This window comes from Hemitrygon akajei, chromosome 2 (assembly GCF_048418815.1).
Source record: "Hemitrygon akajei chromosome 2, sHemAka1.3, whole genome shotgun sequence".
NCBI classification, from domain to species: domain Eukaryota; kingdom Metazoa; phylum Chordata; class Chondrichthyes; order Myliobatiformes; family Dasyatidae; genus Hemitrygon; species Hemitrygon akajei.
In genome coordinates this window covers 151,258,327-151,330,415 of record NC_133125.1, presented here as the reverse complement: position 1 = coordinate 151,330,415, position 72,089 = coordinate 151,258,327, and the positions used below count along the sequence as shown (strand labels likewise).

The 72,089-nt window shown below is 43.3% G+C and overlaps 2 protein-coding genes and 1 pseudogene across 3 annotated transcripts in view; 2 read left to right on the top strand and 1 right to left on the bottom strand.

The window, feature by feature from the left end:
• The window catches only part of LOC140737770 (zinc-binding protein A33-like), a 1,463-nt gene extending 1,080 nt beyond the window's left edge, over nucleotides 1-383 (top strand). For both annotated transcript variants that reach the window (XM_073064410.1, XM_073064404.1), the window contains exon 2: nucleotides 1-383. This exon is cut by the window's left edge and continues 463 nt beyond it. In XM_073064410.1, coding sequence (XP_072920511.1) covers nucleotides 1-100 — 100 coding nt within the window. In that variant the 3' untranslated portion in view covers nucleotides 101-383.
• A 22,372-nt stretch (nucleotides 384-22,755) lies between these two features.
• On the bottom strand, nucleotides 22,756-22,890 carry LOC140722317 (U1 spliceosomal RNA; annotated as a pseudogene).
• Nucleotides 22,891-41,433: 18,543 nt separating this feature from the next.
• Nucleotides 41,434-56,112, top strand: LOC140721105 (uncharacterized). The gene is made up of 3 exons (XM_073035972.1): nucleotides 41,434-41,505; nucleotides 48,906-49,023; nucleotides 53,021-56,112. Exons 1-3 carry the CDS (start codon nucleotides 41,434-41,436, stop codon nucleotides 56,110-56,112), a joined length of 3,282 nt encoding a protein of 1,093 aa, XP_072892073.1.
• Nucleotides 56,113-72,089: the final 15,977 nt, after the last annotated feature.

Below are 72,089 nucleotides of genomic sequence, written 5' to 3'. Positions count from 1 at the left end.
CCTCTACACTTTCAAAGACAAATTCATCGAGGAGATCTTCCCTTACTTTTATATCGCTCACAAGGGAGACTCCCTGAGACTCACCACACTAGGCATCTGAGGAACATCTCCGTGGAATGCCCTCCTCTCTCGCTCCCTTGCCCTCTTTCTTCCCCTCGCTCTTCCCTTCCCTCTCTCCCTCTCTCTATCTCTCACCCTCTCTCTTCCCCCCTCTTTCCCCCTCCCTCTCATTGTTGTCCACAATGCTGCCCCAAGCTATTGAAATATGGACCATAACTCCTCAGGAACATGCTCTGCCCATATCGGTGGCTTCTGTTCCACACTCACCCCTTAGAGTTCTTTGCAATGAGGCTGCCTGAGGTAGCATGCTTTGTTAAGATAGAGGCAGGTGCTATTTGTATTTGGAAATAAAATTGAAGGCATATTTTAAAAAATCGTCGCTTTGATTTATAAGAGGATGAGGATAAATTTCCAACAGCAAAATGAAAAATATTTCACTGGATTTAAAACGTGAAGAAAATAATTGTGACATTAATGAGACAGGTACAGAGAAGATTCTAGAGTCTGATGGCTTCCACCCCAAGGGAATAGCAAAGGTTTTTTTTTGAACAGACAATGCTACAACACTCAGCAATTCAGACATTTGGTGCTTCTGATCCAAGACATGTCAGCTCTGGGAAAGAGAGAAAGTAACTTTTCAGTCGCAGCAAAGTCCGGGAAAGGAGGGGGAGATCAAATATAACATTTTTGATTGTTTGAGACCAAAACTCAGTAAAGGAATATTTAAATAATTCGGCCATGAACTCTCAAATAACTGTCAGGATCAAAATTGTACCTGAACTACACCAATGCTTGAACATGGTACGTATGACACGAAAGAGTCATTTTGATTTTAAGTGCTAATCTTAGCAGATGCGGTGGGAAAGTATTTTCAGAATAGAGGTGCATTGGCATAAACATGAGACAGGGAAATTTGCATGAAAATTTGAAATAGACTCCATATGTCTAAGGTTACCGGCTGGTGGCGTAGTGGCATCAGCGCTGGACTTCCGGGTGAGAGGTCCCGAGTTTGAACCCGAGTTTGGCTCCCTTGCACGCTCTCCACCCGTGCCTGGGTTGAGTGTCGAGCTAGCAACTCGACCTCGTAAAAAGAGGGATGGGCTCCGCCAGGTTTCAGATGCCCAAGACACGCCGTACGATGAGCATACCAAAAGCGTGTCATGACGACCCCCCGACGACTCCACCAGGAGTTAAGGGTGCACACACACATGCCAGACCCTTTGTAACAATTGTCAGATGTTAACACATGCGAAACCTGCGTTACAACAGTGGTGTGCGGAAGAGCATCCCTGAATGCACAACACGTCAAACCTTGAACTGGCTGGGCTACAGCAGCAGACCACGCACACACACTCAGTGGCCACTTTATTAGTTACAGGAGGTATCGGATACAATGGACACTGAGTGTAGGAACAAATAGGAAAGTTTATCTTAAAGTAGTTAATATAAATTATAATACAATTCTGTTCAAATAATCTAAAGGAAATCACAGTCTCCATGCCCATTTTCGATGCCTGCATCAATGGCAATTGGTAATTTGAATAATTGATATTTCATTATCACGTGCACCGAAATACAGTGAAAATCTTCACATATTGTCAAGATATACGTGCCATGCATAAGTACATTGAGGTAGTACAATAGAAAAATGCAGAATACTGCGTTACATTTACAGAGGAAGTGTGGTGCACATAGACCAATAAACTGCAAGGGCTATGGTGAGATAGTGAAAGATCAGACATTCATCTTTATCACACAAGAAAGCCTGTAAGAGCCTTACAACAGCAGGGTAGAAATGATACTTCAGCCTAGTGGTACATTTTTTGAGACTTTTGTATTGTCTTCTCAAAGGATAGGGGGAGAGGAGAGAATATCAAAGTGGGTGAATCCATGGCTTCTGTTGCATTCAATCTCAAAGCCACAGCCTTCCATGGGTTCACCCTGATAAGACTGTAAGACCATAAGACAAAGGTGCAGAAGTAGGCTATTCCACCATTCCATCATGGCTGATTTATTATCCCTCTCAACCCCATTCTCCTGCCTTCTCCCTGTAACCTTAGACATACTGACTAATCAAGAACCTATCAACCTCAGCTTTAATAACCTGGCCACCAAAGCCATCTGTGGCAATCAATATCACAGAGTCATAAGCTCTTACTAAAGACATTCTTCCTCATCTTTGTTATAAATGGACATTGGTCCAGTGAGTACAAGGCCAGATCTATCAAACACTCCTCATAATTTAACCCTTTCATTTGCAGTATCATTCTTGTGAACCTCCACTGGACCCTCTTCAATGGCAGCATGTCTCTTCTTAGGTAAGGGGCCCAAATCTGCTCCCAATACTCCAAATGCAGTCTGAGAAATGCCTTATAAAACCTCAGCATCACATTCCTTCTCTTATAATCTAATCCTCTTGAAATGAATATTATTATTGCACTTGCCTTCATTACCAGTGACCTGCAAGATAATATTCAGAGAATCCGGCATAAAGGCTCCCAAGTCCCTTTGCACCTCAGATTTTTTGAATTTTCTCTCCATTTAGAAAATGTTCTATGCCATTATTCCTTCTACCAAAGTGTGCTTCCCCACACTATATTCCAGCTGCCACTTCTTTGCCCATTCTCCCGATCTGTCTCAGTCTTCTGCAGTCTCCCAGCTTCCTCAACACTACCTGCCCCTCCACTTATCTTTGTATCATATGCAATCTTGGCCACAAATAATCACATCTGTCATCTAAACTGTTGACATACTATGTGAAAAGAAGTGGTGTCAAGTTGTCAATTTTGACCCCTGTGGAACACCAGTAATTACAGCAACCAACCAGAATAGGCTCCCTTTCTTCCCACTCTTTGCTTGCTGCAGTTAGCCAATGCTAGTATCTTTCCTGTAATACCACAGGATTTTATCTTGTTAAGCATTCTCCTGTGCAGCACCTTGTCAAAAGCCTTCTGAAAATCCAAGTAAACTCATCCACTGTCTCTCCTTTATCTATCCTGCCTGCTATTTCATCAAAGAATTCCAACAGATTTGTCAGGCAAGATTTTTCCTTTGGGAAACCATGCTGACTGTGTCTTACTTTATCACATGTCTCCAAGTACCTTGAAACTTCATTCTTAATAATGGACTCTAACATCTTCACAACCACTGAGGACAAGCAATGTAAGGTGTAGCTTTTTACATGAATACCTTTCTGATTGTTCAATTTTATTGTCTTGGACATATGTTGCCAGGATACAAATGCCACGAAGATTGTATTTTTGCAGCAGTATCTCAATAAGTTACAAACATAAGAAATATAAATTACATGAACAAAAATGAAAATCATTTATACATAATTTACATGCCAAATTCAATGAACACATACAGAACAACACTGGTGCCAGTTGAGTGAAATATAATGAGAAACAAAACTGGGGATTTTCAGGGGTTGGTTCGACAAATTGATGACAGTGGAGCAAAAGCTGTTGTTGAATCTTGACATGCGGTCTTCAGGCTCCTGTACCTCCTGTCTAATGGCAGCAATGAGAAGAGGAGGGGAAGGGAACTTAGGATGTCACTTGCCTGAGACAACACATTTTGTAGATGTTCTTAAAGTGGGAAGAGCTGAATCTGTGATGGAACTGCCTGTCTCCACCACTCTCTGTAACCTTCTGCATTCCTGCGCAGTGAAGTTCCAAAACCAGGAAGTGTTTTTCACTTATCCCTGTTTCAACAGCTGGAGGCTCTGGCAACACCAGTGGCCTGAAACAGAAAAAATGTAATTAAGTAGAAAAAAAGCTGAATTCTGCTGGCATGCATCACAATATATTACAGATGTTCCTATTTAGAGATGAAGTATCTAAGAGCAATCTCATGATTTCATACACTAGAACTATGATAATTCACTATCTACCTGCACATGACTCCTCGCTATCACCGAATCAGAATCAGAAGTAGGTTTATTATCACTGGCATGTGTTATGAAATTTGTTAACTTAGCAGCAGTTCAATGCAATATGTAATATAGAAGAAGAAGAAGAAGAAGAAAAATAATAATAATAAATATATAAGTAAATCAATTTCAGTATACATATATTGAATAAATTAAAACTCATGCAAAAAAACAAAAATATATATTAAAAACTGAGGTGGTGTTCAAGGGTTCAATGCTCATTTAAGTATCAGATGGCAGAGGGGAAGAAGCTGTTCCTGAATCGCTGAGTGTGTGTCTTCATGCTTCTGTACCTCCTACCTGATGGTAATAGTGAGAAAAGGGTGCTGGAGGTCCTTAATAATAGACACTGCCTTTCTAAGACACCACTCCTTGAAGATGTCCTGGGTAGTTTGTGGGCTAGTACCCATGATGGAGCCGACTAAGTTTACAGACTACAGGTTTATTCCCTGGAGCACAGTAGAATGAGGGGAGATTTAACAGAGGTAAACAAAATAATGGGGGGTATAGATAGGGTAAATGCAATCAGGTTTATTCCCTGGAGCACAGTAGAATGAGGGGAGATTTAACAGAGGTAAACAAAATAATGAAGGGTATAGATAGGGTAAATGTAATCAGGTTTTTTTCCACTGAGGCTGGGTGAGACTAGAATTAGAGGTCATGGGCTAAGTAAGAACATGAAATATTTAAGGGAAACCTGATGGGGAACTTTTTCAGCCAGGGACTGGTGCGAGTGTGGAATGTGCAGCCAGCAGAAGTGGTGGACATGGATTCAGTTGCAACATTTAAGAGAAGCTTGAATAGTACGTGGACAGAAGGGGAATGGGAGGCTCGGGTCGAGCTGCGGGAGAATGGAACCAGGCAGAATAACAGTTAGCCACAGACTACAGGGGCTGTTTCTGTGCTGTAGTGCCCAATGACTCTATGACTTGCAAGGTGAGCTGGAGTGAAATAGTGCAAAGGAGGCACAGGGGGTGTAGCTAGTTCACAGAACAGGAACAGGCCCATGGTGTTTGCACCAAAGACAATTCTATATTAACCTTTTCTGCCTAAAAATTACCAATACCAATCAATTCTCTGCTTATCCAACAGCCTCTGTAATGCCACTGTTGTATCAGTTTTCACCACCATATCTGGCATATACAGATATCAAAATCTATGAACTCCTCCAGTTTATTTAACTGCATTTGTATTGGGCAGGACAGTAACATCTGGTCATCAAAATGATCATCAGCAAAGCTTGGCCTCAATGTGTTATGTAACTCCTCTCAACTGTATCAATTCTTTACAAACAACATTCTGAACTACTTGTTTTCATATGCAGACACAGACTGGATTGCTCGGCCCCGTTTAAATCAATGCAAGATGTTGCTCTGTTTAGTTGATAACATTGAATGTATTTTACTTGCAAACATTAAACAATATTGTATTTGAACAGAGACCTGAAACTAAAGATGTAACTAAATATGAAAATCTGAATTCAGTCAGCACACATCGAGCAATGTAACACAGACGCTCCTGTTTAGAGAATTGAATTGACTTTATTATTTACATCCTTCATATACATGACGAGTAAAAATCTTTGTTATCTCTCTGTCTAAATGTGCAATGGATAATTTATAATAATTTGTAATAAATAGTATGTACAACAGGACAGTCGATATAACATAGAAATACAGTTGCGTCAGCATGCATTAAGCAGCCCGATGGCCTGGTGGAAGAAGCTGTCCCGGAGCCTGTTGGACCTGGCTTTTATACTGCAATACCATTTCCCAGATGGTAGCAGCTGGAACAGTTTGTGACATTTCAACAAATACACTCAAAAACTTCAATAGTTGTACCGTGGAGAGCATTCTGACAGGCTGCATCACTGTCTGGTATGGAGGGGCTACTGCACAGGACCAAAAGAAGCTGCAGAAGGTTGTAAATTTAGTCAGCTCTATCTTGGGTACTAGCCTATAGTATCTATAGGGAGTGGTGTCTCAGAAAGACAGCGTCCATTATTAAGCATCCCCAGCACCCAGGACATGCCCTTTTCTCACTGTTACCATCAGGTAGGAGGTACAGAAGCCTGTAGGCACACACTCAGTGACTCAGGAACAACTTCTTCCCCTCTGCCATCCGATTCCTAAATGGACATTGAAGCTTTGGACACTACCCCAGTTTTTACAGGATTTCTGTTTTTGCACTTTTTAAAAAATCTATTCAATATATTATACTGTAATTGTAACACTGTTTATTTATTATTCTTATTCTCATTTTATTTATTATTTTTTCCCTGCTCGATTATGTACTGCATTGAACTGCTGCTGCTAAGTTAACAAATTTCACGTCACATTTCGGTGCTAATAAACCTGATTCTGATTGTGATTCTGGTTGGGGTGACTCAGGTCCCTAATGATCCTTCAGGTTCTTTCTACACACCTGTCTTTGTAAATGTCCTGAATAGTGTGAAGTTCACATCTACGGATGTACTGGACCGTCTGCACCACTCTCTGCAAAGTCCTGAGATTAAGGGAGGTACAGTTCCCATACCAGGCAGTGATGCAGCCAGTCAGGATGCTCTCAATTGTACCCCTGTAGAAAGTTCTTAGGATCTGGGGGCCCATACCAAACTTCTTCAACCGTCTGAGGTGAAAGAGGCGCTGCTGTGCTTTCTTCACCACACAGCCAGTATGTACAGACCAGGTGAGATCCTCGGTGATGTTTATGCCGAGGAACTTAAAGCTGTTCACCCTCTCAACCCCAGATCCATTGATGTCAATACGAGTTAGCCTGTCTCCATTCCGCCTGTAGTCCACAACCAGCTCCTTTGTTTTTGCAACACTGAGGGAAAAGTTGTTTCCTTGACACCACTGTGTCAGGGTGATGACTTCCCTGTTGGCTGCCTCAATATTATTTGAAATTAGGCCAATCAATTTAGTATCATCAGCAAATTTAATCAGCAGATTGGAGCTGTGAGTGGAGACACAGTCATAGGTATACAGAGAGTAAAGGAGGGGGGTTAGGACACAGCCCTGAGGGGAAACAGTGTTGAGGGTCAGAGGGATAGAGGTGAGGGAGCCTACTCTTGCCAAAGGCTGGTGATCTGACAGGAATTCCACGATCCAGCTGCCCAAGGCAGGGTGAAGGTTCTGAGCTTCTTGTCGAGCCTGGAGGGAATTATGGTGTTGAATGCTGAACTGTAGTCCAAGAACAGCATTCTCACATACGCATCCTTCTTCTCCAGATGTGTAAGGACAGTGTGTAGAGCTGTGGCTATTGTATCATCTGTTAATCAGTTGTGCCGGTAGGCGAATTGTAGGGGGTCCAGTGTGGGTGGCCGCAAGCTGCAGATGTAGACCTTGATCAGCCTCTCAAAGCATTTCCTTATTATTGAGGTGAGTGTGACAGGACGCCAGTTCAGACATGTTACCTTGGTCTGTTTAGGTACAGGGACAATGGACAATTGAAGCAGGAGGGCACTGGGAGAGGGAGAGATTTTAAAAATGTCTGTAAATACACCTGCTAGTTGTGCAGATGAAATAGCTGAGTGTGAGCTTAGGGTTTAATACACTAAAGCTGTTAATATTCCATTATGTTTGCTCATGAGTCCTTGCTATCTGCAGATCTATTTACTCGGGATGCCGACTAAAAGAAATTCTGTAGATCTTGAGTAACACATACAACATGCTGGGGGATCTCAGCAGTTCAGGCAGCATATATGTGTGTTGTATATTACTGGGGTGTGGGAATGTCCATTAAGATCCGTTTATCTGTGGCTTCATATACAATGTGATTAGTGTCGCCAGCCTTGTGTACAGTGAGACCGGAATCTTATGCAGTGAATCTACATGAGTGTAAGATGCTGAATTGCAATGTTAGAATCTCTCCAGCCAGTGAGATTCATCAGTTGCTTCCTTGGCCTCTTGGCAGTAGGCTGAGGGTAGCAGACACCAACAGAACCAACAAACTCATTCGTAAGGCCAGTGATGTTGTGGGGGTGGAACTGGACTCTGACGGTGGTGTCTGAAAAGAGGAGGCTGTCCAAGTTGCATGCCATCTTGGACAATGACTCCCATCCACTCCATAATGTACTGGTTAGGCACAGGAGTACATTCAGCCAGTGACTCATTCCACCAAGATGTAACATTGAGTGACATAGGAATCATTCCTACCTGTGGCCATCAAACTTTACAACTCCTCCCTTGGAGTGTCAGACACCCTGAGCTAATAGGCTGGTCCTGGACTTATTTCCACTTGGCATGATTAACTTATTATTATTTATGGTTTAATATTGCTACATTTCTTCACTATTCTTGATTGGTGCAGCTGTAATGAAACCCAATTTCCCTCTGGATCAATAAAGTATGTCTGTCTGTCTATCTGTCTCTGTCTGCACTATAGTCTAAGCTCCAGACCTTCTTTCCAGTTCCTCCATGCTGGCCAGCATTGTGCCTCCCCAAGTCCAGTCCCTCTCAGTTACCAACTGTCATGGTGTTCCACACCTATAGTGGAAACAGCCATCCTTTCTCAAGACTCATTGCCCTCCCTTGTCCCTGAGCACATTGACTTATATCTGTTTACATTTCCCCCAGAACACAGGTCTGAACCTCTAGCCAGTTTTCCATTTCTGTGACAGAACATAGTACAAAATTCGAATTAAACCAATCTCATGAGCATGAACATTGTCCATTTGCCTCTGTTCTGACTGTTCATTTGTCTGTCTAAATACCTCTCAAACATCAACATAGCATCTGCTTCAACCAATTCCCCTGGCAGCATGTTTCAGGCAGTTGTGTAAATGAAACTTTAACCTTGCAAATCTCCTTTAAACTGTCCACTTCTCAGTATTTGAAATTCCCTCCCTGGGAAAAGACTGACTAAGCCTTCCATAAGCATTTTCCTTTTTAGTTCCACACTTAGTAGGTCAGGCAGAATCGGCGGAAAGAGAATCAGTTAACCTTCACATCCAACTTGTTGCCAGCTGATGGAGTTTAGAGGAAGTTGAAATGGAAGGAGATCAGTCAAGTTTAATGAGAACAAGTCATTGTTATCTGTGGGATGAATTCAAGCAAAGGGAAGCATACCTGTGCTTCCTCTTCATCAAATCTGAAAGCAAACTCAGCATGTGACTGATGATCCTCAGAAAGCATTCCATCCAGGTGCATCACAGCTTGGAGTGGTAATTGCTTTGGCCAGAACTGCAAGAAACTGAAAAGAACTGTGAACACAACTCAGCCTATCACAAAAGCCGACATCCTCTCCATCAAGCTCCTGCTGCTTTGGAAAAGTAGCCAACAAAATCGCTCCGATCCCAGTCATTCCCCTTTCTGTCAGGCAGAAGATACAAAAGCAAGCTCAAAACCGTATCTCATATACCTACCCTTTAGTAAAAAAGTGTTTGTTCATGAAGTTCGCCGATGACACAACAGTGGTTGGCCTCATCAACAGTGATGATGAGACGGTATACAGAAGGAGGTAGAGCGGCTGGTGGACAACAGATTGAGTCTCAATGTGGACATGACTAAAGAGATAATTGTGGACATTAGGAAGGTGCTGGCTGACCACTCCTCACTGCGCATACACGGCTCCTCCATGGGGAGTGTCAGAAGCACTAAGTTCCTGGGAGCGCACATAATGGTTGATCTCACCTGGTTCCTCAACACAACCTCTTTGATCAAAAAAATCACAGCAGCATCTCTATTCCCCACCCCCACCCAAACATTTAACCAATTCTTACAGGATCACCATTGAGAATGCCCTGATAGATGCATCACCATCTGGAATGGGAATTGCAAGGTATCTGACAGCAAACCCCTACAAAGAATTGCAAAGACTGCTGAGAGGATCATCTTGGTCTTTCTTCTACCCGTTAGAGATAACTATAAGAAGTGTTGCATATACAGGGTACTTAGTCTCTTTGACCACCTACCATCAGGCAGGAGGTACCATAGCATTAGGACAGGAGCTGTTAGGATGGGAAACAGCTTCTTTTTCCAGGCTGTAAGACTCCTGAACTCCTTGCCATAACCCAGGTTTCATCACATATGAAGCACCAGTAGTGTCACACTGATTAAGGTATATGCACCTTATTATTGGTTAATTTATTTGAGGTAATATTACTTTATGTGTTATGTGTGTGAGTTTTTTTTTGTACTGTGTTGTGCAGCTTGGTCTGGAGGAATGTTTTCTCATTTGGCAGTGTACGTGTGTATGGTCGAACAACAATAAACTTGAACTCTTTGCCACATCAGCATGAGATTGTTTGAGGTTACATACTGTTGACGTTAAACTGTTGACATTTCACAAAGATAACCTTATCGTCTGTAGTGCCAAAGATGCTCCTGAGCAGTGGGGCCTTGTGTCCAGGTTGAAGGTCAGAGCTTCCACCAGCTGAAGCTGTTGCACTCAGTCCCAGGCAGTGTGTTAGCCTCTAGTATATGAGGACACTGAAAGCCATCAGCTGGACTGAACAAGTTGAGGGGAGAAGAAGGGAACATGTGGGGCAAGAGCTGGCAAGGTTGGAACAAGCAAACAAAAAGGTGCAGGAATTCAGCAGGTCATTGTGTATCTATGGAGGGGAATGAACAGTTCACCTTTTGGGGGCAGGAACCCTCTGTCATATGAGGGGCATTGGGAGCAGACCCAAATGCAAGACACAGACACTGAACTACCAGGAACAGGTCTAGGAGTGAGAAGGAAGCAAGGAAAGTGGGGAAGAAAGGACACTGGACATGACACAGGCCCCGGACAAGACAAGGATTCCAGGCCTGGGCTAGGACTTGATGAGGATAGCGGAACCAGGACATGGAACTGGGAACCAGGAGCCTGGGCTTGGACTCTGAGCCAGAGACTTGACAAGGACCCAGAACCTGGGTCTTGACTTGGGCTTGAAGTGGGACCTGGACAAGGACATGACAAGGCTAGGGTTCTTCGAGGCTTGGGTCTGGGCTCCGAGCCAGGGACTGGGCAAGGACCAAAAACCTGGGTCTTGACTTGGACTCAGACTCCAGAACCAGGCGAGGACAAGGCGTGGCTACAGGACGAGGAGAGGCAACAGGACTGGACGTGAGACTCCTGGACAGGACAAGGGAACCCCAGCACGGGACGAGGGAATCCCAGCACCGGGCTGGGCAAGGTACTCCTGGGTTGGGCGAGGTACATGGACAAGATGAGAACACAAAGCCGTGGCTTTGACAGGCCAAAGTGCTAGGACATGACTAGGACTGGATGAGACCCCGAAACCTTGACTTGGTCGAGGGAGAGACAGGAACGCAGAGCCTTTGTCAAGGGAGAGACAGGAACATGGAACACAGAGCCAGGACCCCTCCTTGGAAACAAGACGTAGGGTTGGGACTCATACACAGAATTCAGAGCTGGGACCCCTCCTTGGGTACAGGACGTTGGGCCGGGATTCATTACACAGTACATGGAATACAACGAGATGGTTCCCAACACATGGTAGCAGCAGGTGGCCAGACCTACCTAGTGAAGGCGTGGACACAGACAGTTCCCAACACTCAGTAGTGGCAAACGGCCAGACCTACCTAGCGAAGCGAGGACACGAAGACGGTTCCCAACATTAGGTAGAGGCAAACATCTGGACCTACCTAGCGAAGGTGAGGACACAGAAACAGTTCAAAACAACGAAAGACAGTTCCTTATCTTGCTCCGGTGGTTGAACTTGTCAGCGGTGAATGTAAGGCTCCAGGCGAGGCTCCAGGAGGAAGGTGAAGGGAAGGGATACAGACAGGGGGTATGGACAGGAACAATCCAGCAGCCAGAGGCTGAATCCTGAAGCTATTTATGAAGCCAGCCCAAATGAGAATCAGCTGCCTCAACAGAAACTGAGGAAAACCGGAAAACCTGGAATAAGGAACTAGACCGGACCGTGAACTGGAATGCGGATTTCATGAACTGGACCATGACACCCTCATCGAGACTGGAAAGAGGAAGGGCAGGAGCCAGAGTAATGATGGGAGATGGAGGGGGAGGAGCATGTACCTGCGAGTTTGAGGTCGATCCACGTACAGACTGGCAGATGGAGGAGTGGAAATAATGAGAGATGCTGGATGTTGTGGGGGTGACACAGGAGTTTTGATGATGGAAGGTGGAGAATGGAAACAAATGGGGGAGGGAGTGAGGGCAGGTTGGAATGATGGGGTGGGGATGCAGTGGGATGAGTGTGTGGGTTATCAGCAGATGGAGTGGGTAGAGGAGGGGAAAGAAGCAGAGTTACAAGGCTTAGGAGGGGTGAGAAGCAGAGAGAAAAGGGACAGATGGGGGAAGGTTGCCTGAAATTGGAGAACAGACTGTTCATGCAGTTGGGTTGTAGACTACCTAGTTGGAATATGATGGGCTGTGGAGGAGGGCAAGGAAAATCAGGTCAGTTTTGGAATCAACTCCACCCAAACCCCCCCCCCCCCCCCCATCAGCCTATCACTTCTTCTAATCAACACACACAGAATGCTGGAGGAACTCAGCAGGCCAGGCAGCATCTATGGAACAAAGTACAGTCAACGTTTTGGGCCCAGACTCTTCCTCAGGACTGGAAATAAGATGAAGAGTTTGAGTAAGAAAGTGGAGGGAGGGGAGGATGAAACACAAGGCGATAGGTGAAATCAGGAGGGATGAAGTAAACAGCTGGAAAGCTGATTGGTGAAAGATACAGGCAGGAGAAGAGGGAATCTGATAGGAGAGGACAAAAGGCCATGACATAAATATAAGAGGGACAAGCACCAGAGGGAGGTGATGAGTAGGTAAGGAGATGAGGTGAGAGAGGAAAATGGGAATGAGGAATGGTGAAGGCCGGGGGCTTTACCGGAAGTTTGAGAAATCGATGTTCATGCCTTCAGGGTGGAGGATACCCAGACGGAACATAAGGTGTTGCTCCTCTAATCTAAGTGTGGCCTCACCGTGACAGCAGAGGAGGACGTGGACTGAATTATCAGAATGGGGATGGAAAACGGAAAACGGAATTAAAATGAGAGGCCACGAGGAGATCCCGCTTTTTCTGGTGCTTGGCAAACTGGTCTCCCAATCTGCTTCGGGTCTCACTGATATACAGGAGCCACTCCAGGAGCACAAGATACAGTAGATGACCCCAACAGGTGTTGCCTCACCTGGAAAGACTGTTTTGGGCCCTGAATGCTAGTGAGGGAGGAGGTGTAGGGGCAGGTGTAGCACTTGTTCCGCTTGCAAGGAAAAGTGCCAGGCGGGAGATCAACGTGGAGGGACGAAAGAACAAGGGAGTCGTATAGGGAGAAAATCCTTGCAGAAATCAAAAAATGGGAGGGGCTGGGAGGAAAGATATGCTTGGTGGTGGGATCCCACTGGAGATGGCAGAAGTTCTGGAGGATTATGTGCTGGACGCGGAGGCTGGTGGGGTGGTAGGTGAGGACGAGGAACTCTATCCCTGGTGGGGTGGCAGGAGGATGGGATGAGGACAGACGTGCGTGAAATGGAAGAGATGCAACTGAGGGCAGTGTTGATGTTGGAGGAAGGGAAGCCCCTTTCTTTGAAGAAGGAAGGCACCTTCTTAGTTCTGGAATGAAAAGCCTCATCCCAAGAGCAGATGCGGTGGAGACGGAGGAATTGAGAGAAGGGGATGGTGTTTTTACAAGTAACAGAGTGGGAAGAGGTATAGTCCAGCTGGCTGTGAGAGTCAGTGGGTTTATAATAGACATCACTGGATAAGCTTTCTCCGGAGATACAGTGAGATCGAGAAAGGGGAAGGAGGTGTTGGAAATGGATCAGGTAAATTTGAGGGCAGGGTGGAAGTTGGAGGTGAGGTTGATGAAGTCAATGAGCTCCGCATGCAGGAAGCAGGATCAATGCAGTGGATCAACCAGTTTTCGCAGTAACCCTTCACACACCTCTTTATACTGACTACCACGCCTCCAGATGAAAAGTCGACTGTCCATTTCATCCCAAAGATGCTGCCTGACCCGCCGAGTTTCATGTTCAGCTCGATTCCAGCATCTGCAGTCTCTTGTCTCTCCAGTAGAGGGAGACAGAGGCTGTAGTCAGGGTGAAAATGACGAAAACCATGAGAATATATTCCTCTCGGCAACAAGTGATGACGACAAAATGTCTCCGTTTTGGTTACTTTGGAATCCTCTTTCTCTTACTTCTGTTGTTTTCTGTATATATGAATAATATTCAAAGTCAAAGTAATTTGTTATTAAAATGCGTGTATATGTCACCATGAGATTCATTTTCTTGCAACAATTTACAGGAAAATGAAGAAATACAACAAAATGTATGAACATCTATACATAGACAGACAGGCAACTAACGTGCTAAGAAAGATAAAAGGTACAAATAAAAAATACTGAGAACATGAGCTGTAGAGTCCCTCAATGTGTATCTGTAGTTTGTGGAACAGTTCAAAGTTGAGATGAGTGAAGTTGTACATACTATTTATTATAAATTACTATAAATTGCACATTGCACATTTAGACGGAGGACATAACATAAAGATTTTTACTCCTCATGTATATGAAGGATGTAAGTATAAGGTCAATTAAATTCCTTTTATCTATGTCAGTTCAGGAGCCTGATGGTCGAAGGGTAATATCTCGATGTAAAATTTATTATTAGAACACAAACATGTCACCAAATACAACCCTGAGATTCTTTCACCTGCAGGCATACTCAGTAAATCTGTAGAATAGTAACTGTAAACAGGATCAGCGAAAGAGTAAGAGCACAGAAGACAGCAAACTGTGCCAATGCAAGTATAAATAAATAGCAATAAATAACAAGAGCATGGAATAATAGGATAAAGAGTCCTTAAAGTGAGGGAACATCTCAATAGATGAGTGTGGTTATCCTCTTTTGTTCAAGAGCCTGATGGCGAGAGGGAGTAATTGTTCTTGAACCTGGTGGTGTGATTCCTGAGGCACTTGTACCTTCTACCTGATGGCAGCAGCAAGAAAAGAGCATGGCCTGGGTGGAGAGGATCTTTGCTGATGGGTGCTGCTTTTCTACGACAGTGTTTCATGTAGGTGTGTTCAATGGTTGAGAGGGCTTTACCGTGATGTACTGGGCCGAATCCACTACCTTTTCTAGGATTTTCTGTTCAAAGGCATTGGTGTTCCCATACCAGGTTGTAATACAGCCAGTCGATACAATATCCACCATACACCTATAGAAGTTTGTCAAGGTTTTTGACGATATGCTGAATCGCTGCACACTCCGAAGGAAGTAGAGCCTTCTTTGCAACTACATTTATATGATGGGTCCAGAACAGGTCCTCTGAGATAGTAACATCCTCTCTACCTCTGATTGTCCAATGAGGACTGGCTCATGGACCTCTGATTTCTCTCTCCTGAAGTCTACAATCAATTCCTTGGTCTTCCTGACATTGAGAGGTTATTGTTATGACATGACTCTGCCAAATTTTCAATCTCCACCTTTGATACGGCCCACAATCAGCAGACTTGAATATGGGTGTTGGAGCTGTACTTAGCCATACGTTATAGGTGGTAAATGAGTAGAGTGGAGGGCTAAGAAGGGTGTTGAGGGTGCTAGGCTTACATCCAAGTCACCATGTAGACAGGAGCTGATACATTTCAACTCTAGCCTTTCAAAACACTTTATCACTGTGGATTTCAGATTGCCAGGTATGATGTTGTAGCCATAACTGAATCATGGCTGAAGGATGGTTGTAGTTGGGAGCTGAACGTCCAAGGTTACGCATTATATCGGAGGGATGGGAAGGTAGGCAGAGGGGTTGGCGTGGCTCTACTGGTAAAGAATGACATCAAATCAGTAGAAAGATGTGACATAGGGTCAGAAGATGTTGAGTCCTTGTGGGTGGAGTTAAGCAATTGCAAAGGTAAAAGGACATTGATGGCAGTTATATACAGGGCTCCCAACAGTGGCTGCAAGGTGGACTACAGATTACAACAGGAAATAGAAAAGGTGTGTCAAAAGGGAAATGTAATTGTTGTCATGGGAGATTTTGACATGCAGGTCAATTGGGAAAATCAGGTTAGTAACAGATCTCAAGGGAGTGAGTTTGTTGAATGCTTGAGATGGCTTTTTAGAGCAGTTTGTCATTGAGCCTACCAGGGGATCAGCTATACTGGTTTGGGTGTTATATAATGAACCGGAGGCAATCAGGGAGCTTAAGGAACCTTAGGAGCCAGCAACATCAGTGCCAGACTCCGGAGCGAAGGTTCCCGAGTTCAAATCCAGTCGGGCCGCTCCCGGACATGCTTTCCATCCGTGCCAGGCTGAGTGTCGAGCCCACAACTCCTTCAAGACAAACACTTTGAAAAAAGTGGTCGCCAAGGCTCTGGCAGAGTATGGCACACAAAGAAAAGGGAACCAGTGATCACAATATGATTGAATTCAACTAGAAATTTGATAGGGAGAAAGTAAAGTCTGATGTAGCAGTATTTCAGTGGAGTAAGGGAAGTTACAGCGGTATGAGAGAGGAGTTCGACAAAGTAAATTGGAAGGAGCTGCTGGCAGGGATGTCAGCAGAGCAGCCATGGCGTGCATTTCTGGAAAAATGAGGAAGGTGCAGGACATATGTATTCCAAAAATGAAGAAATATCCATGTGGTAAAATAGTACAACCGGGGCTGACAAGGGAAGTCAAAGCTATTGTAAAAGCAAAAGAAAGGGCATACAACTAAGCAAAAATTAGTGAGAAGATAGAGTATTGGGAAGTTTTTGAAAACCTACTGAGAGCAACTAAAAAATCATTAGAAGGGAAAAGATGAAATATGAAAGCAAGCTAGCAAATAACATCAAAGTGGATAGTATAAGTTTTTTCAAGTATGTCAAAAATAAAAGAGAAATGAGAGTGGATATAGGACCACTTGAAAATGAGGCAGGAGAAATAATTACGGGGGACAAGGAGATGGCTGATGAACTAAATGAGTGTTTTGCATCCGTCTTCACTGTGGAAGACACAATCAGTATGCCTAATGTTGTAGTGTGTGAAGGAAGAGAAGTGGGTGCAGTTACTATCACAAGAGAGAAGGTGCTCAAAAAGCTGAAAGACTTAAAGGTACATAAGCCACCCGGACCAGATGAACTGCATCCTACGGTTCTGAAAGAAGTAGTGTTCGAGATTGTGGTGGCATTAGAAATGATCTTTCAAAAATCATTGGACTCTGGCATGGTGCCAGAGGACTGGAAAATTGCAAATGTCACTCCACTCTTTAAGAAAGGAGGAAGGCAGCAGAAAGGAAATTATAGACCAGTTAGCCTGACCTCAGTGGTTGGGAAAATGTTGGAGTCAATTGTTAGGATGAGGTGATGGAGTACTTGGTGACACAGGACAAGACAGTACAAAGTCAGCATGGTTTCCTTCTGGGAAAATCCTGCCTGACGAACCTGTTGGAATTCTTTGAGGAGATTACAAGTAGAATAGATTAAGGGGATGCAGTGAATGTTGTATATTTGGACTTTCAGAAGGCCTTTGACAAGGTGCCACACCTGAAACAGCTTACCAAGTTAAGAGCCCATGGTATTACAGGAAAGATACTAACATGGTTAGAACATTGGCTAATAGGTAGCAAGCAGCGTGTGGGAATAAAGTGATCCTTTTTCTGGCTGGCTACAATTGACTAATGCTGTTCTGCAGGGGTCGGTGTTGGGACCACTTCTTTTTATGCTGTTTATAAATGATTTAGATGATGATTGTTGCCAAGTTTTCAGATGATACAAAGATTAGTGGAGGGTAGTGTTGAGGAAACAGGTAGGATGCAGAAGGACTTAGACAGATTAGGAGAATGAGCAAGAAAGTGGCAAATGAAATATGATGTTGGAAAATGCACGGTAATGCACTTTGGTAGTAGGAAGAACTGTGTGGACTGTTTTTTAAATGGGAAGAAAATCCAAAAATCTGAGATGCAAAGGGACTTAGGAGTCCTTGCGCAGAACGCCCTAAAAGTTATCTTGCAGTTTCAGTTGGTGGTGAGGAAGGCAAATGCCATGTTAGCATTCATTTCGAGAGGTCTAGAATACAAGAGCAAGGATGTGATGCTGAGGCTTTACAAGGCACTGGTGAGGCCTCACCTTGAGTATTGTGAGGCCTGTATTGTGAACAGTTTTAGGCCGCTCATCACAGAAAACAATGAGCTGGAATTGGAGAGGGTTCAGAGGAGCAAACCATGATGACTACTGCCTATGTGCCTCCAAGTACCCCAAAACCACATCCTTGACAATCAGCTCCAACATCTTCCCAACCACTGGGGTCAGACTAACCAGCCTATAATTTCCTTTCTTCTGCCTCTCTCATTTGCAGTTTTCCAGTCTTCTGGAAACAGAGATGTGGAGCAATTGTTTGACCATTGTGAATCTCTAGAATTCATTGCCAAGTTGAGGTCAAGTCATTGGGTTGATTTAAAGGGGTTTGATAGATGCTTTATTAGTAAGGCTTTCATTGATATGTGGAGAATGTTATGTGGTTGAGAGGGAAAATAAATCTGCCATGATTAAGCACACTTGAACTGCTGAATGGCCGAACTCCGCTCCTATGCCTTCATGCAAGCACCGACTACTACACTGAGCACCCACTCTAATGCACATATACCCCAACACTCCCTCATACACACAAACAGACCCAGGCTGAACTCAACAGATACACTTGCCCATGAACCTGTCTCACTCACGGAGGGATAAACTGTCCTGTGCAGCTGAAGGGAGCTGCAGCGTTGACGACAGCAGGAATCGTCGAGCCGGCAGCCCTCCTGCACTATCAGCATGTAGTTCGGACTCTGAACTGTCTGAAAACCCGCACCGAAAGCCCGAATGTGCCGACCTGCAAATCCCGGAGCGGCGCAATCTGCAGGGAAAGGACGGCCCAGACTGCCGCTGGTTCCTCCTCCGCAAGTTTCGGAGGCGTGCAGTTTGTCCGGTTCGTTCATTAGTTTCGATTTCCACAAATAGCGATTTTACAGGAAATACTGAAATAGATCTCCCGCCGTATTGAAACACAAAAGGGTGGTTCATGAAGTAAACAGCAGGAGGAGGAGCAGAGCTCACTCTCCATGTCACAGTCATCAGTCGGGATTCAAGCTTCTTTGTTTATTGGTTCGCGGTGCTCTTCGGTAACTGGTCCGACCGGTACTGGGGCCCCTTCTGACCAGCTGGTACCGAGGCTCTGAGGCGTGTGACAAAAAATGGCTGGACCAGACAGGCAACGTTACATTGGGACTGTGGGGAAGCCGCTGTACCTCAGTAACTAGAAACAACCTGGACATCGGGTGCCTGGTGGAGGTCCTCGCTCCGCCTTGTTAATTACTTGCGATTCGTCCCGGAATCAAGCCTCACCAACTAGAGGCTATAAACAAACCCTTCAGCGCAACTGGTCACGCTGACCAGTTTTGGCACCTAAGCTGAGCCTATTATAACCAATATAGTTTTAAATATTTCGTGTCCATCCACCTCTCCAAATACCTTTAAGTGTTAAAGTACCTGCGTCAGTGGCTCTTTCCATATAAAACCATAAGATGTAGGAGCAGAATGAGGCCATTTGCCCCATCGAGTCTGCGCCACCGTCCAATAATGGCTGATACATTTTCCCCCTCCTTAGTCCCAGTCCCCGGCCTTCTCCCCATATCCTTTGATGCCGTGTCCAATCAAGAACCTATCAAGCTCTGCCTTAAATACACCCAATGACCTGGTCTCCACAAATGCCGTGGTAACAAATTCCAAAAATTCCGCACCCTCCGGCTAAAGATATTACTTCGTTTCTCTGCTTTAAATGGACACCCCTCTATCCTGAGGCTGTGAAATCTTGTTCTAGACTCCCCCACCGTGGGAAACATCCTTTCCACAACTACTCCGTCTCACCCTTTCAACATTTGACGGTTTCATTGAGATCCTCCCATATCCTTTTAAATTTAAGTGATTACAGACCCAGAGCCATCAAACGTTCCTCATATGATAACCCTTTCATTTCCAGAATCATCCCTGTGGACCTCCTCTGAACCGTCTCCAATGCCAGCACACCTTTTCTTAGATGAGGAACCCAACACTGTTCACAAAACTCAAGGTGAGGCCTCACCAGTGCCTCATAAAGACTCAGCATCACATCCCTGCTCTTGTATTCCAGACCTCTTGAAATGAATGTTAACGTGGTGTTTGCCTTCCTCACCACTGACTCACCTGTAAGTTAACCTTTAGGGTATTCTGCACAAGGACTCCCAAGTCCCTTTGTTTCTTAGATTTTTGGATTTTTTTGTTGTATAGAAAATAGTCTGTACATTTATTTCTACTACCAAGGTGCATGACCATACATTTTCCAACACTGTATTTCATTTGCCACTTTCTTGCACATTGTCCTAATCTGTCTGAGTCCTTCTGCACCCTACCTGTTTCCTCAACACCAACTGCCCCTCCACCTGCAATCTTGGTAACAAAGCCATCTATTCCATCATCTAAATCATTGATATACAGCATAAAGAGAAATGGTCCCAGCACCAACCCCTGCGGAACACCACTAGTCACTGGCAGCCAACCAGAAAAGGATTCTTTTATTCCCAATCGCTGTCTCCTACCAATCAGCCAATGCTCTAACTATGCCAGTAACTTTACTGTAATACCATGGGCTCATAACATGGTAAGCAGCCTCATGTCTATCATCTTATCAAAGGCCTTCTGAAGGTCAAAATAAAATATCCACTGCATCCCCCTTTTTCTATCCTACTTGTAAACTCATCAAAAAACTTCAAAAAGTTTGTCAGGCAAGATTTTCCCTTAAGGAAACCATGCTGACTTGATCCTATCTTGTCCTGTGTCACCAAGTACTCCATAACAATAAACTCCCAACAACTTTACAACCACAGAAGTCAGGCTAACTGGTGTATAATTTCCTTTCTACTGCCTTCCCCTTTTCTTAAAGAGTGGAGTTACAATTCTCACTATGCCAGAGTCCAATGATTTTTGAAAGATTATTACTAATGCCTCCACAATCTCTACCAGAACCCTATGGTGCAGTTCATTTGGTATGGGTGACTTACAGTCGTGCAAGAAAGTTTGTGAACCCTTCAGAATTTTCTCTATTACTGCATAATTATGGCCTAAAAATGTGATCAGATCTTCATGTAAGTCCTAAAATTAGATAAAGTGAACCCAATTAAATAATTAACACAAACATTATATTTTTTCATTTATTTATTGAGAAAAATGATCCAATATTACATGCATTTGTTGGAAAAAGTATATTAACATTTACTTTCAGTCATGTTTGTGAGCTCCTTGTACAGCAGTAACTTCAACCAAATGTTTCCAGTAACTGTTGTTCAGTCCTGCACATCAGATCAGTGGAATTTTAGGTCATTCCTCCTTACAAAGCTGCTGCAACTCTGGGATGTTGGTGAGCTTCCTTGGATGAACTGCTTGCTTCAGGGCCTTCCACAGCATTTCTATAGGATTAAGGTCAGGACTTTGACTCAGCCATTCCAAAATGTGAAATTTCTTCTGCTTTAACCATTCTTTGCTAGACTGACTTGTGTGATTAGCGTCATTGTCTTGCTGCATGGCCCACTTCCTCTTGTGCTTCAGTTCACGGATGGGTATCCTGACATTTTCCTGCAGAATCTGCTGGTAAAATTCAGAATTCATAGTTCCATCAATGGTGGCAAGCTTTCCTAGTCCCAAGGCAGCAAAACAGGCCCAAACCATGACACTGCCACCACCATGTTTCTAGATGGGATGAAGTTCTTAAAAAGCTCTATTTTGGACTCATCTGTCCTCAGAACATTCTTCCAATAGCCTTCTAGCTTAACCATGTGGTCGTTATCAAACTTTAGATGGGCAGCAATGTTCTTATTGGAGAGTAGTGCCTTTCTCTTTGCAATCCTGCCATTTTTGTTCAGTGCTTGCCTGATAGTAGTCTCATGAGTACTGACATTAGCCAATGTAAGAGAGGCCTGTAGCAACTTAGATGTTACCCTGAGGTTCCTTGTGACCTGGAATATTACACGCTTTGCTCTTGGAGTGATTTTTATTGGTTGACCAGTACTGGGGAGAGTAATAACGGTGTTGAATTTCCTCCATTTGTATAACATCTGGCGGACAGTAGATTAGTGGAGCCCAAACTCTTTAGAAATGGTTTTGTATCCCTTTCCAGCCTTGTGGAAGACCTGACTGTTATTTCCACTTTAAATGAACTGATAATCCTAGAGGTTCACATCCTTTTCCCATAAAATACATGTAATATCGGGTAATTTTTCTCAACAAAGAAATGAAAAAAGTATAATGGTATTTGTGTTAGTTATTTAATTGAGTTCTCTTTATCTACTTTTATCTAGTTGATCTGACAATCTGATCACATTTTAGGTCATATTTGTGCAGAAAAAGAGAAAATTCTAAAGTGTTCACAAACTTTCTAGCACTACTCTATGTACCCTTAAGTCTTTCAGCCTTTTGTGCACCTTCTCCCTTGAAATAGTAAATGCACTCACTTCTCTTCCCTCACACCCTTCAACATCTGGCACACTGCTAGTGTCTTCCCCAGTGAAGACTGATGCAAAATATTTATTTAGTTCATCTGTGAACTCCTTGTCTCCTGTTATTATTTCTCAGGCCCCATTTTCTAGTGGTCCTATATCCATTTTCATATCTTTTATTTCTTACATACTTGAATAAGCTTTTAACCATATAACAATTACAGCACAGAAACAGGCCATCTCGGCCCTTCTAGTCTATGCCGAACGCTTACTCTCACCTAGTCCCACCTACCTGCACTCAACCCCTAACCCTCCATTCCTTTCCTGTCCATATACCTATCCAATTTTACTTTAAATGACAATACTGAACCTAAAAAGTTGAGTATCCTGCATTTGGGGACGTCACAGGCCTCAGCACACCTGAAGTGCAATAGGATTGCCTCATCCTGGGAGAACCACCTTCATAATTGTGGTGTCTCCCCTGCCAGGTAAGTGTACTTTTACCATCCACTTTGGTATTGTTTGCTAGCTTGCTTTCATATTTCATCTTTTCCCTCCTAATGATTCTTTTAGTTGCTCTCTCTAGCATTTTAAAAGCTTCCCAATCCTCTATCTTCCCATTAATTTTTGCTTTATTGTGCCCTCTCTTTTGCCCCATTAACTAAGACTTCTCTTTTCAGCCATGGTTGCACTATTTTGCCATTTGAGTATTTCATTGGTTTGCAATACATCTATCCAGCACCTTCCTCATTTTCCCCAGAAACTGATGCCATTGCTGCTCTACTGTCGCCCCTGCCAGCATCTCCTTCCTATTTACTTTGGCCAACTCCTCTCTCATACCACTGTAATTTCCTTTACTCCATTGAAATACTGCTACATCAGACTTTACTTTCTCCCTATCAAATTTCAGGTTAAACTCAATTATATTGTGATCACTGCCTCCTGAGTGTTCTTTCACATTAAGCTCCCTAATCGCTTCTGGCTCATTACATAACACCTAATCCAGCATAGCTGATCCCCAGTAGGCTCAACGACAAACTGCTCTAATAAGCCATCTTATAGACATTCAATGAACTCACTCTCTTGAGATTAATTAACAAACTGATTTTCCCAATCCACCTGCAGGCTAAAATCTCCCATGACTATCATAACATTGCCTTTTTGACACACCGTTTCTGCTTCCCATTGTAAACTGTGGTCCACATCCCAGCTACTGTTGGGAGGCCTATATATAGCTGCCATCAAGGTCCTTTTACCCTTGCAGTTTCTTAACTCAACCCACAATGATTCTTCCGATCCTATGTCACATCTTTTTACTTATTTGATGCCATTCTTTACCAGCAGAGCCACGCCACCCCCTCTGCCTACCTTCCCTTCCCTCCAATACAATGTGTAATGTTGGAGATTAGCTCCAGGTTACAACCATCATACCTAACAATCTAAAAGTGCAACAAGATCATCCACCTTATGGATATAAGGTTGTGATATAACACTTCGAGTGCCGTATTTTCTACCCTTTTTGATTCTGCATCCCTAATGCACTGATACTTACACTGTTGGCTGCAAGTTTGTCCTATCAGATGCCTGCTCTTCTTGACAGTCTGACAGCAGGTTATCTTTGCTTTTTTACTATCCATCCTATCCTGAGTCTCTACACTACAGTTCCCACCTCCCTGCCAAATCAGTTTAAACCCTCCCAAACAGCTCTAATACTCCTGCCCGCAAGAATATTGGTCCCTCTCAGGTTCAGGAGCAACCCATCACTTTTGTTCAGGACATATCTCCCCCCAGAAGAGATCCCAGTGATCCAAGAACCTGCACCAACTTCTCAGCCATGCATTTATCTGCCAAATCGTCACTGGTGCATGGTATAGGTAGCAATCCAGAAATTCCTAACCTGGAGGTCCTGCTTCTCAGTTTTCTGCCTATGGACTATCCTCTGGATAAAAAAGCTGCCCCTCTAATTCCTATTTAATCTGTCCCTACTTGATTTTTGATTACTTGATCTAGTTCTGGGGAAAAGACAGCACATTCACTCATACTTTTCTCCACCTCTGTATAATCACTCCTCAATTTCCTATGCTTTGATGAAAAATCTTCCAACCTGCTCAACCTCTTTCCATAATTTACGAGGCAACATCCTCGTAAATCTCCTTTATGATCTTTCCTGCTGAATAATGTATGTCCGATAGATGGATAACTAAAACTGAATATTCTAAATGTAGCCTTACCAAAGTCTTGTAAAACTTTTACATAACATCCCAAATTTTGTACTCAGTGCCCTGACTGTCAAAGGCTAGAGAGCCAAAAGGCTGATTTCCCATTCTGTCTACCTAAGAACACCACTTTCAGGGAACCTTGGACGTACTCCTAGAACCCTCTGTTTTACGACACTCCTTTCACCTGTAAATGATTTTATTTGTCTCCCAAAGGTGCAACACCACATGCTTATCTGAGCCAATCTTCATTTTGGACATTCCTTGGCCCACTTATCTAGCTAACCAAGATACTTCAATAATCTCTTTGACAGGAGCTCAGTGTGAACCCCTCTTACTGTTCCCATTCTTACTACACTGTTGTGCCAGAAGGGCCTGTTCTACACTGTATCTCTGAAAAAAAGTAAAATAAATAAACTTTTATCCTAGTATTTTACCATCTCCTCCCTATTATCGGCACCCAATTGCCCACCATTGAGAACAATTATCATAAACGCTGCCTGGGCAGGGTGAGAAGCATTATCAAGGATGCATCTCACTCTAACCATGGACTTTTTACTCTCCTCCCATCCAGTAGGCACTTCAGGAGCCTCCACCCTGTATCATTTCGAATTCCCTCATGATCAATATACCATGTGTGATTTTCTTGGGAAATTGAATTTTCCAAAATTATCATCAGATGATCTTTCAATATTAGAAACTCCTATTACGGATGCAGAAATTAAAGGGGTTATTTCCTCTATGAATTCTGGGAAAGCACCAGGTCCAGATGGGTATACAGTAGAATTTTTAAAATGTTTTTCCGCTACTCTTTCTCCCTGGTTATGCAGGGTTTTTGAAGAAGCAATTAGATTGGGCAATCTGCCACAATCTTTTTATAGAGCTTCCATTTCTTTAATATTGAAGAAAGATAAAGACCCTACTGACTGTGCATCCTATAGACCAATATCTTTATTGAATGTAGATTCCAAGATTTTTTTCCAAGTTACTGGCATCCAGGCTGGAGAAGGTATTACCCCAAATTATTTCGGAAGATCAAACTGGTTTTTTTAAAAATTGCTATTCTTTTTTCAATGTTAGGAGATTATTGAATATTGTTTATACTCCTTCACATAGCACTTCAGAATGTGTCATTTCATTAGATGTGGAGAAAGCATTTGATAGAGTTGAATGGCCATACTTATTTAATGTGCTTGAGAAGTTTAATTTTAGTCCGACATTCATTTCCTGGATTAAACTGATATATCATACTCCAGTAGCCTCGGTGCTTACTAACAATCAAAGATCTCCCTTTTTTCGTTTATTTCGGGGTACTAGACAAGGCTGTCCTCTTAGTCCATTATTATTTGATATTGCTTTAGAACCCTTGGCAATTGCTATCAGAGAATCACAGAACATTTTTGGCATTAATCGTGGGACAGATGTACGTAAGTTATCATTATATGCAGATGATTTATTATTATTTATTTCTGATCCTGAGAAATCCATTCCTGCAGTTATATCATTGTTGGCTCAATTTAGTGATTTTTCCGGGTATAAATTAAATCTTAATAAGAGTGAATTGTTTCCTTTAAATAGACAGGTTCCAATTTATGGAAATTTACCTTTTAGATTAGTTAATGACTCTTTTATTTACTTAGGGATTAAAATCACAAAAAACTATAAGGACTTATTTAAGGTTAATTTTTTACCCTTAATCGATCAGATTAAATGTTTGTTTACTAAATGGTCACCAGTATCTTTATCTCTGATAGGTCGGATTAATGCTATTAAGATGGTTATTTTACCCAAGTTTTTATATATATTTCAAGCGGTACCAATTTTTATTCCGAAATCTTTTTTTGCTAATGTTGATTCAAAAATTTCCTCATTTATATGGCAGAATAAAAATCCTAGATTAGGTAAAAAATATTTACAGAAGGCAAGGAAGGAAGGTGGATTGGCATTGCCTAATTTTAGATTTTATTATTGGGCAGTTAATATCCGATATTTGATATGTTGGTTAAAGGATTGGATATATCTTTTAGCCCTCATTGGGTGAACCTGGAAATTAAATCTGTACAAGGATTTGCATTGGGTTCTATTTTAGGGACTTCTCTTCCCTTTGCTCTTTCTAAATTGCCGAAACGAATTGACAACCCGATAGTTAAACATACTTTATGTATATGGTTTCAATTTCGGAATTTTTTTGGGTTGACTCAGTTTGTTTTAAATATTCCTATTGTATCCAATTGCTTTTTTTATCCTTCTATTATAGACCAAGCTTATTCAGCTTGGAAGACTAAAGGATTACTACGATTTTCCGATTTATTTTTGGATAATTGTTTTATGTCTTTTGAACAATTATCTAATAAATATAATTTGCCCAGATTTCATTTTTTTAGATATTTACAGATTAGGAATTTCTTAAGTACTGTACTTCCTACTTTTCCAAATTTTGTGTCTTCAGGTATTTTGGAGAATTTGTTTGAACTAAATCCTTCTCAGAAAGGGCTAATGTCAAAACTTTACAATATAATTATGAAGATACATTCAGAGCCCTTCTATAAGTTTAAAAATGATTGGGAAAGAGAACTTAACCTTACTATCCCTATTGAGAATTGGGATAAAATTCTTCAATTAGTTAATACATCATCTATCTGTGCTAAACATTCATTAATACAGTTTAAGGTTGTGCATAGGGCTCATATGTCCAAGGATAAATTGGCTCATTTTTATTCCTATATAAATCCTATTTGTGACAGATGTCATTCTGAGATAGCGTCTTTAACTCATATGTTCTGGTCGTGTCCGCTTTTGAAAAAATATTGGAAAGACATTTTTGATATTATTTCTACGGTATTGAACATTGATTTACAACCTCATCCTATTACTGCAATTTTTGGTTTACCAATGATGGACTCACTCCATTTATCCCCTTCCACTTGTCGAATGATTGCATTTCTTACATTAATGGCTAGAAGATCTATTTTGCTGAATTGGAAAGAAATTTATCCTCCTACCGTATTTCATTGGTTTTCTCAAACTATGTTATGTCTAAATTTAGAAAAAATTAGAAGTGTTGTATTTGATACTTCTATTAAATTTGAAAAGATATGGAGAACATTTATTCAATATTTTCATATGATGTAATATGACCCTGTTCCAAGCCTATTTGTTTTTCCAGTTTCAATTTTATATATGTTGAGAGGATCGGAGTTGACGACACCGATGATTTTGTATTGTTGTGAGATATATAAACAGCCCTTTTTTTCATTTTTTCTTTTTCTCTTTTTTCTTTATTTGTTTTTTTTCCTTATTAGTTATTAGATTATTAGATTAGTTTTTTTGCATATTTTTTTTCTTTTTCTTTTTTCTGTTTTTTTAATATATATTATGATATACCTAGGTTTGCCTTGTTTATTTGCTAATTGTATCGTCCATGATTTGGGAATACTCATTTATACTGTAACCATTGCTTATGTATTCTTTCATGTTCAGTTGAAATGTGTATGTTTGTAATCCCATTATCTATGTATCAATTTTATCTTGTTGATATTAATAATAATAATAAAAAGATTGAAAAAGAAAGAAAGAAAGAAAAGGAGCCTCCACTCCCGCACCAGCAGGGTCAGGAAGAGCTTCTTCCCTGAGGCTGTGATACTGCTGAACCTCAGATCACAGTGCTAAGCAGTATTGCATCCATCTTGCACTGTCTCAGTACTTTTATATTTGTGTGCTGTAGCACTTACTTTTTATTCATGGTTGTTTTGTACATAACACTATTCTTTTGTACTTCTGGTTCGATGCTAATCGCATTTCATTGGCATTGTATCTGTACTCAGCACAATGACAATAAAGTTGAATCTAATCTAATTAATACCAGCCTGGGCCTTCTTATCTCCAGCAACTTTGCCCTCGGCACACACCGGACAAACAATGGCAGCAGGTCTGTCAGGAGGAAAACGTTTTTCCCCAGTATCTAATCTCAAGTATGTCCATCCACACACATCTTCTGGCTATTACCACATTCCAAGCTGACAACATTTTGAGTTACACATTTTAGCATCTGTCAAGCATATATTATGGAGCAGATTTTGAGGGAAAATCTTTACTAGTTTGGAAAGGATGGAAATGATTAGGAATAATCAGCACAGTTTTCTGTCATGATCTTGTCTCATGAAATTGATTAAGTTCTTTGCAAATGTAATCAAGGGAGTTGACGATATGGAATGTAGTAACACCTTTGATAGGGTTCTGCATGATAGGTTGCTATGGAAAGTTAGATTGTATGGCATCCAGAGAAAGCTAACCAACTGGATAATGAATTGGTCTTATGGCAAACAGCAGCAGATTATGCAAGAATTTTTTTTCCAGATTAGAGGCTCCTGACTAGTGGTGTTCCCCAGAGATTGGTACTGAGCCCATTGTTATCTGTAATCTATATCAGTATCACAAACATGAGAGAATCTGCAAACACAAAGTAAACAAAAAGTACACTGCAGATGTGGTCAAATAATACGTACAAACAAGCTGGATGAACTCAGCAGGTCGGGCAGCATCCGTTGAAATGAGCAGTCAACGTTTTGGGCCGAGACCCTTCGTCAGGACTGAAGAAGGAGGGGGCAGGGGCCCTATAAAGAAGGTGGGGGGAGGGTGGAAGGTGCCAGGTGAAAAATCAGAGGAAATCAGAGGAAAGATCAAGGGGTGGGGGAAAATCTGCAGATGCTGGAAACCCCAAAACAACACACACAGAATGCTGGATGGAACTCAGCAGGTCAGGCAGCATCCATGGAAAAGAGTAAACAGTTTGAAGTTCGGGCCAAAACCCTTGATCACGACTGGATAGAAAGAGGATGTTAGAGTAAGAAGGAGGGGGAAGGGGAGGAAGAAATACAAGGTGCTAGGTCACACGTGAAACTAGGAGAGGTGGAGGGGGTGAAGTAAAGAGCTGGGAAGTTGATTGGTGAAAGAGATACAGGGCTGGAGAAAGGAGAATCTGACAGGAGAGGACAGAAAACCATGGAAGAAAGGGAAGGAGGAGGAGCACCAGAGGGAGGTGATGGGCAGGTAAGGAGATAAAGTGAGAGAGGGAAACAGGAACGGGGAATAGTGAAGGAGAATGGGGCATTACCAGAAGTTTGAGAAACTGATGTTCATGCCATCAGGTTGGAGGCTACCCGGATGGACTATAAGGTGTTGCTCCTCCAAACTGAGTGTGCCCTCATTGCAGCAGTAGGTGAGGCCATAGACAGACATGTTGGGATGGGATTGGGAAATAGAATTGAAAAGGGTGGCTACTGGGAGATTCCACTTTTTCTGGCAGATGGAGCACAGGTGCTCAGTGAGGTGGTCTCACAATCTACGTCAGATCTCACCAATATACAGGTGGCCACATGAGGAGACACAATACAGTAGATGACCACAAAAGACTCACAGGTGAAGTGTCGTCTCACCTGGAAGGACTGTTAGTGCCCTGAATGGTAGTGAGGGAGGAGGTGTAAGGGCAGGTATGGCACTTGTTCTGCCTGCAAGGACCCTGGTGAGTGTTACCAGGACAGAGTTCAGTGAGGAGGGATGAATTTACAAGGGAGCGATCCCTGCAGAAAGTGGAAAACAACGGGGAGGGAAAAATGTTCTTGGTGGGAGGATCTCTTTGGAGATGGTGGAAGTTACATTGAATTATGTGCTGGTCGTGAATGCCAGTGAGAACACTATCCCTGCCGCGGTGGTGGGTGGATGGTGTGAGATGGTACTCGGGTGAAGGCAGCATTGCTGGTGGAGGAAGGGAAGCCCTTTTCTTTGAAGGGAGAAGGCATCTCAGTAGTACTGGAATAAAAAGCCTCATCCTGAGAGCAGATGCAGTGAAGATGGAGGAACTGAGAGAAGGGGATGGCATTTTTACAAGTGGCAGGGTGGGATGAGGTATAGTCCAGGTAGCTGTGAGAATCAGTGGGCTTATAAAAGACATCAGTAGATAGACTGTTTCCAGAGATGGAGATAGAGAAACTGAGAAAGTGAAGGGGAGGTGTCAGAAGTGGACCAGGTAAATTTGAGGATAGGGTGGAAGTTGGAGGCAAAGTTGATGAAGTTGACGAGTTCCACGTGGCTGCAGAAAGCAGCTGCAAAGCACTCAACAATGTAGCGTAGACACCAGTGTAGGCTTGGAACTTAGACTGTTCCATGTTGCCAGCAAAAAGGAAGGCACAGCTGGGACCCATGTGAGTGCCCATGGCTACTCATTTTGTTTCAAGGTATTGGAGGAGCCAAAGGAGAAATTATTAAGAGTGAGGACAAGTTCCACTAGACAGTTGGTTAGCACCTTTGCAAATGACACTAAAATACAGTGGATGCTTTCATTCAGAGTGAAGATGACTATTAGTATTTATAGAAGTATCTTTATCAGCTGGATACATGGGCTGAGAATCGGCAAATGGAATTTAGTTTGTATAAACACATGGTTTTTCACTTTGGGTAGACAGATTGGGGTAGGATAATTGCAGTCAATGTTAAGACCGTGGGGCGTGTTGCACAACAGAGGGATCTCGGAGAACAAGTGCATGGTTCACTGAATGTGGCATCACCGTAGAGAGGGTGGTGAATTAGGCTTTTGGCATGCTGGCCTTTTTCAGTCAGGGCACTGAATATCATAGTCGGGATGTTATGTTGCAGTTTTAGAAGTTTTATGTTTATTGTTGGTCACCCTCAGGACTGAATTCTGGAGAGAGACTAAACAGGTTAAGATTTTTATTTATTGGAGCAGAGGAGATTTTAGAGAGGTGTACAAAATTATAAGGGGGATGCGGACAAGGATACTGTATGCAGTCTTTATCACCAGGATTGAGGAATCAAGAATTAGAGAACAGTGCATCACCATACTGGGGGAACTCGGCAGGTCTGACAGAATCCATGGAGGGAAATGTTTCAGGTCAAGACCTTTCATTAGAACTGGAAAGGAAGGGGTAGAACCCACAATCAAAAGATGGTGAGAGGGAGAAGGAGGGAATAGAAAATGGTGGGTGATAAATGAGACCAGATGAGGGGGAACAAGTGGGCGAGGTTAGGGCATGATGTAAGAAGCTGGGAGATGGAAGAAGTAAAGGACTGAAGAAGATGAAATGTAACATGAGATGAAAGTGATCTAAGGAATCCAAGGAGGGGAAGTGTTGGGAAGCTCATCAGGGCTGGGGAATGGGGAAAAAAGAACAGGGAGAGGGAATATGGTGGAGGGCAGACATCACGGAAATTAGTGAAAGCACGAGGTTGGAGACTGCCCAGGTGGAATATGAAGTGTTGCGAGTTTGGCCTCAGTGGCAGCTGCGAAGGTCACCCACAGATATGTCGGTGTGGGAATCGGATGCTGAATTATAATGAAAGGACACCTGATCGTCTGAACATCGATTTATCCAACCGCCGGTAATTTCAGCCCCGCCCCCTCTTTTCTCTGCCGCCAATGTGGAGAGCGAGCCAACAGCACCTTCTGCTGTGGAAGTCGAGCACCGCCCTCTGTTTGTCCCTCGATCTACGTAAAACCAGTGTTGCTTGGATAATGTCTGGAATCGAAACTGATGAGTAAATCAGAAAGTAAATCTGCAGGACTTCGCCCAGTCAGTGGAGAAAGGATACAGTGCAGTACTTGAACCGCTCCAGGACGGCTTTGCTCTGCATATATCCCGACTTAACATTAATGTCAACTCTAGCAGTTGTTTGAAAGCACAACAGAGCTCCGAGCACGGGTACTTTAGTCATCCCAGTGAGTCTAACCCAGGTGCAGACAGTGCAGTGGGGACCACTGAGACCACTCGGACCATCGCTGCAATCCCTCGTCAGCTGCAGGCAGACAGACGCCCGATCTACAGGTGAGTGAAACAGGTTGCCCGTGAGGGAAGTAGTGTGTAGTTGTGGGGGTGGGGGGGGGGGGGGGGCTGCGTAAGTGGACTGTTTCTGTGAGACGCCATTCGTTGGTTGAAATTTGTTTTTTTTCCCACTTGTTTGTAAATTGAAGAAACCAAACCGCTCCTTGTTCACTCAACAACTAAACGCTCAATAACAATCTGCTTTGCGCTATTTTATTGTAGTCAGTAATGTTAGATCAGACCACAGAGCAGTACAGCGCAGGAACAACCCATTCGGACTTGGAACCTGTGCCGACCAGGATGCCAGTGGAAGCTAATCGCATCTTGTTTTTTTTTAAAGAAGCGTCTAATTTGTTTTTATTGGGAATGCCTGCAGTGCTAACGTAAATTAAGTTTTAATTGCACCTGGACATACTGGTGCATATGACAATAAACTTGATTTTAGACTGTCCCATGAACAAAGTCGCCAAAGAGACGCAGTTGATAGATTTGAAAAGTTGTCACAAATAAGAGGACAGTCTCGGAGTCGAGGGAGAGACAATTTCTTTGAGCTACATGTAATGGTTTCAAATCCTCCCATCATCAGACCGCCCTGTTCGCACCTATATTACAGACACTCACGTTCAACAAGTGATGAATTTAACTCCGCATTGACAAACAAGAGAAAAAGATGTAGATGCTGGAAATCCAAGCAACTGGAACTCCAAAGTACTGGAGGAACTCAGGAGGCCAGACAGCATCTATGGAAAAAGAGTACAGTCGACATTTCCGGCCGAGACCCTTGGGCAGGACTGGAGAAGAAAAGCTGAGGATAGATTTAAAAGGGTGAAGGGAGAGAGAAACACAAGGTGATTGGTGAGCCTGGAGGGGGAGAGATTAAGTAAAGAGTTTGAAAATTGATAGGTTAAAGAGACAGGCCATGGAAGAAAGAAGGGACGGTGGGATGGGAGCGGAGAGCACCAGAGGGAGTCGATGAACGGGCAGGGTAATAAGGTGAGAGAGGGAAAAGGGGATAGAAATTGGTCAACGGTGGGGGGGGGGGGGGGAGAGAGAGAGAGAGACGGTGAACAGGTACTCGGCGAAGGTGTCCCTCCACCTCCTCCCTCAGTGTTCAGTGCCCTAACAATCCTTCAGGATCAGACGACTCTTCCCCTGTGAGTCTGTTGGGGTCATACACTGTGTTCGGTGCTTGCGGTGGGGCCTCCTGTGGATCGGAGAGAGCCGACGCGGATTGGTATTCCGCTTCACCGAGTACATACGCTCCGTCCACCAGAAATAGCTGCATCTTCCAGTGGCCACCCATGTTAACTCCACTTCCCATTCCGATATGTCTATCCATGGACTCCTCCACTGTCGTGATGAGGCCACATGTAGCTTCGAGAAACACCTTGTCTTCCGTTTGGGTAGCCCCCAACCTGGAGGCATGAACATCGATTTCTCGAACTTCCGGTGATGCCCCCATTCCCCCTCCCCGCCTCTGCCACGACCCTCACTCCTCCACATCGCCCCTCCTCCCCACTTCCACCCCTCCTCTCCGCCTCCCCACTACCTCCCTTCCTCCCCACTCCACACTCCCTCCCTCCTCCCCACTCCACACATTCCCTCACCTCCTCCCCACTCCACACATTCCCTTACCTCCCCACTCCACACTCCCCCTCCCCACTCCCCCTCCACACTCCCCCTCCACATTCCACATTCCCTCCCCACACCACACTCCCACCCCTCCTCCCCCGCCTCCCCACTCCCTCCCCTACTCTCCACTCCACACACTCCCTCCCCTCCTCCCCACTCCCTCCCCACTCCCCCCTCCTCATCCTCCCCACTCCCACCCCCCTCCCCCGCCTCCCCACTCCCTCCCCTACTCTCCACTCCACACACTTCCTCCACACCCACCCATCCTCCCCTCCTCCCCACTCCCTCCCCACTCCCCCCCCTCATCCTCCCCACTCCCACCCCCCTCCCCCGCCTCCCCACTCCCTCCCCTACTCTCCACTCCACACACTCCCTCCCCTACTCTCCACTCCACACACTCCCTCCCCACTCCCCATTCCCTCCCCTCCTCTTCTCCCCACTCCCACCCCCTCCCCCGCCTCCCCACTCCCTCCACTCCTCCCCACTCCCTCTCCCCTAACCCTTACTTCTCCTCCTTCCCCCAACACCTCCCCCTCCCCCCACTCGCTGCTCTGTCAACCTCCCCACTCCTGCATCCCCTCCTCTACCTTCTCCTCCCCTCCTTCTCCTCCCCTCCTTCTCCTCCCCTCCTTCACCTCTACCTCACTCTCCACTACCTCCTCACACCCTCTCCCCCTCCTTTACCTACATCCCTTCCCTTCCCCTACCTACACCCCTCCCCCTCTACCTGTGCCCTCCACCTCCTCTACCTACCCCCTACCTCCTGCACTTTACCTTCCCTCCTCTACCTCTCCCCTACTACCCTCCCCTCTTCTGCCCTCTTTTACCCTCCCCCTCCTCTACCCTCCTCCACCCTCCCCCTCTACCCTCCCCTACCCTCACCCCCTACCCTCATCCCCCTCCTCTACACTCTACCCTCATCCTCTACCTTCCCTCCTCTACCCCTCAACTCTAACCCTCTCCTCTAACCCCTCTTCTACCCCCACTCCTCTAACCACCACCCCCTCCCTCATCACACTCTCCCTTCCCCTCTCCCTCACCACACCCCCCCCCCCTCTTCTCAACCCCTCTTCCTACCTCGGTGGGGAACCGGGTTGTTTACAGGGCCACACCCCAAAGGCACATGTCTGCCAAGCCGCACCTGGAAATATGAAAACAGCAGGCCGCATGTTGAATCTGAGAACGAGCACCCACTGCCCATGGAGTACTGTAGTCTGAGCTGCAGCTGTAGATCACAGACTCCGACAGCACCCCAACCACTTTGAAAAGGAGAAAGAGACATTAGAAAAGGAGAAGAATCTGTACACAGATGAACTGGAAGAAGTCACCTGGGTCAACAAAAAACTCTGGTGCCATCTTTTCTAGCCTCACAATTTCTCCTTGTAGCTTAGGCCTCCAAATCCAGGCATCAGTCTGGTAATTAATTTCTGTACCCTTTTCTCCTGTAGAAGGGCAACCAAAACTGTACACTGTTACGTACCCCGTAACTGCGTGTCTGACCAGCAGAGAAAGAAGAATCCATTGGAGTCTGGTGATACTATATTTAAAGGTGTTTATTAATAAAAATAAGCAAAACCATATCAATAATACAAATATACATATAACACAAGGTAGCAGTAATAAACCTAAAAGTGTAGGAATAATAATAATCAATAATAAACAAGCTCTATCGATGTCTAGAGGTAATTGAATTGTCATAGAAAAGTATAAAGTTCAGTTCAGTTCATGAGTGCTGATGTAGTTATGGTTGTTGTATTGTAATCGTTGGAGAGAGAGAGAGCGAGAGAGAGAGATGTAACAGCTACAGCAGCCAAACCTTCCTTTGCTTTCTTAATCCGTCGTATCGTTGTTATGGTGGTCATTCAGTTATGACCTCTCCGTCCTTCTGCTAGACCGTTCTTCTGTGGTGGACTCTTCACTCTGGCATGAGTGGACACACACACACAAGTCCCCACCGGCCCTGCTTTAACACTGATAACCTTAATGACCGACCTCCTGGTTCGGTCTTTGAAGCCCCCACCTTTCTTGTGGGTTCCAACACTCAATCAGTGTCCACTGGCATGTCTGGAGGGTGTCTCTTCAGACCTGTCTTTTATCCCTACTCATGGGGACTCAGCTATCCATCACTCCTGAATGACTGTGTCCATCAAATAAGGCCACTCCTTCAGTCCACTGAGGAATGTTTATGAGCAAACTATTGTCCTTGCAGCGAAACAGTAAATAATTCAAAAAGGAGTCACAATACAGTTAATCAGCAATTTCCCCCTCTCTCTTATCTGTCGCAGATGTTCTTGCCTGTTTTTCATCTCTCTTTCTCATGGTCAGCATAACAACAGTAAAAGTTCGTGTTTCTCAGGAGGGGGGTAGTTAACTCTTTACCCCATTGTCCATCAGGTCTGTTCATCACTCATAACACCCCCATCCTTCTGGGAATTTTCACCAGGGGAAAATTAACTAATAAAGCACATGACTGAATTACAGAGTTTAACAAAATACCGAAGTTGTCTTAACTACAAGAATAATACAGATACACGTTCAAATTAACATCTAGCTAAACAATCAGCAATAACATTATCACTCCCCTTTACATGTTGTATTTTAATATCAAATTCCTGTAACAGCAGACTCCAATTTAATAACCGCCTACTTTTATTTTTCATGTTACTAATGGTGTTGTGTTCTTAACTTAGATGTATATTACAAAGTGTGAACCATCACATGTGTGATCATAATGTAGTACATTACAAAAATTTGTGCAAATACTAATCTCTATTTTACTTTTAAACTTAACATTTAAACAGTCAATTTTTCATGGTGTTTTTTTTTTAATCTTTCACATGCTTTGTCAAATTCCCTCAAAACCAGATCCTGTTATTCAAAGTGGCATTTGGTCAACCTTTGTCCTTTTTTCACTTAACTCTCATGTGGTTAGCTTGCTCACCAGTGTGGAATAGGCCTTCACAGACTCCTTTCACAGGAGCTATCTCATCACCAATGTTTTCCAAACTAAGCTCATTTGCTAAACTACCACACAATTCGTTAATTTTAAGCAAGTCATTAATTTTATCTTCAGGATCTTTCATTCTATTTGTTTTCAGTTTAACAGCTGCAGATGATCCCTCTTGGTCAAAACAACATTTCAAGTTCTGCCTCTCCAAATCACATACTTGAATAACATCAGCAAGTTGTCTATCTTTAAATTTCCAAACAAACTGTAATTGATTCACAGGCCCCTTGTTAACAAGCCATTGTTCAGTTAACGGTCCCTTCCCTTTTGTCAATCCTTCTAAAACCAATTCAGACTTTAAATTTTTTTTATTCAATTTAGGAACAACACCTTTCCCTTCTCCTTAAATATTCATATCACCAGCTTTCATCTCAGCATTAACTTTTAACACACCTTCTAACACAAACAACTGAGAATTCTCACTTTCCACTGGTACCAAGGTAAACCCTTTCTTCACTGAACCACGTCCATCTGACCCAAAAGGACTGCATTCCTTTTCAACTAAATCAGATACCTCAGACTTTTTCTGAGTTTCAATACCCTGAGTTCAGTACCCTGTGCGTCCATACCCTTCACACCCTGAACACACGCAAACGGGACATCTACCTCTTCCAGGCTTTCAATACCAGTCCCCTTTTCAAATTCTAAGTTCCCCTGATCCTCCCAGTTACTCTCTGGGCAACTCCCATCCGGAGTAAACTCAACCCTGCGGGTTAAAACAACCTCGTCTGCTAACCCAGCAGACTCCCTCAAGGTAGCGGCATCCTTTTCATCTAGGACAGCCCTTAGATCATTATCGGGAACACAAGCCAGACAGATCATCCGTGTCCAACCCTGGATCTTCTAACTGCCATATCTGTTTCTCATCTTTACTCTGTGCCCTTATAAATTCCCTCCTGGCTAACGGTGGATCTACCTCCTCTCCTTTACTCTCTTTCACCCCACTATCCCTTTCCTTCTCATCCGGTAACCCCTTTTCATACAAGATCGGCAAAAATGTCTCCGCTAAATCAACACTGGACTCCTTTAAACTGGCTCCTTTCTCAGCCGCCTTTCTAGACATGCTGCGAGTGATTGCGCATGCGGGATAAATCTTGGACTCTATGGGCGGGTCCTCAGCACTCACAGGGTTGCTTGTTAATTTCACTGCTGAACACGTCACCACCGCCCAGATCGTTACCAAGTAGGACGTCCACGCCGTCCATCGGTAGTTTCGACCGCACCCCTATTTCGACTGGTCCAGATACCAGGTCACATTTCAGAAATATCCTGTGCAAAGGTACAGCCTCGGTCCCTTTCCCGATATCTCTTAACACAGCCTCCCCAGTCTGGGTCTCAGAACCACAATCTAATACCTACCTTAAAATCAATGACTGACCAGCCCCAGTATCTCTCCAGATCCGCACTGGAACTGGGGTTTCTCCTTCCTTCACAGACACCGTCCCTTCCGAGATAAACTTCTCATGCCCCTCTTGGGCTCTATCTACCTTTGCCTTCCTCATCGATCTGCTGACCGACTCAATGCAACCAGTAGGGATTGCTGTTTTCCCTTTTCCCGTCTCCTTCTTCGGAGCAAAGCACTTAGATGCTATATGACCAGCTTTCCCATAATTATAACAGGTAAAGCTAGGAACCTTCCTGCCGGCCTGCTTTTCCTCCTCCTCACCTTTTCCACTAGCTCCCGGCTTATTCTCTGCCTTAGCCGGTGCGCTTTCTCTACCATCCCTACTGCCTCTCTGGTAACTCTTGTTTGAGGAAAACTTTGACTTGTGGGTTAAAGCATACTCGTCTGCTAACTTGGCAGTCGCAAGACAGAGTCTCTGTCTCCTTCTCATCCAAGTACGTCTTCATACTCTCAGGGATACAACTTTTAAATTGCTCCATCAGTACTAACTGTAACAGGTTATCATAATCTTCATCAACCCCTTTTGAGGCGCACCAACGCTCACAATACATTTGCTTCTCACGGGCAAACTCTAAATACGTGTGGTTCCACGGCTTTCTCAAGTTCCGGAACTTCTGCCGGTGTGCCTCAGGCACCAACTCGTAACTCCTCAGTACAGCCCTTTTTACTTCCTCGTAATCCTTAGACTCATCCATAGACAATGCCGAATACGCTTAGGGAGAGGGAGAGAGGGAGAGAGGGAGAGAGGGAGAGAGGGAGAGAGGGAGAGAGGGAGAGAGGGAGAGAGAGAGAGAGAGAGAGAGAGAGAGAGAGAGAGAGAGAGAGAGAGAGAGAGAGATAACAGCTACAGCAGCCAAACCTTCCTTTGCTTTCTTAATCCGTCGTATCGTTGTTATGGTGGTCATTCAGTTATGACATCTCCGTCCTTCTGCTAGATCGTTCTTCTGTGGTGGACTCGTCACTCTGGCATGAGTGGACACACACACACACACACACACACACACACACACACACACACACACACACACACACACACACACACACACACACACACACACACACACACACACACACACACACACACACACACACACACCGACCCTGCTTTAACACTGATAGCCTTACTGACCGACCTCCTGGTTCGGTCTTCGAAGCCAGACCTGGAGGGTGTCTCTCCAGACCTGTCTTTTTATCCCTACTAACGGGGACTCAGCTATCCATCACTCCTGAATGACTGTGTCCATCAAATAAGGCCACTCCTTCAGTCCACTGAGGAATGTTTATGAGCAAACTATTGTCCTTGCAGTGAAACAGTAAATAATTCAAAAAGGAGTCACAATACAGTTAATCAGCAATTTCCCCCTCTCTCTTATCTGTCGCAGATGTTCTTGCCTGTTTTTCATCTCTTTCTCATGGTCAGCATAACAACAGTAATAGTTCGTGGTTCTCGGGGGGTGGGGGGGGGATGGTTAACTCTTTACCCCATTGTCCATCAGGTCTGTTCATCACTCATAACAACACAATACCCAAGTACATACTTGGCAAACTGTGATGTAACAGCAATACAGCTTACTAATTCCTATACTCAGTGCTCTGTCTGAAGAATGTCAGCAAGCCAAATACATTCCTCACAACCCAAATGGCAAATGACACTGAATTCGGTCAACTATACACTTGTACTGTTACGACCTGCTGATCCATAACACTCCCAACGAGCCTATCAGTCACAGTGTAAGTCCCTTGCTGGTGTGCTCTCCCAAATACAATGCATCACATTTATCAAAACTTCAGCCCAAATGCTGAACTCATCAAGATTCCTTGTAATTTCATAAGCTTTACATAGGCTTTTGCGTGATCTACCACACCACCTCTTCATCTCATTGCATACTAACCAGGACTTGTACGCTTTCATCCAAAATGTTTACATAAATCACAAACTACAAAAGTCCCAGTGGCACGAAACTTGACACAGGTGTTCATTCAGAGAAATAACCCTCTTTCTAAGTCTAAGCCAGTTATGAATCCAATTGACCATTTCTCCCCAGTCAAGCATAACGTCCCATGCACAAAGCCATGCAGACTCCTCCTAATGAGACTGTCTATCCAAATGTTGTTAGATCCTTTCCTTCAGAATTCCCTCCATAACATCCCCTCTACTCATATCAGACTGGCAGGACTGTATTTCCCTCGCTTGTCTTTGCTACCTTAAATGGTGGGACAGCAGTGAGTACCCCAGTCTTCCGGAACTTCATCTATATCTAATGATAAAGCAAGTATTACCATACGGGCCCCTTCAGTGTCTTTATCCGGCCTCCCACAACATCGGAGATTCTCTTGGTCAGACTCTGGGGATTTATCCACCTTAAAGCACTGTAGGGCTTCCAATACCTCCTCCTGATAATATGAATTTCCTCCAATACATCTCCATTGTTTCCCTTATCTCTTATGAAACTATAACATTTTCCTCAGTAAACAATGAGAAGATATATTTATTAAAACTCCCACCTGCAACTTTCTCCTGAGCCATCCTTGTGTTGTTTATATGGCTGGAGACTACTTGGGATTTTCCTCAACCTTTCCAGCCTGATCCATTTCATACCTTCTCTTTGCCTTCCTATATCCCTCTAGAACATTCTTATATAGTCTTCACTATTTAAATCATTTTTATAATCATTTTACATTGATTAAGAGAAATTTCTTCTCCGAGGTTGTGGACATTTTCAATCTCTCACTGCTATGAGTAGAAGTTCCCACTTGCTTTAAAAAGGCAACAATTATACTAGTGCCAAAGAAGAATAATGTGGGCTGCCTTAATGACTATCACCTGGTAGCACTCACATCGACAATGATGAAATGCTTTGAGAAGTTGGTCATGACTAGACTGAACTCCTGCCTCAGCAAGGACCTGGACCCATTGCAATTTGCCTATTGTCACAATAGGTCAATGGCGGATGAAATCTCCTCGGCTCTTCACATGGCTTTAGACCACCTGGACAACACAAGCACCTACGTCAGGGTGCTTTTCATCGACTACAGCTCCGAATTTAATACCATCATTCCCACAATCCTAACTGAGAAGTTGCAGAACCTGGGCCTCAGTAACTCCCTCTGTAATGGGATCCTTGACTTCCTAACCAGAAGACCACAGTCTGTGCAGATTGGCAATAACATATCCTCTTCACTGATGATCAACGTTGGCACACTTCAGGGGTGTGTGCTTAGCCCACTGCTCTAGTCTCTATATACACATGACTTTATTATGAGTTTGAAACAGTTTGGCATGTCAGCAAATACGCTCAAAGGCCTGTATAGTTGTACCGTGGAGAGCATTCTGACAGGCTGCATCACTGTCGGGTATGGGGGGGAGAGCATTCTGACAGGCTGCATCACTGTCGGGTATGGGGGGGAGAGCATTCTGATAGGCTGCATCACTGTCGGGTATGGAGAGGCTTCTGCACAGGAGGTTGTAAATCTAGTCAGCTCCATCTTGGGTACCAGCCTACAAAGTATCCAGGACATCTTTAGGAAGCAGTGTCTCAGAAAGGCAGCGTCCATTATTAAAGACCTCCAGCACCCAGTTACCACTGTTTCTCACTGTTACCATCAGGTAGGAGATACAGAAGCCTGAAGACACACACTCAGTGAATCAGGAACAGATTCTTCCCCTCTGCCATCTGATTCCTAAATGGACTTCACATTTTTTTAAATAAGCTATTCATTGCACATAATTGATTTACTTGTTTATTTATTATGTTTTAAATTAATTTATTATTATTATATATGCTAGATTATGTATTGCATTGAACTGCTGCTGCTATGTTAACAAATTTCACGTGACATGCTGGTGATAATAAACTTGATTCTGATTCTGGTGAACATGTTCATTTCTACTGCATGAAAGAACTTAAAGTCAAATCATTCAATATATTCAAGAAGCAGCTGAATATTGTTTATATCCAATGGAATCAAGAGACGGAGGAGGAAAGCGCTCTCCAAACAGCCAATCATGATGTATTACTTTCCCTCATCACTTGTTACCAGGAGGAACATAGTCTCCCTGTCTTTGCTGTTTCTCCACTGCTTGCTTGAGTATTCAGTCGCCCTCTACAGGATGGACAAGAGACTGCAGATGCTGGAATCTGAAGCAACACAAAATGAATAAAACAGCTTTACTATCACTGACATAGGTCATGAAATCCATTGTTTTTCAGCATCAGTGCAGAACATAAAAATGATGATAAATTATAATAACTAATTAATGCAAAAGAGGAATAGTGAGATTGTGTTCATGGATGGATGGATTGTTCAGAAATCTGAAGGAAGGGAGGAAGAAGCTATTCCTGAAACATTGAATGTGGTTTCTCAGGCTCAGTACTTCCTCTCCACTAGTAGCAATGAGAAGAGGGTATTAACAATTGTTGAGGGTCCTTAATGTTGGTCGTCACTGCCTTGAGACACCAACTTTTAAGACAAGTAATACACACAAAATACTGGAGGAACTGTGCAGGTCAGAGCATCTACAGAGAGGAAAGACGAACCAACATTTCAGGCTGACAGCATGTTTTCGATGGTGTGGCATATTCTGTCCATGATAGCCTCTCACGTTCCTGTGCACTGGGGCCTCCACACCAAACGGTGATAGAACCAGGCAGAATGCCCTCCATCTGTAGAAATTTGCAAGTCTTTGGTGATGGACCAAATCTCCTTCAGCTCCTAGTGAAGTGGAGCCCCTGGTATTTCATCAATGTATTAGGCACAAGATAAATCCTCTCCAATGTGAGTGGAGAGTCAGTGAGATTGTATCGGCTGTAGACCTGTATCAGAATCAGAATCGGGTTTATTTCACTGGCATGTTGTGAAATTTGTTGTTTTGCACAGCAGTACAGTTCAATCGTAGCAGCAATACTGGCAGTAACAAACTGCAGCAGGTCCAGGTCCTTGCTCAGGCAGGAGATAAATCTAGCCATGACCAACCTCTCAAAGCACTTCATTACAGCAGTAGTCTTTGAGGCAGCTCACCCGACTCTTATTGGGCACAAGTAAGATCGATGCCATTTGAGCCAAGTGAGAACATCCGACTGCAACAGTGACAGGTTGAAGATGTTCTTGATCACTCCAGCCAGTTGGTCGGCACAGTTTTCCAGTATCCTGTCAGGTACACTGTTGTGTTCACCCTTCTGAGGATTCATCCTCTTGAAGGATGTTCCCATGTTGTCCTCTGATCAGAGATCATAGTTTTGCCAAATACTTGGGGATTCGCACAGTTAAAGATACATTCTCCTTTTCAAAACAATCATAAAAGGCATTGATCGGATCAGGGTTTGAAGCTGACACTTGTGATGACAGGCTTTGTCTTATAAGAAGTAACGGCATGTAGACCCTGCTGCAGCTGTTGTGTATTTGATTGTGTATCTAATCACATGAAATTGCCTTTTCACTCTCATGGTGGCCTTCCGTAGATCATGTGTGGACTTCTTCATGATGTCTGGACCATCGGTCTTGGGCAGCACAGATCTGCCGCAGGGTAAACTCTGGATCTCCTGGTTCATCAATGGCTTCTAGTTTGGCAAGACTCATTATGTTCTCAAAAATACACACTCATCCACACAAGTCTCAATGAAGGCTGTGGCAGTCATTCAGATCTAAAGATGAATCTCTGAATATGGTCTAGTTGATTAATTCAGTGCAGTCCTGTAAGTGTCCTTCCCTTGACTGTACCTTTGTTGTCCTTCAGTGTTTCTTTGTGTTGAGTCTTAGTGGCTGATGGGTGACGTGATAGGAGTGTATTGTGTTATGGGTGGTACAGATAGTCAGGGTCTTTTTCTGGGAATGTCAACTACTGGAGGGTATCAGTGTAGGGAACAGAGGGATGTGGATGATGTGCAGGCTGATGGGATTATTTTAACATTGTTCTATATTCAGCACAGATATGGTGTTGCAGGAAATCAGCATCCATCATTAGGTACTCCCACCACACAGGACATGCTCTCTTCTTGCTGCTACCATCAGGAAGAAAGTACAGGAGTCTCAGGGCTCACTCACCAAGTTCAGGAATAGTAACTTCCTCAACCATTAAGCTCTTCAACCAAAGGGGATAACTTCATGCAACTTCACTTGCCCCATCATTGAAATGTTCCCACCAGCAATGGACTCCCTTTCAAGGACTCTTCATCTCATGTTCTCAATATTTGTTGCTTATTTATTGATTATTATTTTAATTTCTTTTTGGACTTGCACAGATTGTTTTATGCACTCTGGCTGAATGCCCAGGTTGGGTAGTCTTGTATTAATTAGATTATGGTTATTATTCTATAGCTTTATTAATCTTTAGGAAAACTATGGAAAATTAACCACTGGGTTGCATATGGTGGCATATATGTATCTAATTATAAAGTTACTTTGAGTAAGTTGCTTTAGGGGAGAAACACCATAATGGTTAATTACAGATGGGACTAGATCTGAGGAGATACAACGCCAACTATCATGGGGGAACCAGAAAAGAGGTCTAGAGATCAGACTGTGGTGCAGCCAGAAGTAAAGAATTTCCTCTGGCACAGTTTCCAAAATAATACCACTGTCTGCATAAAAATGTTACCCCCTCAAGTTCCTCTTAAAGTTTTCCTGTCTAACATTAAACTTATGCCCTCAGTTCTTGATACCACAACTCTGTGAATATGATTCAGCACATTTGCCTCATCTATGCGTCTCATAATTTTATTCACCTCTTGTCTCTTACAGGCTAAGGAATAAAGTCTTAATTAGTCCAATCTCCCCCTATAATTCAGTCCCCCAAATCCTTGCAGAATCCTTTTCTTTGCACTCTTTTCAGTTTAATAACATTTTTCCAATAGCAGGCCGACTAAAACTGAACACAATACACTAAATGTGGGCTCACCAGCGTCTTGTGTAAATGTATCAGGCCCTCCCTACTTTTATACACGGTGCCCTGACTTATTAGGCCCAGCATGCTAGAAGACGCCTTCTCCATCCTGTCAGCTGGTGCCTCTACTTTCAATGAACCATGTTTTTGTAGTCCAAGGCCTCTCTGCTCTACAAACCTCTCCAGGGCCCTGATATTTACTGTGAAATTCCTACTTGGATTAGACTTCGCAAAACACACATTTCACACATACCTGAATTAAAACTCTTATTTACCACCTTCATTGTCCAGTCTACCACCTATTTTGTTGTCATACAACATCGAAATCTGCAGCACATTACAGGCCTTTTGGCCCACAATATTGTGCCAATATTACGCCCAACCATGTGACCTTCTCTAGAAACTGCCTAGAATTTCCCTACCGCATAGCTCTCTATTTTTCTAAGCTCCGTGTACTTACCTAAGAGTCTCTTAAAAGACACTCAGCCTCTATCACCATTGCTGGCACCCACCACTTTCTGTGTGAAACCTCTGTGCCATGATCAAACTTACCAACCATGTCTTATACATGTCTAAACTGTTGATATAGGTGACAAACAGCAATTCCCACCAGCGTATACCACACTTACAGGCATTTGGTCTGAAAAACAATCTTTCACAATCCCTCTCTGCTTCCTACTGTAGTAGGCCTCTGTTAGTCTTGGTAGACCATGGAAAGTTTCCAGGGTGCAAGCCCAGGCAAGGTTTCACTCTTTTCCATGGAATATGAAGCATAACAATGCTTTAAGCTGAGTGAATTCATGTATTATGCAAATAAAGGTATTTAAACTCAATGAGTTTTAGGGAATTTGGGAAGCAGAACCTGGTGAGTTTCAGCCGGTATGTTTCAGGTCCACTCTCCAGACCCTGGCTCTGTACACACACACAGCCCACCTTCGACATCCTGGCTCCAGCCCCAGATCCCAGCTCTGTCCACACACAGGACCACCGGTCCACACTCCGGGCTGGGCTCCTAATGTACACTCTGTCCTCATTATTGGTCCACACTCCAGACCTGTCCTCTGCCCACATACCCCGTGTGCAACCACAGTAAAATTAGGACAGCCTCACAATTAGACACCTTGCAGATAGCAAAGATTTGGTGAAGTAATGAGTGAGTCAGATGTCACCTGACTGGTATTTTGAACACAGTATTATCAGAGTTTTAGAGCATGAGGTTCGAAGATTGGCCTCATGTTTACTTCTTACTTTTAAAATATATTTTTTCCTGTTTTTTTGCAGTTTTAAATCTGTTCAATATGCACATACTGAAATTGATTTACTTATTTATTATTATTAATTTATTTTTCTCCTTCTATATTATGTAAATAACAGTGCTGAACAGGCCCTTCGGGCCCTTTGAGGCTCACTGCCCTGTAATCCCCTGATTTATTCCTGGCATAATCATGGGACAATTTACAATGACCAATTACCCTACCAACATGTACGTCTTTGGAATGTGGGAGAAAACCGGAGCACCCAGAAGAAACACACACTGTCACGGGGAGAATGTACAAACTCCTTACAGACAGCGGTGGGAAATGAACCCAGGTTGCTGGTACTGTAAAGCCTCCTGCTAACCACCATGCCTCCATGTAGCCCATATATTTTATCTCTAAACAGGAGCATCTATAATACATTGCCTTATGTGTTACACCTTCCATTTCTCACATGTATACATGGCGGACGTAGTCTCCAAAATGGGATTTGGGGAGGGAATCTGGAATTGGATCAGACTGCTCTACACGGACGTCTGTAGCGCAGTCCAGTTCAACGGGTGGGAAACAGACAGCTTCCCCATCAAGTCTAGAGTCAGGCAGGGCTGCCCTCTCTCCCCTGTCTTGTTCGTGTGCTGCATAGAACCCTTTGCTGAAGCCATCAGGAAGGATGGGGGCATAAGAGGGGTGGAAGGACCCAAGTGAAAATCTCCCTGTACATGGACGATGTCATCATCTTCTGCTCTGATCTGAGGTCAGTTCTCAGGCTGATCAGCATCTGCCAACAGTTTGAGCAGGCGTCGGGGTCCAGGGTCAACCGCACGAAGAGCAAAGCAATGCTCTTCGGCAACTGGCCCGACCGATCCAGCGTCCACTTCACCATCAGGGCTGATCACCTGGAGGTGTTGGGGATCTGGTTCGGAGGGGCCTAAGCGTGCAACAAGAACTGGCAGGAGCGGACTGCCAAGGTCAAACAGAAACTGGGACTGTGGGGAGGGCGCTCCCTATCGATAGCGGGCAAGAACCTGGTCATCAGGTGTGAGGTGCTCTCAGGGCTGCTGTACTTGGCGCAGGTGTGGCCAGTCCCCCGCTCCTTCAGCTCGGAAATCACCCGAGCCGTCTTCAGATTCGTCTGGGGATCCAAGATGGAGCGGGTCAGACAGGCCACCATGCACAAGCCCCTGGACAATGGGGGAAAAAACGTCCCCAATGTCGCCCTTACCCTGATGGCCAGCTTTGTGTGTGGCTGCATCAGGTTGTGTGTGGAACCCAAATATGTGGGTACCAAGTATCACTGTATGCCCAGGTTCTACTTGTCGCCCTGGCTGTGAAGGATGGGTCTGGCCCCTTTCCTGCGCAACACCCCTGTCAGCTGGTCGTTGCCGCCATACCTGTCCTTCGTAGAGAAGTTCTTCCAGGACAATGCCTTTGACCACAGGGCCATCAGGCAGTGGTCAGCACGGAACATCTTGCAGACACTGCAGGAGAAGGACGTGATGGACACAGTCGGGTGGTTCCCTGAGCAGACTGTCCAGTTCATCTGGCAAAATGCCTCATCGCCAGACCTCACCAACAGGCACCAAGACCTCGCCTGGCTGGCGGTGAGTGAGGCCCTCCCAGTCCGATCCCTCCTGTACGCCCGGAACGTCGTCTCCACACCCCTCTGCCCACGGGAGGACTGCAGTGAGGAGGAGTCGGTGACCCACCTCTTTGCACACTGTGGGTTCACGGAGAAGGTGTGGAGGAGGATGGAAGGGGCAGTGTCGAGGTTCATCCTCAGCAGCTGCATAACAGAGGACTCTCTGATCTACGGGCTGTTCCCGGGGACGCACACCGAGACCAACATCCAGTGCTGCTGGCAGATCATCAACTCGGTGAAAGACGCTCTTTGGTCGGCCCGAAACTTGATGGTCTACCAGCACACAGAGATGTCCGTGGGGGAATGCTGCTGACTGGCACATTCTCGGCTGCAGGAGTACGTGCTGAGGGACGCACTCAAACTTGGTGCAGCCACCGCAAGGGCCCGGTGGGGAAGGACCACAGTCTAGGGTCCTTCTCTCGCGGGAGTGTGAGGGGTCATGTGGCGGGGAGTACACCCCTCAACAATGGTGGGTAATGGTGATCCAATAGAGTGCCTCTGGAGTGGCGAAAGTGTGGAAATGTATAGAATGTAATGGTAATGTCTGTAAAGGATTGAGAGTCATTGAATGGTTTATTGTAAATAATTTTATTTTTGAATAAAGTATATTTTGTTAAAAAAAGTTACACCTTCCATTTCAGGTCACCCAGTTTCCAGCTCTCAGTGCAATGATGTGTGAAGTTGTGGAACTGTCTACTCTAGGCCGTCCTTTCCGGCCAGGAATGCTGTACGACTGCCGATCAGACACTCTCATCCCAGGTATTGGAAGATCATGATCAATACAATGTGGTAGATTCAGTTTACAACCCAGAAGGTTGTGACAAGAACTCTGTAAATTTCAAAGTAGTTATGCAAATAGATAAGGTTGCTTTGGGACTAAGGCTCCTGAAATGTGGTAGGTCGATCTCAATGTCATAAGGTAACACCTGGCAAAGTCAATTGGGAGCAGCTACCTGCAGCAAAGTCTCCATCAGATAAGTGGGAATTGTTCTAAAGGGAAATCAAAGGTATATTTAATGTCAGGGAAATGTATACAATATACATCCTGAAATTCTTTTTCTTTGCAACCATCCACGAAAACAGAGGAGTGCCCCAAAAAATGAATGACAGTTAAATGCTTGAACCCCAAAGTCCCCCCTGTCCCCCCCACCAGTCTCTCCCGCACATAAGCAGCAGCAAGCAACGATCAGAATTCAAGGTCCAAAAGGGCGAAAGGCAAGTTCAGTAAATCCAAGAAAACCTGGATGTCAAGGACCGTCCATGGAGTCAGATCACGTAAAGTTATTCCTCATCTGAATTCACCAAGGAGAAGCACATTGTTCAAAAATATTATATGTTGTGATGGTGAAGTTCAAGTACGGCTAATCCAATAAGGTAGAGACATAGAAAACGTGGCACAATTCAGGCCCTTTGGCCCACAATGCTATACTGAACATGTACTTACTTCAGGAATTACCTAAGGTCACCAATAGCCCTCATATTTCTAAGAGGTATCCCATAGAAGACAAGGAGATTGCTGGTCAGGCAACACTTTGGGATTTTGAAACAGGGAATGTGTCAGACCAGAAATCATTTGTCCGAAATTAAAGAGAGACAATAATTCAGTAGCAGAGAAAGTGGAGAAAAGATGGAATGCAGAAGGGGAAGATTTCCAATAGGGTGAGAAATAATGAGGAAATGTGGCTGTTAGATGCTTATGACACTGGAAGGGTCTGTCTCCTGTGCTCCATGCAGTTCAAGTTCAAACACCGATACAACCTCCAGGGCAGATTCCCATGACCTATCAACTGCTGCTTCAATAAGTGTGAATGTTCACCAATATTTTCACAATTCGGATTCTCCTTGCAACAAGATGATCAGTGACATTCATACCACAGAAGTTTGTAACAGGGATCTTGTTTGGGATCAGGCTGGTGAGCAACTGTGGTCTCAGTTGGCTGAGGGGTAATTAGGAATGTTCTGGCAGGTAAAGTAACTGTTCTAAACCAGTAAATTAATCGGTTCAGTAAGTCCAGAATATTATACATAATTCTCTGTCAAAGTGATTAAGCATCTCAAAGGCTGTGTTGTCTGCCTGGTGCCCTGGTTCAGGACATCTCAACTGACCTGAGAGGAGTTTGGAGTGGATGAGGAAAGATCCAGTTGTCGTGGTTTTTGTGGGAACAAGGGGAGATGTTCTGTTGTGGGAATTTAAGCAGTTAGTAACTAAATTAAAAGGCAGAACCCAAAAGATAATGACCTCTGGATTCTTTCCTGAGCCAAGTGCAATTTGTCTCAAGGTAAATAGATCAGACAGCCAATGCATGGCTCAAAGATTGATAAGGGAGAAATGGGTTTGAATTTGTGGAATATTGGCCCATTATTGGGGAAACAGGGAGGTGTTCTGATGGACTGGGCTCCTCCTAGGTTACTCTGGGTCCGAGCAAATCACAAAAAGTTTATTAACATACGAAATTAACATGGAAAGTATGAACAGGGTGGTGAATACAGGGCTGCACATTTTATATTTGAATGAACCCAGCTCAGTATATGTAATAAGGTGGATGATCTTATAGTGGAGTTAGAAATTGGTTGTTATTATGTTGTGGATATCACTGATTCGAGGCTGGAAAAATATAATACTGTAGCTGGGCACTTAACGTCCAAGAATACATATAATTTTGAAAGGACAGGTAGGAGGGGCAAAAGTGATGGGGTGTCTCTATTGGTTTAAAAAAAACAAATAAAATAAAATCCTTAGAAAGAAGTGACCTGGGATCACAAGATGTAGAAACTCCGTGAGTAGAGTTAAGAAACTGTGAGCATAAAAAGACCCTGATGGGAGTTGTATACCAGCCTCTGAATTGTAGCCAGGGTGTGGAGTGGAAATGGAGAAACAGAAAAGGTATGTAAAAAAGGACCATGTTATGATGGTAATGAGATTTTCAATATGCAGAGGCTGAGAAATTCAGGTTGGTGCTGGACCAAGAGATAAAACTTTTAGAATGCATATGAGACATCTTTTAGAGCAGCTTGTGGTAAAGCCCACAAGGGAAAAGGTAGTTCTGGATTAGATACTGTGTAATGAAACCGATTTGATGAGGGAACTTAATGGAATACTTAGGAGGTAGTGATCATAATACGATGGAATACACCCACAGTGTGAGAGGGAGAAACTAATATTATATATCAATGTGGTATAGGAGAGGAGCTAGTCAAAGTTGCTTGGAAGGGCACTCGAGGAAGAACGACACCAGAGCAGCAATGGCTGGAGTTTCTAAAGTAATTCAGAAGGCGCAGGATTGGCTCATCCTCAAAAAGAAGCAAGGCTGAGAAGGGAAGTCAAAGACAGCATAGAAGAGATGATATAATATATAGTGGGAAGCTTTTAAAAACCAATAGAAAGTCATCTGAAAGAGCAATAAGGAGAGAAGATGAAATATGAAGATAAGCTAGCCAATAATGCAAAAGAGGATACCAGAAGCTTTTTTCACAGATTTATCAAAAATAGAGGCAAGAGTAGTTATGGGATCACTGGAAAATTATGCTGGTGAGGTAGTAATGGGGGACAAACTAATGGTGGACAAACTCAATGAGTATTCTAGTCAGTTCTTCACGGTGGAAGACACCAGCAGTCTGCCAGAAATTTGAGAGTGTCAAGTGACAGAAGTGACTGCGGACACTACTGTAAGGGATGGGAATTTGGGAAGGTGAAAGGTCCGAAGGTAGAAAAGTCACTCGGATTCAGTAGATTCTGGAATGCATTGGGAGGTCTGAAAAATTGAAATGACACTCCACTCTAAGAAGGGAGGGAAGCAAAAGACAGAATATTATTGGCCAGTTAGACTGACTACTGACTACTGTGGTTGGCAAGATGTTGGAGTCCATCTATAAGGATGAGGTTTCAAGGTACTTGAAGGCACATGATAAAATAGTCAACAACAGCATGGTTTCCTTATGGGAATATCGTTCCTGCAAAATCTGTTGTAATTCTTTGAGAAAATAGCAGGAAAGATAGACAAGTGAGAGTCAGTGGATGTTGTTTACTTGCAATTTCAGAAGGCCATTGATCAGGTACTGCAGATGAGGCTGCTAAACAGGAGGCCATGGTATACTGTGTCAATGGTTGATGAGCAGCTCACAGGCAAGGGGCAAAGAATGGGAATAAAGGAGTTTCCAGTGACTAGTGGTGCTCTCTGGGGTGAGTATTGGGAGCATTTGTTTCATGTTTTACTGTATGTCAAAGGCCTGGATGGTGGGATTGATAACTTTATGGTCATGTTTACAGGTGATACAAAGATTGGTGGAGTTCAGGAAGCAGAAAGTCTGCAGAAGGAGGTGGACAGATGTACTTAATGCTGAGATGGAGTGAATGTGCTGAGGATATTTCTATTACTGTAATGGGAGAGGCGAGGAGCAGGGGCAGGTCTCAGAATACAAGGACGTATTTTAGAACAATGAGCTTTTTTTGCCAGAGGTTGGTGAATCTGTGAAATTCATTGCCACAGATAGGCCATGTTAGGTATATATAAATTGGAGATTGATAGGATCTTGATTAATAAAGGCATCAAAGATTAGGAAAGAAGGCAGGAGATGGGGTTGATAGGGACAATAAATTAGCCACGATCAAATAGAGGAGCAGAGTTGATGAATGGCCTAATTCTTTTCCTATGTCTTATGGCCAAAATGCAGCCTTTTCAGGATATCAGTTCACAGTATAATCATCATGTACACATTTGAACTTAATTTGACTGTTTCCTGTTGTTTTATTCCACAGGCATCACCTTGTGGGATTCACAGACACTCCAGAACAACCTCAGTAGTCAGGATCAGCCCAGCACTGAGTTTCACATCATCACGTTGGACTCCATGGAGAAGAAAGCTGCCGCACTCAATGTGTCGGAATCACTGAAAGCAAGTCTGCTGATTGGTGCAGTGGAGGTGAAAGGATCAGCAAAATATCTCACTGACACAAAGGGATCAAAACGACAGGCACGAGTTACCCTTCAGTACAAAACAACGACCAGATTTGAAAAACTGACAATGAGCCACTTGGGGAAGCTGAACATCAGCGACCCGAGTGTGTTTGACGAGGGGTCAGCAACCCATGTGGTTACAGCAGTGCTGTATGGGGCCCAGGCTTTCTTTGTGTTTGATCAGATGGTCTCTCCAGCAGAGGAACTGCAGGATGTCCAGCGCAATATGGAAGCAATGATTACACGTCTCCCTGAGTTTGCAGTTCAGGGGGAAGACTCACTGAAAATGACGGAAGAACAGAAGTCTAATGCTGAGAAATTTAGCTGCACCTTTTATGGGGATTTCTCACTGAAGAACAATCCCACCACATTCCAAGATGCCATCAATACCTATGCAACCCTCCCAAGCTTACTGGGATCAGGTGGGGAGAACTCAGTACCTGTGAGAGTCGCACTTTATCCTCTCAGTAAACTAAACTCAAAAGCTGCTCAGGTGGTGAGGGAGATAAGTGTGGGTTTGATCAGTCACTGCCAGCGTGTCCTGGAACAGCTCAGTGAGGCAGTGATGAGATGCAATGATATGCTGAAAGACAGAGTCTCCATTCAGTTTCCCGAGATTGGAAAATTCCGAGAGATGTGCTTGGAATACAAATGGGTTTTCAATGGGACTTTAGCAAGAGTTTTGCCATCTATCCGAAGAGGTAAAGAAAAGCAAGGTTCACTGGTGGATGTACTGAAGAACAGGGAACTGTCACCATTCAGTCAACAGTCACTGGCCACATGGTTGGATGACAAGGAAGAGGAGATGAAGGCGGTGGGACATTACCTCAGGATGTTTGAAGATATACCTTCAGTGAAATCAAAGAGAGAGTTGGATGATGAGCTGATGGATCCAACAATAGACTATGTGGTCTGCTTCACATTTACATCACTGCATCAGGATGAGCTCTATCTGTCAGAGGCAAAGAACTACCTCCAATCTCTCTCAGCTCAGAAAATGCAGTCACCAACTCCTGCTATTGGAGCCTGTGTGACACGACACAGCAATGATTTTTTTTGCCATCCGTCCGTGTCCCGTAAAATGAAGAAAAAATCTCAATTATTCCTGGATTTTGCCACAGCCAACAAATTAGATGGGAAAGTAAAATTTCTTGTTGCATCTGTGAAGGATGACAGTCAAACAGGAGCATCTATTTTCCTGTATCGGGCAGGGTCTCTGGAGAACCCATGCTTTGAACCCCCATCACAGCCAAAGAGACCAATAGTTCATCAAACATCACATGACAGTGTGACACTGCAGTTACATCCACCCAGATATGGTGCCGGTGAGATTGTGGGTTACAAGGTAGAGTACCGAGGCCCCCAGCAGGAGGGATGGACATCTGTGGTTACACCTGATAAATCCCAGTGCTTCACAATATCTGGGTTGCAGCCACACAACGAGTATCATTTCCAATACAGAGCTGTGTCTAAGGTAGGTGTCAGCAAGGCTAGTGACAGCTGTCGGTACATCACTCGTCCTACAAGTTCACTTGGTCAACTGGCCTTCGAATATTGTTCACCAATTGCCACTCTGACACTGGATATTCCAAAACAGATTGGAGATGGTGTTAAAATAGTTCAGAACAAAATTGAATGTAAAGAAGAGACAGCAGTTGGGTCCAAAATGGAGTGTGGAATATGGAAGAAAGTGAAGACAAATGATACACAACGCCACTATCAGCTAAAGGGATTGAAATCAAAGAAAAAATACAGAGTCCGAGTGTCTGCTGACTGTGGGGAATCAGGTTGCAGTGCAGCAAGTGATGAGGTTTTAATAGAAACAGTAAATGCACCAAACAGAATAACCCAGAAACTTCTGAGAGAATCTCCATTGATATCCAAAGGAAACCCTTCTATTTACAAGCTGAACGTAAAGGAGAAGATATTTGATCATACGAAACACCTTGTGAAATGCTCCTTTGGAAAGCCCAATACAAAACACAAAATGAAGACAATTATGGTTCTGGGAGCAACAGGGTCAGGAAAGACGACCCTCATCAATGGGATGATTAACTACATCTTGGGCGTGAAATGGGAAGATGACTTCAGATACAAGTTAATAGATGAAGAAACAGGAAAATCCCAGGCTGAAAGTCAGACATCCTCTATCACTGCCTATGAACTCCATCACCAGGAAGGATTTAAAATTGATTACTCTCTGACTGTCATCGATATACCAGGATTTGGAGACACCAGGGGAATAAGCCGAGATCACTTGATCACTGAGCACATCCGAGAGTTTTTCACCGCCCGACGGGGTATTGATCAAATTGATGCTGTGTGTTTTGTTGTTCAAGCCTCTTTGGCTCACCTGGCTCACACAGAGAAATATATTTTTGATTCAATTCTTTCTGTTTTTGGCAAAGATATTGCAGAGAACATTCAGATATTAGTGACATTTGCAGATGGACAGTGTCCCCCTGTTCTGGAGGCTTTGAAGGTAGCTGAGGTACCATGTCTCAAAGATAAAAATGGTATGCCAATTCACTTCAAGTTTAACAATTCAGTTGTATTTGCCCAGCGTCTGGAACCTGGGAATGCTGCCGATAAGGGTACTTCTGATGACAGCGGGGAAGATGATGATAATAATTTTGATGCAACATTCTGGAAGATGGGAGAAAACAGTATGAAGAAATTCTTTAGAGCTCTCAGCAAGATGGAAGCAAAATGTTTATCTTTGACCAAAGAGGTTTTGAGGGAACGTGAGCAGCTGGAGACTACAGTGGAGGTGTTGCAGATTCAGATCCAAGCTGGCCTGAGCAAACAGGAGGAACTCAGAAAAACACAACAAGTTCTGAACCAACACCAGACCGAGCTGGATGCAAATAAAAACTTTGAGTATGAGATTTAAATTACTGTTCCAGTACAGGAAGATATCAGTGAGACTGGCAATTACATAACCAACTGTCAGAAATGTCGCTTCACCTGTCACTATCCCTGTAAATTAGCAAATGATGCAGAAAAATCACGATGTGCAGCAATGGACAGAAATGGGAAATGCACTGTCTGTCCCCAAAATTGTGTCTGGAAGGTTCACTTCAACCAGAAATGCAAGTTTGACTATGTAACCAAAAAGGAGAAGAGAATGTATGATGAGCTGAAAAAAAAAATTATGAGACAGCCTATGGTGAGACGATGACTCAGCAGAAATCATCGCGAGGCTTCAGCAAGAGTTTGATGTGGTTCAGGATACAGTGCTGGAGTTTATTGAACAATTATCCCAGAGCATTAGAAGACTTGAAGAGATAGCTCTGAGACCAAATCCGTTATCCATCCCAGCCTACATTGAGCTCCTGATTCTTTCTGAGAAAGAAGAGGCCAAGCCTGGGTTCCTGGACAGAATTCAGGCACTGAGGGAGGTCAAGGAGTGGGCAGAGTTAATAGAGAAAGTTACCAATGTGAATATCTCAGAGGAACAGAAGCAAAATCCAACAGTGTCAAAAGCAGGCGTGGTGAAGAAGATGAAAAAGGGCATGGCTTACATTGTCATTTGTTCTCGGCCAATAAATAACTGGAAGATATTGCAACCATTTCCACAATGGGCAGTAGATGTTTCACCCAGCTGAGAAACAATCTGCTGATTCTAATTCAGCCTCCATCTTCTCCACCATCTGCCCACAGTGTTTAAGACCACATCATTTTTCCTCAATGCTGCCCTCCCTCAGATATGATGGGAGCTGTGGACAGAGAATCCATCCATATTCCTTCCTGTTTCCCACCTGTGACCCAGCCCTTGGTAACAACATCAGAATCACAGTGTCCACTACCCCTGTACAGAGTCTACTCAGCTCCACCTCCTCAACTCCTCCCTCAGTCCCTTTTCTTTCCATGTTGTTAGACAGCAAATTCCCAGCTCTTGAGTCAAATGATGGTAAACTTTCTCTCAGTTCTATGCTTCTCCCTGACTACTTTCAGAGCCTATCCCATGGGATCGATGAAGCATTGATGTGTTCCATAAAATTTAGCTCAGAAAAATACGAAGCGGGAGAAATAAGATGAGACTTAAATTGACAAATGATATAGGAAGTCATTAAGCCCACAGAACCAATGCTAGCTTACAAAGCAGCACCAATTGTCCAATTCTCCCACTTTCCCCATAATTTACTCACTATCAGTTGCCAACCAATGCATTCACTTGCCCATAAATTAAAAAAAATAATATATGATAGAAATGTGTAATAAAAAGAACAAGAAATGCTGGAACTGCTCAGCAGGTCAAGCAGTGTCTGCTGAGGATGAAACAGTTAATGCTTCATATCCACAACCTACAACAGACTTTCAGATACTCTTGTGTGGAATGTCTGAACATTAGAGCAAATGCAGCTTGTGCAATCAAAATATTGACTGTTTCTCTCTCCAGCTTATTTGGGTGTATTTTTTTTAAAGTTATTATGCTTGGACAGAAAGAACAAGATTATCCTGTTCCTTAAAATTCCCTGGGGTCTTACATTCATTGTGTATACCATCTCCTTGCTCATCCTCCCAACATACATCATCACTCTTTCTACCTGCCATCCATCTTGCCATTTCACCAACTTTATATTACTAAAAACTAGCCTGCTCACTACCTACTGGTCACAGGCTTCCACTCACAAACACAATCCTCCAACATCACTAGCTGCCTTTCATTACCAAGGCAATTTTAGACCATAAGACACAGAAGCTGAATTATGCCACTCAGGCCTTCAGCTCTGTTCTTCCATTCCATCATGGCTTATCTATTGCCATCTCAATCCCTTCTCCTGCTCTCTCCCCATAACCCACAATGCCCTGACTAATCAAGAACCTATTAACCTCTTCTTTAAATATACTCAATGATTAGACCTCCACAGCCATCCATGACAATGAATTGCACAGATTAACCACCCAATAGCTGAAGAAATTCCTTCTCATCTTTGTTCCAAGGTTGTGCCCTCTAGTCCTAGACTTCCCCACCATAGGAAACATCCTCTTCACAAACATTCTATCTGGACCTTTCAATATTTGATAGGTTTCAATGAGGTGTACAGCGCCAGAGCCATCAAATGTTCTTTGTACATTAACCCTTTTATTCCCAGAATCATTCTTGTGACTCTCCTCTGGACCCTCTTTACTACCAACTCACTTCCCTTCACTGCATTTCCACATGACACTTATTTGCACAGTCTCTCAATCTGCCCAAATCCTTCCACAGACTCCCTCAAGGTCTAACTACACACTACATTGATATGTATACTAAATACCCCATCATCAGCCCTATCACTCAATTCTCATCCCCTTGCTAGTTTAGTTACTATCCTCCCCAACAGCTCTAGTAAACCTGCCCATGAGGATATTGGTCCCCCTTGGGTTTAGGTGTAACACATCATTTTTGTACAAGTCACGTTTCATTTCTTTCCCAGAAGAGATCCTAATGATCCAGGAATCTGAAACCCTGCCCACTCATTTGTCTGTGCCATCATCCTATTGTTGCCCTGATGAGCATGTGGCACTGGGAGTAAGACAGAGATTACTACCTTGGAAATCCTGTTCTTCAGCTTTTTCCCTGAATCCCTGTACTCACTGTGCAGGATCTATTCCCACACCTCCCACCCTTTCCACCTGTCATTGGTTCCACTGTGCACCTCGACCTCTGGCATTTCTCCCTCCCTTGATATTCTTTTGCAGCCACTCTGAGACATACATCTATGCAAATGGGTCTGGATTCACTGAGCTCTAACCCTTTGGATTTGTTGTCTATGACAATATCAGACACGGGGAAACAACAAGCAGACTGTCCTTTTCAATACATTTTGTTACATCATCAAAATGTCACTCAATTGGTCAAATGTTTTTTGTTAATTCAATTTTTGATAATCTTTGAGTAATCACTAACTGAGCAAACATATATGATTGATGTCATTCAGATTTTGTTTCTGCACAACCTCACATCCTTGTCCTTCCCTGCTTGATCTGGTCTGCCATTCTGGAATACAACTATCACATTGACTGCTCTTTGGTCACTTGTGGATAGTTTAACAATAAAAGTTTCTGCTGGGGCCAGAGCAGTCTCTCACATACCCCACATAACAGACTGGGATACATCTTAGTTCCTGGGGGACATATATCCTCAAACTTCATATGATACCAAATATGCCTTTTTCGATGATGACATGCTCCATGAAGAGGGTGTTCCCAATGGAATCGACTTGTTTCCTGGTTACCTTTACTACGCTCATTAAATGCTTTGGGCTGTCCATTAGCTTTCCTTTCTATTTCATTTTCATGTTCCCCTCTATACCAATGATACATCTGTTCAAATTAAAGTGTATTATTGGAGTATGTACATAAAAAACTCTGAGATACTTTTTCCTGAAGGCATAATCAGCAAATCTATAGAATAGTAACTGTAAACAGGATCAATGAAAGAGCAAGAGCACAGGAGACAACAAACTGTTGAAATGCAACTGTAAATAACATAGCAATAATTAACAGGAACTTGGAATAACAAGATAACATGATAGATACTGCTTTCCTGCAATAGCATTTCATGTAGATATGCTCAATGGCTCAGAGTTTTACCCATTATGTACTGCGCCAAATCTACTACCTTTTGTAGGATTTTCTGTTCAGAGGCATTGGTGTTCCCATACCAGACTGTGATGCAGCCGGTCAATACACTTCCACCACACACCTCTCGAATCTGTCAAAGTTTCTGATGTCATGCTGAATCTCTGCAGCCTTCTAGGGAAGTTGAGGCACTGTCGTGCTTTCTTTGCAATGACATTTATATGATGGGCCCAGGACAAGTCCTCTCAGATAGTGACTCGCAGGTATTTAAAGTTACCGACCCTCTCCATATTTTAAGGGTATCTTCATTTTTAATATGTCTTCCTGCCAAATCCTTCCTTTTTATCCAACCTTCCAGATCACTTGTCATCTAAGTTCTTTTGGATTTGTTGTTCTTACCGTTCACCCTTGTGGAACACATTGTGCATCAACTCCAACTCTTTAAGTTTTATGTGATTATCGCTTATCAGATTTTAGAGCGGACATCTATGACAATCTCATCACAACAACATGAAGACAGTGATACATCAGCTGAACCAAACATTAATTCATTTTGAAGTATTCTCTGATTTTCCAATGAACATTCTTCTGATTAAATAACCTTGGTGCTATTGCATTTAAAGCATTCAAGCCTGATAAATCTTGCATTGCCATAAAAATATTGCTTACTCCAATAGCAGTAGATAATCAAATAAAAAATTATAGATGTAGTAAGATTGATTACTGGACCGTCTGTGCAAGCTCACAATTATTTGCTGGGAGAGAGCATCTTGTTCCAGGAGAAATATGTTGGATCACCAGAGACTAAAATTCAAGGAAAATGAACATACCTGCCAAATACTGATCAGGGTATGCAGTGAGTGTGTCCAAATGGAAGTGGTGATGAGATGAGGGAGAAGGAGCAGAGAGCAGTGTAACAGGTAAGGTGAGAAAGAGAATGTGGAGAAACAGAGGGAGTGAAGGAGAGGAACAGTGGGGACAGAGAGTGCAAGAGATGGGGTGCATAGTGGAAGAGAAGTAACAGGGAGAGGAACGAAGTAATGGGAAATGTGGGAGAATAGCTCACATCGGAGAGTTGCGGAGAGGAAGTGAAGCCATGGAAAAATAGGAAACGTAACAAAAATGTCAGACAACTACTTCCATATCCCATCTGGAACAAGGTGAAATTTTCCCCTGTAGTGTGAGATTTAGCTTGTTGTTGTTCAATCAAGTAATAAAATGTTTACTAATGTCAGTACCAGCCTCTGTGGTTCTTGCTTCCACTCAGAGAAAACAATGTGGTTATTTCTCTGAATTCATACCATAAGTGCAAATGATGAAAAGTGAACACAATACAGCTGTGAAAACTACGGACATTTATCATAATCTGCAGAAGAAACACAGCTTTGTAAAATAGGCATATAATAACAATGATGGTTTGATTCAAAGAAGGGCAAAGTGATTCCGTTTGGTAAGAATACAAGGAACACGAAATAAAAATTAATGTCAGTGTAATGGAACACAAGGACAATTGTCACAATTTCCAGCAACGACAGCTCACAGCCAGGTACACGGCCTGGCAGAGGGAGTGAGAGAAGTCCAGAGTCAGGCAGGAGTGGGGAGGGGGGATGGAGCAATGGGAAAGGGGAATTCTTATTCTGGCTTATCCCCTTTCTTTCCAGTCCTGATGGAAGGTCTCAGCTCAAAAAAGTTAAACTGTTTACTCTTTTCCATAGACACTGCCTCCCCTGCTGAGTTTCGCAAGCATTTTGTGTGTTTTGCGTTAATTATCACTGATTATTGCTTTTAAATTGTACCTCGGTGTCAGACAAGAGTAGGCGTTCAGGTTTCCTGAGGGTGACCATTTGGATCCTTCTCCCTGGTCTCCTGTCGCACCCCCCTATCCTTGTCCTACCATCCATACATGAAGAAATGAATCAAAGAGGTACGACAGCCTCCTGGAACCTTCTCCCTGAGTGGCACAGTCTCTGAATCTCAGACTCCTGCTGATTAATCCTGGCTGAAGTTCTTGTAACAGTAAATACCTGCTGTGGACTAACACACAGGTAATGAACATCTGGTCTGATATCTGGTTTGACAGGGTGACAGACAATCAAGAAGCAAGCTAGATTACAGAAGAAAATAACTCAGTCACAGAATTGAAGAAATGCAAATACCTGAAGTTACAATGCATATGCTAAAAGTAGTTAAAAAATATCCACAATTGGAAAAATACTGGCAGTGATAATATTCATAGTTTTTGGTATAAAATTATTTGTCTTCATCTGTGCCTATTAATAAATGTCAACAATTTTCTTAAAAATCCAGAAAAACTGCCCATATTTTTGACAAAATGTAAATCACATATCCTGCCTGAAGGAAAAAAAATCACAAATAATCAAAAGAGAGATCTACAATAAATATAGGTGGCATGGAGTAAATTAGGTGCTTGAGGAATATAAAGAATGTAAAAAGAATCTTAAGAAAGAAATTAGAAAAGCTAAAAGAAGATATGAGGTTGCTTTGGCAAGTAAGGTGAAAATAAATCCAAAGGGTTTCTACAGTTATATTAATAGCAAAAGGATAGTGAGAGATAAAATTGGTCCCTTAGAGAATCGGAGAGGGCAGCTATGTGTGAAGCCAAAAGAGATGGGGGAAATTCTGAACAATTTGTTTTCTTCGGTATTCACTAAGGAGAAGGATATTGAATTGTGTAAGGTAAGGGAAACAAGTAGGGCAGTTATGGGAACTATGATGATTAAAGAAGTACTGGCGCTTTTAAAGAATATAAAAGTGGATAAGGCTCCGGGTCCTGACAAGATTTTCCATAGGAAAATTGTTCCATTGTTTAAAAAGGGTTCTAAGAGTAAACTCTTAGTAAAGATGTCAACAAAGTAGAGAGAGTACCGAGGAGATTTACTAGAATGTTACCTGGGTTTCAGCACCTAAGTTCCAGAGAAAGGTTGAACAAGTTAGGTCTTTATTCTTTGGAGCATAGAAGGTTGAGGGGGGACATGATAGAGGTATTTAAAATTATGAGGGGGATAGATAGAGTTGATGTGGATAGGCTTTTTCCATTGAGAGTAGGGGAGACTCGAACAAGAGGACATGAGTTGAGATTTAAGGGGCAAAAGTTTAGGGGTAACACGAGGTGGAACTTCTTTACTCAGGGAATGGTAGCTGTGTGGAACGAGCTTCCAATAGAAGTGGTAGAGGCGGGTTCGATTTTGTCATTTAAAAAATATTGGATAGGTATATGGAAAGGAAAGGAATGGAGGGTTATGGGCTGAGTGCGGGTTGGTGGGACTAGGTGAGAGTAAGCATTCGGCACGGACTAGAAGGGCCAAGATCGCCCATTTCCATGCTGTAATTGTTATATCGCCGTAACAATCTACCTTGTGCTATTTTATTGTAGTCAGTAGTGTTAGCTCAGACCACAGAGTAGATCAGCACAGGAACAAGCCATTCGGACCTGGTGTCTGTGCTGACCAGGATGCCAATAGAAGCTAATCACATCTAAAATAGACATTTCTTCTTTAAAGAAAAAGTGTACAATTTGTTTTCCTTGTGAACGTTACTTATATGATGCTATGTGCCTGTGCTGTCGATGAAACAAAGCTTTAATTGTTGATTTTGACTGTTTCATGAACAAAGCCTAATGGAGTTGCAGTTGGAAGATATGAAAAGTTTTCTTTCCAATATTTTCCTTATTAATTTTACATATAAGAATACAGAGTACAAGAAATATATATATATCAATACATTATACTAAATTGCATATAAAGACTCCTTAACCTATATTCATACAGATTAATTAATTCATAACATTGAACTTCAGATTCGTCCATTATCAGTTCCAACCTCAAATTATCTCCATTTTCAAAAATAAAATGATTATATACCTCAATTGTGTTGTCACCTATTATGTGGAGTAGACGCACAGCTTTTGTTTTTTCTGGTTTTATATCTGCTCCGATCACCGATAAATAAATTTCAAAACGCTGCTTGAATTTCCTCCAGTTCTCAGCTACGTTCCCAGACAGCTGAAGTGACGGTGAAGGCAGCAAACCTTCCATTTGTGAAACTGTTAGCAAAAACCAAAACAGTTCAAGCTCTTTTTCTTCAATTATCTTCGACTCTCCCATGTTTGGAAATGTATTATTCTTCCAGAGCAACTTCTGACACCATGTTGGGTTCTTTATATGTACCGTGGGTTACTAATAAAGAATCATATTCTGGAAGAATTAGAACTTTTATTTATAGCAACAAAACCACGTTTTTACCAAGCCATGTTCTTGATCATTCAATCATTTCTACGCATGCTCAGAACTCTCTCCAATCACGTTCTGACACGTCATTATGCGTAATATCACCACACTATATAGGAGCTACAGGGATGTAGTCACACCTAAGTTGCAGGCGACAGGTACCAGGATGACTGTCAGAAGAGGGAAAGGGAATAGGCAGCCAGTGCAGAGTACCCCTGTGGCCATTCACTTTGGGTGCTGTTAAGGGGAACAACTGACCAGGAGGAATCTGCAGCAACCAGGTCTCTGGCACAGAATCAGGCTCAGGAGGGAAGGGAGAAGAAGAGTGTGGTTGTAATAAGAGGTTCCATAATGAGAGGAGCAGAAAGCAGATACGCAGGATGTGAAAGAGACAGCTGGATGATATGTTGCCTCCCACATGCCAGGGTCAAGGATATATTGCTTTGAATCCATGGGATTCAAAATGGGGAGGGTAAATAGCTGAACGTTTGTACAAATGACAGAAGTAGGAAAAGGGGAAGGTCCAAAAGGAAGAATATAGGGAGTTAGGCAGAAATCTCTGGATTGCTATTGAATTCATTGCCAATGGCGGCTGTGGAGGCCATTATTGGGTATATTTAAGGCAGAGTTGATAGATTCTTGATTAGTGAGAGCATGAAGGGATATGGTTATAAGGCAGGAGAATGGGGATGAGGGAGAAAATGGATCAGCCATGATGAAATAGCGGAGCGTAATTAATGGGCCAAATGGCCTAATCCTCCTCCTATGTTGTTGTTTTGCAACTGGTGTTGTTGGCCATAAAGAATGATAGTCAATGAATTCAAATGAATCAATGACAGTGGAAGCAGGCAGACTAATTGTCTTTGTTCTTGCCGCATGCTTGGGGATGGAAGCTGCCATTTTGTGAAGACTCTCTATTCTCCATTTTGTGAGCTTGACATTGTAGGCTTCATCAATGTTTTAAAGACACAATGATACTTCAGGTAATCTGCTGGACTGGAGATCATTTTCAAATAATAATTTATTTGTGAGATGTTCTTTGGTTGGATATAATATGCAGGTTTGTGAATGTTGTGGTTGGTGCCTGCCTGAGTGATTTGAGCACGTTGCTGATTGAGAACTAACAGCCATAAATTATCGACTGTCACTTGATGGGAAAAGGGCAAGAAATGGATGCTGGCTTGGAGCAGAGCCAATAACAAGTTGGTAAAGTACAGACACATGATCTGTGGTCAATGACACTGGAATGCGATATTTGAATTGATAAGGAATGGATATAAAAGTGGATACTTTGTGTGAGCTGGCAGTGGTAACTTTGAAGAATAACCATTGCTGATACAAGCGTGAGCAACCCTACGTGAAACACACGGCGAGTAAATCAGGACTACGAGGAACACCGACAGCGTAAACTCCCTTGCCCGGGTAATACCTTTGCTATTCTTTGGCTATTCAGGAGAGTCAGGGATTCTTAGTGGGTATGCACACAAGGTATTTAGTATATGAATTCATGTACTTGTTAACTTAAACAATAAAGGTACTTCTATGTAAATTCAGATCTCTCTGTGCCTCACTAGTCATCGTTATAAAAAGTATTTATTTACAACAGTCTTATGGATTGCTGCCTGTTCTGAGGGTAAGAAGAGGATGAAGTGGCAGATGAATGTGTGCGTGAGTAATTGTTGCTTGGGGCAGGGTTTTGGATTTCTGGATCTCTTCTGGGGAAGGTATAACCTATAGAAAAAGGACGAGTTACACCTTAGCCCAAGTGGGACCAATATCCCTGTGGGCAGTTTGCAATATCTGTGGGGAAGGGTTTGAACTAATTTGGCAGAGGGACAGGAACTGAAGTGATTGGTCTGAGCTGGGGCAGTTGGAATAGAACTAGATGCAGTGTGCAGCAAGAGTGGGATGGAGGACAGTGAGTGGGATGAGCTAAACTGTAGCAGGGGGCCGAAAGCAACAAGGGTGATGAATATAGGACTGAAGATGTGATATTTGAATGCACACAGTATATGGAATAATGTAGATGCTCTTTTAGCACAGTTAGAGATTGGCAGGTATTATGTGGTTATTCCTGAGTGGTGACTGAAAGAAGAACATAGTTGAGAGCTTAACATCCAAGGCCACATATTGTCTCGCAAGAATCGGTAGGTAGGCTGAGTGGGTGTGGTGGCTTTTTTGGGAAAATGAAATGAAATCCTTAGAAAGAAGTCACATATGATTGGAAGATGTAAAATCCTTGTGGGTAGAGGTAAGAAACTACAAGGGGAAAAAGACCTTGATGGTAGTTATACACTGGCCACCAAACAGTAGCCAGGATGTGGGCGACAGATTAGAATGGAAGATATAAATGGCATGTAAGAAAGGCAATGTTACTATAGAAGTGGGGGATTTCAATATGCAGGTAGAGAGGAGCTGGCCAATGTTGTTTGGAAAGGGACAGTAGCAAGGATGACGGCCAAACAGGGACCACTGGGGTTTCTGGGGGAAATTCAGAATGTGCAAGAAAGCTACATTCAAAAAATGAAGAAGTATTCTAAAGGGAGGATTAGGCAAGAGATGCCATATAATATAGCAAGATTTCATGGGAGGTCGAGACCAGAGGATGTAGGAGCCGAATGAGACCAATCAGACCATTCGGTCTGCTCCGCCATTCCATCATACAAAATCCTGGATCCCACTCAACCCCATAACCCTGCCTTCTCAGCATATCCTTTGATGCCCTGACCAATCAGCAAAAGATCAACATCCACCTTACATATACCCACGGACTTGGCCTGCACCGTAGTCTGTTGCAGAGCAGTCCAGATTCACTACGCTCTGGCAAAGAAATTCCTGCTTACCTCTGATCTAAAGGGTAGCCCTTCAACTTTTGAGGCTGTGGTATTTAGTTCTGTATAGCCTCACCATAGGAATCAACTCCACATCCACCCTATCTAGTCCTTTCAACATTCAGTAGGTGTCAATGCATAATTCTAAATTCCAGTGAGTATAGTCCCAGAACTGCCAAACACTCCTCATATGTAAAACATTTCATTCATGGAATCATCCTCGTGAACCTCCTCTGGACTCTCTCCAATGACAACACATTCTTTCTGAGATCTGGGGCCCAAAACTGTTGACAATTCTCAAAGTGCAGTTTGACCAGTGTTTTATAAAGGCTGAGCATTATCTCCTTGCTTTTAAATTCTATTCCCTTTGAAATAAATGCCAACATTGCATTTGCCTTCTTTACCACTGACTCAATCTGGGAGTCTTGCACGAGGACTCCTAAGGCCCTCTGCACCTCTGATGTTTGAACATTCTCCCATTTAGACAATAGTCCACACGATTGTTCCTTTACCAAAATGCATTATAATACATTTTCCAACACTGTATTCCAACTGCCACTTTGTTGTCCATTTGTCTAATTCCTGCTGCAATCGCATTGCTTCCTCTGTCTAATCCTCCACTTTCTTTATGTCAGCTGCAAACTTTGCTACAAAGCCACCAATTCCATTGTCCAAATCATTGGCAAACAATGTGAAAGGTAGCCGTCCCAATACTGACCCCTGAGGAACACCACTAGTCACTGGATGGGAAGCTTTTAAAAAGCAACAGAAGGCAACTGAAAAGAGCCTTATGGTTTAAGTTGATGCTACTGAATTTGGACAACAGCTTACAAGTGGTTCATAAAGCAAGAAATACAAATAAATACTTTATAAATAACATTTTTCTGTGGTAATGGAATACATAATATGTATGAGGTGGCAGCAGCAGTGGCCAGAGACTGATTTGTCGGTGTGGGGATCGGATGCTGAATTGTCATCAGTGGACACCTGGTGGCCTGAATATCGATTTCTCCAACTGCCGGGAATCTCTCCCCACGTCCTCCACTCTCTTTTCTCAACAGAAAACGTGGAGAGTGAGCGCTCTCCCGCAACTCTGCAGCACGTCAGCTGAAACTTCTTCAGATGAAGCAAAGGATCTTTGTCCCACTTGTTGTTCGATACTACACAGTGTTTCTCATAAAGTCTCTGCATTGGAAAACAGAACTGTTGTGCGAATCAGAAAGTACATTTGCACGACCTGGTCCCTCCCTGTGGAGAAGGCAGCCAGGGCTGTACTTGAACAGGTTCAGGGTGTCTTTTCTCTGCAAATATCACCACTTACATTAATAAATGTAAATGAAAACACCTCGGCACATCAGATCTCCCAGCATGGTGTCTCTAATCAGCCCAGTGAGGTTCAGAGTCTGACCCAAGCGATGACAGTGCAGGTGGGGGCTCCCAGCGAGACCATTCAGGCCATCATTTCAATCCCTCATCAGCTGCAGATGGACACTCGATCTACAGGTGAGTGAAACCTGTTGTTTCTCAGTGAAGTATTGCGGTGCGTATATGTGAGTGCACGTGCACAGTAGTGTGGTTTGTTTCTGTAGGTCACTAATTTTTGTTTTAAATTGATATTTCCAATTGCGTGCAAGTAGAAGAAACCAAACTGTCTCTGGTTCATGAAATGACGAAATGCTCAATAACAATCTGCTTTGTGCTATTTTATTGTAGTCGGTAATGTTAGATCAGACCTCAGAGCAGTACAGCACAGGAACAAGCCATTCAGATCTGGTGTATGTGCCGACCAGGATGCCAATGGACGCTAATCACATCTAAAATAGTATTTTCTTGTTTTAATGAAGTATAATTTTGTTTTTTTCTTTAACGCGACTTAAATGATGTTATGTGCCTGGGGTGCTGAAGTAACAAAGGTTTAATTGCACCTGTGCATACATGTATTTGACAATAAACTTGATTTTGACTGTGACATCTGGTGTACTGTACACCCCTCTTTTTCCTAACTGTTCCTGTGCCCGTGTAGAAGCTTTTTGAATCTTGCTGCTGTATTAATTTCTATCACTTTACCAACTAATAACAACAACCATGACATTGAGGAATTGGATGTTGGTCTCTTTTTCATGGGTTCTTCCCAGTTTCGTGTTTTCTGGCTGCCTGTAAGCAGACAAATCTCATGGTTGTACAATTTATATAGATTTTGATAATAAATGTGCTTTGAAATTTGAACTTGAACTGAAGAAAGAAAAAATGAAATGTGAAGGTAAGCTAGCCAATAATATCAAAGTGAATAGGAAAAGATTTTTTAAATATATAGAGTAAAATTGAGATCAGAGTGCATATTGGAAACTGTGCGGTTAAACTGGAGAGATGGTAATGGAATTGGCTGCAGAAATTAATAAGTATTTTGCATCAGTCTTTACAGTGGAAGACATTAGCAGAATGCCAGAAATTCAAAAGTGTCTGGGGTCAGAAGTGAGTGTCATTGCTATTACTATGGAGAAAGTGCTTTGGAAGCTGAAATATCTGAAGATAGATATTCAGTATTACCTGGACAAGATGGACTACACCCCAATGTTCTGAAAGAGGTCGCTAAAGAGATTGTGACTAGATTCTGGAACGGTTGCTGAAAACAGGAAAATTGCAAATGTCACTCCACTCTTTAAAAAGGAAGGGTGGCTGAGACAGGAAACCACAGGCCAGATAGCCTGACTGCAGTGGCTGGAAAGATGTTGGAGTCTATTATTAAAGATGAGTTTTTTGGGTACTTGGAGTCATGTGATAAAATAGGCCAAAGTCAGCATGGTGTCCTGAAGGGGAAATCTTGCCTGACAAATGTGTTGGAATTGTTACGTACCCCGTAACTGGGTTACCAAACCAGCAGAAATGGAATACACGTTGGAGTCTGTAATTACTAGTAACTAATAATGTTTATTAGCAAAATAAGTAATACAGTACAAAAATAAAATGCAAATATGTGTATATTACAGGTTAGCAATTATATATATATATATATATATATATATATATATATATACAGCAGTGTGGTAAAAGGAATCAAAAATTAGCATTCATTTTGAGAGGACTAGAATACAGAAACAAGGATGTTATTCTGAAGAATGCACACGAAATGCTGGAGGAACTGAGCAGGCCAGGCAGCGTCTATAGAAATGAGTGGAGTCGATGTTTCAGGCTGAGACCCTTCCTCAGTACTGGAGAAAAATAGATAAGAAATCAAAGTCAGAAGGTGTAGAATGCTTTCTATAGTGGGGGGAGTCTGGGAACAGAGGGCACAGCCTTAGAACTGAGGGAGATCTATTCAGATCAAATATGAGGAAAAGTTCTTTTGCCAGAGAGTTGTGAATCTAAGGAATTCATTGCCACAGTCAGTTCTCCAAAGCAATTCCTTGGGCATATTTAAAGTGGATGTTGATTGGTTCTTTAGTACTCAGGGCATCATGGGGGGGGGGGGGGGGGAAGGCAGGAAATGTGTTTGGGAGGGACAATAAACTAGCCCTGATGGAATGGTGGAGCAGACTCAATGGGCCAGATGACCTAATTCTGCACCTATGTCTAGTGGTTTTATAGTCTAAAGCAACTAGATGAGGGGCTGTCATGGACCGGGTATTGGTAATCCCTTTTCAGTAGGAGATTATACAGGGAATAGTGACCATAAGACAGCGGTGTGCTCAGAGGCACTGGCCGCTTTGGGTTCAAATAAAGGTGCATTTACTCATTTTGTAAGTCTTTATTATGGTCACGTCAATGCTGGATGCTCACCACTTCAAGTACTGAAGGATGATTCTATCAATGCCATCAGCATGTTACTCAATGGCGATGGAGCTGGATTATTGTGTATTATTGTTGTGTTGTCACTTGGACTTGTTGCGTGCCATTATGCCAAGACATTGGGGGATCCAACAAATAGAGTGAGTGATCTTCTTGGACATTTTTCATTGGCCCTTTTTAGGTATTGTTCACTTAGAATACTGCAACTCCATTCAATCGGAAGACCGACGGTGGAGGAGCTGCATTTCCTCAATTCTGGTGAGGAATAGGGATAGGCTGCAGGGTCCCCTCAGATGCCATGGCCTGTTGCAGTTTCCCAGGAGCAGAGAGCTGAGACATTGTAGGAAAATGCAGAGGCCTCTACTGAATCCACTGGAATCAAGCTGGGGTGAGTGCTGGTCTCTCCCATCAGTGCTGCCATCTGGTGTTCGCTGGGTGGAAGGACAAGCTGGACCGGGACAATCTACACTCATGCCTCTCCCGATCTTTGGCTATCTTCTTTTCCTTTGTTACTGTATTTTTTGCCTAAAACTGCTACTATGTATGCATTTCCTGTTGTGTGCAGTGTGATGTTTGCTGTAGGTAACCTGCTTTCAATATTGGCCTTGGAGGAACTCTTTTTATTTAGCTATATTCATGTATGGCTGAATAATACTTAAAGTTAAAATTGAACTTAACTTCTCAAGAGTTAACACAGCCATAGATAAGGGTAAGTATAGACCTAGTGGGACAGTATTAATCTGGAGCAAACCAAATTAGGCAAGAATCAGGGAGAATAAATTGGGAACAGCAGAATCAAAAGGTGGTGTGAGGGGGATGATGTGAATAGAAGATTGTGGGTGATAGGTGGATGGGGTTGGAAAATGATGAACCCAGAAGATGGAGGAGGTAAAGGATTGAAGAAAAAGAAATGAAATGGGAGACGACAGCGCCCCAAGGATAAAGACAAGGAGAGGAACCAGATGGAGGCAATGAGCTGTTCATGGGAGCTGGGGAATGGGGGGAGGGGGGAGAAAAAGACAACAGGGAAGGGAATATGGGGGGGAGGGTAGAAATTACGAGACGATAGTGAAATCGATCTCACACCACGCTACCCAGGGATAATATGAAGTGTTGCGAGTTTGGCCTCAGTGGCAGTAGCGGGGGCCACAGACGGATGATGTAGGTGTGGGAACAGAATGCTGAATTGTACTGAGTGGACACCTGATGGCCTGAACATCGGTTTCTCCAACTTCGGTAACGCTCCCTACACCCCTCCCCCACCCACTCTCTTTTACTCGACTGACAACGCGGAGAGAGAGTGCGGTCCTGCAACTCTGCAGCACGTCAGCTGAAGCTGCAGCTGTTGAAGCCAAACATCTTTGTCGTATTTGTAGTTCGCTACTACACAAGACGCGTTCAGTGTTTCTCATTTGGCTATATTCATGTATGATATT

Coding starts and splice junctions, on each gene's coding strand:
- LOC140721105 (XM_073035972.1), top strand. CDS start 41,434: ATGGCGGATGAAATCTCCTCGGCTCTTCACATGGCTTTAGACCACCTG. Junction 41,506..48,905: donor ACACAAGCACCTACGTCAGG/GTGCTTTTCATC, acceptor CTTCCATTTCAG/GTCACCCAGTTTCCAGCTCT. Junction 49,024..53,020: donor ATCAGACACTCTCATCCCAG/GTATTGGAAGAT, acceptor TTTATTCCACAG/GCATCACCTTGTGGGATTCA.